General features: G+C 42.3%; 3 protein-coding genes and 1 long non-coding RNA gene across 4 annotated transcripts in view; all 4 read left to right on the forward strand.

Annotated features, from left to right (window-relative positions):
• Positions 1-240: 240 nt before the first annotated feature.
• ca14 (carbonic anhydrase XIV) lies at positions 241-13354 on the forward strand (the record flags this gene model as incomplete). The annotated part of the gene is made up of 13 exons (XM_084558030.1): positions 241-310; positions 614-637; positions 3564-3743; positions 3956-4101; positions 5887-5982; positions 6103-6169; positions 6417-6574; positions 7235-7361; positions 8185-8208; positions 8330-8414; positions 8532-8573; positions 10343-10396; positions 11897-13354. 13 exons carry the CDS (start codon positions 241-243, stop codon positions 12006-12008), a joined length of 1185 nt encoding a protein of 394 aa, XP_084414156.1. The 3' UTR covers positions 12009-13354.
• Positions 13355-13687: 333 nt separating this feature from the next.
• LOC311496429 lies at positions 13688-15355 on the forward strand. Its single transcript, XR_014699351.1, has 2 exons — positions 13688-14196; positions 14422-15355. It is a non-coding gene; the product is annotated as an uncharacterized lncRNA (long non-coding RNA).
• Positions 15356-23165: 7810 nt separating this feature from the next.
• crabp2a (cellular retinoic acid binding protein 2, a) lies at positions 23166-29621 on the forward strand. Its single transcript, XM_084557779.1, has 4 exons — positions 23166-23448; positions 26562-26740; positions 27311-27427; positions 28981-29621. The coding sequence occupies exons 1-4, from the start codon at positions 23367-23369 to the stop codon at positions 29029-29031; spliced, it is 429 nt and encodes a 142-aa protein (XP_084413905.1). The 5' UTR covers positions 23166-23366; the 3' UTR covers positions 29032-29621.
• An 18574-nt stretch (positions 29622-48195) lies between these two features.
• LOC311497178 (uncharacterized protein) overlaps positions 48196-52490 on the forward strand; it is a 7865-nt gene continuing 3570 nt past the window's right edge. Inside the window, exons 1-14 of the mRNA XM_084557362.1 lie at positions 48196-48586; positions 48906-49060; positions 49154-49219; positions 49324-49534; positions 49618-49693; positions 49976-50304; positions 50516-50598; positions 50858-50908; positions 50993-51198; positions 51298-51400; positions 51530-51692; positions 51958-52061; positions 52187-52331; positions 52415-52490. The exon at positions 52415-52490 is cut by the window's right edge and continues 51 nt beyond it. Coding sequence (XP_084413488.1) covers positions 48452-48586; positions 48906-49060; positions 49154-49219; positions 49324-49534; positions 49618-49693; positions 49976-50304; positions 50516-50598; positions 50858-50908; positions 50993-51198; positions 51298-51400; positions 51530-51692; positions 51958-52061; positions 52187-52331; positions 52415-52490 — 1903 coding nt within the window. The 5' untranslated portion in view covers positions 48196-48451. The remainder of the gene's footprint in view (positions 48587-48905; positions 49061-49153; positions 49220-49323; positions 49535-49617; positions 49694-49975; positions 50305-50515; positions 50599-50857; positions 50909-50992; positions 51199-51297; positions 51401-51529; positions 51693-51957; positions 52062-52186; positions 52332-52414) is intronic.

The following is a 52490-nucleotide window of genomic DNA, read 5'->3' on the forward strand; positions in this document are numbered from 1 at the left end:
GTGCTTTTCATACTTTCTGTCCATCTGTCCTTCGCTGAGACCTGCTCCGGTGCCCTGCACGCCAGCGTGTATTCAGCATGTAACCTCGACACTGTTAAATAGAGTAGCGGCAGGTGGGATCGCTGGACCCCCTCTTTTTCTCCCTCTCTCTCTCTCACACTCTTTTTTTCTGTCTCTCCCTCACTTGCTCCTCATCCCACCGCTTTTATTCATTTCTGTGTATGGGCAAAGAGGGCGAACATGGACTCTTTGGGTCTTTTTATCCTTCTAATTCTTATGTTTTTCCAGTGGACATCTGCTCCTGCTGCCGGTAAGGTTGGACTTAACACAATAATTAGCATCATGTGAGATTTTTTTGGGGGGGTTGAGGCTTTTATTTTGGTCTTTGATTGTTTGGGTGTTCCAGTGTGAGCTTTAGTTGTGGAGTAGTAGGGATTTCCACAAAAAACAATGGGATTTGAAACTACTTATTTTCTAGAATTTTACTGGACTGATTATTTGTGACGCTTTTCTCAGGGCTAACGTTTGTCCAAAATCTACTTTAGAACCATATGAACGTGGAAAAGTGGCTAAAATGGGAAGTTTAGGAGTTTCTCTCTTATTTTCGTTTCAGATGAAGTCACCTGGACCTACACTGGTAAGTCCAAGTTTACTATGATCCTACATTAGAGAGCACCTCATCCACAAACAACTCAAAGTCTGGTAGAAAGCGACAAAATGCCTAAAAGACAAGAACACAGACAGAGCGTGGCTGATAATCTTTATATGTATGCACAGTATGTCACAAATTCGAAGGTTAGTTCTGTAATAAATAAAGGAAAACTGAGACTTTTGAGGACTTGAGTGATGGGACTTCCTGTCCAGTTTAATGACTAATAACACAATGTTTAGTCTGTTAATCTGCACATGTTGAACCTGAATCTCTAAAACACTAAAACTACCATAAAAGCTTCTGTAAGTTAGGATTTCTGTCTTTACCCCTCAATATCTCCCACTCAGTCTCCCTGTGTTTTCCTTTCCGTCCCTCTCTGTCTGTATTAGTTACAGTTCAACAAGCTGGCAGGAGCACAGCAGTCACACAGAGATGATGAAGGGGTGGAGAGGGATAGAGAGGAAGAAAGACAGAGAGAGAGAGAGAGAGAGAGAGGGGCAGGTGCACGAGGATGAGTGTGTTGGACAGAGAGAGGGAGATGGGACGGGGAGAAGCTAAAGCATACCAAATCGCGAGCTGTATTGTTTGCGGCACACAATAACCTATGTGTTTATTGTGCTGTCGACGCACACTGGCTGCCTATGCCGTGGACAATGACATTGTGGGAATGAATGGGGCACACAGATTACCAACCTCTGCATGTATTCAGGAGAGCAACGCTGATGTACAGTACATACAGGACACACAGCGAACTATGGAGGCCGTGCCTGGAGCCAATTGTATACGGTATATCTGATGAGGCATTATTGTAAAGGATAGGGCAGTAACATGAGGAGACATCGAGTTGTGTCTCAAACCAAAGCCATTGAGTGGAGAAATGTATGAGGGTGCGTGATGCTGCATTTCATGATGTGGCCATCGTTGGGCTGGGAAACACAAAAAAGATTTCATGAGAGATCAGAGACTATGGACGGAGTCAGTCATTCCTCATCATGGGAATCTGCATGTTTGGAGCAGCATTCAGGAAAGGGATAGCGTGCTAACCCTAACGGCCGGTTGCAGAGGGTCAGAATTTTCGACCTCCTGTCGTCATGGAGACCTCCATGACAACCAATTGTGGGGCAGCGGGCCTCACTTTTGAAGCCGAGTTGTGGTGCGGCGCTTTTGCTGCAGAGAGCAGCAGGCAGAGAGCAGACTAGGAGTGTGAGGTGGGGGAACAGAACAGTGGGAGAGGAGATGTGGTATGTGTTTACCTCCTGAATGTAAAGCCCCCTGCGCATTTTGCCTGTGTGTTTTTGTCAAAGAGAGAGATGCTTGAAGGGGGAACCCTCTGCATTTATGTAGATGAGGTAATTGATTTTCGGAGTTGTTAAAAGCCAAAACCTGATCCATAACTTACGAACATGGAGCAACAAAGGTGTGACTGGATACTTGCATTTTTTGTGGGTGTAAAAGTGTCAATAGTGTGCCTGTTTTCTAAAGCATTCCTCCCTTTATTCAGTTGAAATTCAGGTTCCTTGACTCACATGTCACTCTCGTTTTCTTTCGGACTTTTTTTTCTTACTTTCTTTTATCATGCAATTGGGCGGACCAGCCGCTTTTTTGTTCAGGCAAGCCAGGCCTTGATCCCTCTCCTTTCTTTCAGTTACTTTCACAACAGTTCTCTGTCCACCTTTTAGTTGAATTCCTTAAAATTTGTGATGTTTCTTGTTGTCTAAGAATAAGCAAGTCTTTCATTTAAGAGCTTTATTTTTTTAAAATTACGGACATGGAGCATGGATTTGTTGTTGGAAATAATCGATGTTCAACTGCATAAGCAAATATTAGACACTCATAGCAGAGGGCCTGCTATGTAAAGTATGACAGATGTCTACAGTAACACCACGTAAACCAAATGATTGATATAAAACTATAATCCTTACTTGTGTTCCCAGTCAGGTTTCAACTACACTATGTTCAGATCCAGAACTTGTCAGTCATAAATCGTCATTTTACATTTTCCCTGCGGCTTCCAACTAATTTTAAGATAGCTAACCACAGAGATTTGAAACCACAAATCTAACCACATGAAAAAAAGATTTTAAGTCCTCTCTGTATTTTGTGTGTATTTACTCTAAGCAACCTCGGTGTTTAGATCTTTTTAAAAAAATCTGAATTGTTGCTGAGCAATGTGATAATATATTAGAAATACATGCATGGTCTCATTTCAACACTAGGCCTTCAAGTATAAAAACACAAAACAATATTATTTTTTGTATACGTTATTTGTGACTGACAGATCTGTTAGCGTGAAGTTTATTTCTCACTTTAATATGCAGTGATACTAAAGATATCAAAACATGTGGATAATACTGTATAACCAAGACAGGAGCATAAACCTCAAATAATGTTTCCCATGACGCTCACCTGCTTTTACCAAATCTCTGTTAATTTCTTTGTTCCCTGCATTTCAGGTTGATTCCAGTTGTAGTTATATAGTGAGGACATGTCAGGACATGATGATCCTGAGCAGAATGTATTCGTTGAAAAACTCAGCTGCATGCCAAACTAATCCAGATAGTGGTAACTGTATTTGTTTATAGCCACCCTTCCATGTTATGGACATACAGAGCTCTCTCTTATTCCTGGCAAGAGAAAAAGTTCAAATAGTGATATCTCCATTTAAAAAAAAATGCGGTTTCAATGATTTGCATTTTAGGAATTCAGATTCTTGTCTTGTTTTAAAATGTATTATTTATTAATTATACTTTCCAGTTCACTGCTAGGAGGCTGTGAACCTAAAGAGAGCACAGAGTGTTAATCTTCCTGAATAATTAGTGACCAATCAACGGAGGCTTTTCACTGAACCATATGGACCCAGTGAGCTGTGTGATTGGGTGACATCCCTGTGCCTGTGTTTTCTCCGTCAAAGGCCTGGTTGGTCAGTTTGAGTGGTCACAGCATTTCCCTGACTGTGGTAGTACCTCTCAGTCGCCTGTTGACGTGGTAACCACACAGACTAAATATGACCCCGGTTTGGATCCTGTGACCCCGCTGGGCTACAGTCAGCATGGCAACAAACCCTTCACCCTGTACAATAACGGACACACAGGTAACTATGGCAGCCAGCTGATTTCCTGCTCCTAGTTTGACCCCTTATGTGTATACCCGTCTGTTTATACAGCACTTAAATGTTACCTGGCAGCTAACTTTTACAGCCAATTAATCACTTAAACAGATGCAGCTCCAGTTTCTCCTCATGTGCCTTCTTAGTACATTACAGAGAACATTTAAACTGTTTTGTTTTATTTTTCACTTCATCAGCTGTTATTGAACTGCCAGAATGGATGGGACTCGGGGGCCTGCCATGGCTCTTTACAGCCGTACAAATGCACCTGCACTGGGGCAGTGGTGGCCCAAGTCACGGAGGGAGTGAACACACCATCAATGGAATGAGTGCAGATGCAGAGGTACATTTAAACACACTGAACCGTAAACCACACGCTTCTCCTCCTCCTTTTTTTTCTGTCTCTCTATGCAACCAGTCTCAAGAAAATCGGTTTCCAACTATCAACTAATGTTTGCTAAAGGTGTCTTTCTGTTAAAAGGGAGTGCTCTCCTTGCTACCATCACGTCAGTTTCAGGTTTTTGGTTCTGTAAAGCATCTTGAGACAATTTGGACTATATGTAGTAAATGCAACTGAATTGAACTGAACCATGTGGGTGTTAAAAGGTGATAGCACAGTATGAACCACAGACAATGAACAGTGGCATAGTAGAATATTGTAACAGCCCCTGTCTCTAATGGATTTCTATCGCTGTTTCATAAACACAAACTGCTGTTTGTTGTGTGTGTGCGCCATGATGTGGGGATATGATACGTATTTTGGAACAAGCTGTGAAGTCTCTCTCACTCAAAACAGACACATTAAGTTATTTTTTATTAATTTCCACCCTGATCTTCAACAATCAACATTCATTCATTTTCTGTAACCTCTGGAGGGTCACAGGGGGCTGGAGCCAATCCCAATTGTCATTGCGCAAGACACGGGGTACACCCTGGACAGATCTATCGCAGGGCAAACACATAGAGACAGACAACCATTCAAACTCACACCTACAGCCAATTTAGAAGCATGTGTTTGGACGGTGGGAGGAAGCTGGAGTACCCAGAGAGAACCCACGGAGACACAGGGAGACAATCAACATGATTGCATCAATATTTAACCACATTCATTTATTTTTTAACATCAGAATCACACACAGTGCACATATTAGATGATTTAATTTGTTAATTCTCGATTAGATTTGTGTATTATGAATGATCAATGCGATCAGGCGATCATTTATAATAGTGTGTGTGTGTGTTTGTCTGAAAGAATGAGGCTAAACATCGCTTACGCATGAGCACCCCTGCTAAATAGGTGGTCTTTGATGTGACCCAGGAAGCATTGTGTTCACACTATGAAAGGAATGTGGTCAAATGCTTCCCAGATCAGATCCAAATGTGGTCTGAGATCAAATCACTCAAATACGTCCTGTATTGCCCAGGATGGGTATGAATGCAAGGCCATAATGAACTGATTCCCAATAACCAGTGACCATCAAACTGTAAAAGCTGCTTTCCCTATCTATTGTGTTGTGTTTACAGTTTGATAAATCGAAACCCCAAGAGAGTGAGCTGAATAAAGTTTAACTGAGCAAACAAAATAGAGAAAGGATGCAGAGGGAGTGGTGCAGAGGGAGTGTCACTGGCCAGGTTTGCAAAACTTTTTTCGAGTGTGAGTGGCCAAAGTGAAAAAGCCATAAATGATACAGTGAAGACAAGGAAGAGGACAAATATTAGTTCTAAACCTTTTTAGAACTATCCAGCATGCATGAATGGTTTTATTACATAACAATGTCTAAATACTAGTTTGTTTTGTTCTCTGTCTCTCAAAGTTTGCACACTGTAGAGCAAAATTTAATGAAGTAACACAAGCTTGTGAGGAGTCCACACACTGCCGTTTTGTCAAAACACACTGAGGCTGATGAAAACAGCTCATAGTGACGATGAAATTGAGAATGAGTAATTTTGACAGCGTGGTAAGTGGACGTTAGGAAGAAACGGACCAACAGGAAGAGTCCAAATTGACCAAGAAATAACTTACGAACAGATCTTCCTTACTGAACCTTCACTTGTTAAGAGGAATAGATAACACAGGTATCTCCTCACCTCTGTCTTTCTAAACCACATGTACCCCTCCTCCTTCCAGCTACACGTGGTGCACTACAACTCTGAACTCTACCCCAACATTTCCGCAGCGATGACACAGAAAGACGGCTTGGCAGTTTTGGGGATTCTCATTGTGGTAATGACACTTTTCTGTCACACAGCAGCAATGCACAAAATAATCAGACGAGAAACTGTTTCTGGGTGAATTATGTGGAGGAATGTAAGAAACATTTAGGCCTGAGCTTTGGTTTCCCAGACAGGTGAGGAGACGAACCCGGCATTTAACAGCATCCTCAACTACCTGAGCCGGATCAGACACGCAGGTAAGCAATTTAGCTGTTTACCGTTCATTTCATTAACGACTGAGTTATTTTACAAAAGCTCTGTCAGCAGCTTTCATTTCCACCGATTTTAACAGAAATCTATTCTCCACACAGTCACAGTTCATAAAATAAATGTGAAGACTTAATGTCATAAAAGAGGGGGACTTCATAACTATGAGAATATTTACTTCTAAAATCTGCTATAACCTCACAGACGCCTTTTTCTCTGACTTTCATCCACTATCAGACCAGAAAGCGTCCATTCCAGCCTTCGACGTCCAGTCCCTGCTCCCTAAGGATCTGGGACGCTACTACCGATACAACGGCTCCTTGACAACACCGCCCTGCTACCAGAGTGTTATCTGGACGCTGTTCCATGAAAGGGTTCAAATCTCAAAGGCACAGGTCCGGTTGAAACACTGACATACAGCTAGCTCATCCAGAGAAAGAGAATCAGAAAGAGAGACTCAACTTCAGCTTCATTAAGACATTTTTTTGTACTGGCCTGTACATATCTACACAAACACATAGACCACACTAAAGCTGTGATGGTCAATTTAAAATTATTTGTCAGTTTAGATGCACGTCGTTAATTATCAGCCTTCTAAGTTATTCTTCTGACTTCGAACATGAAGGAATATTATACTAGGCAGTTTGGATGAATTCACATTAGAAATGATTGATCAATGCAATGCAACACCCACTTAATTACAGCTGATGCGTTAAATAAACTAAGAATCCTCTTTTTGAAATTCCTCTTTTGCCATTACAGAGCTGCTAAAAACCTGTGAAAGAATGCTGCCTTACAATAACAGAAAAGTCTCTAAATCTAAGGTTAAAGCCTTGTCCTGGACTAACCTGACTTTTTGATATTGTCATTTAAGTTACACACCAGCAGTGCACGTTAGAAAGCAACTTCATCACACTGACTCACAACAACAACTATACAAAAGGAAATTCAGTAGAAAAAACAACAATAAATTAAAATAATATAAAAATATATGTTTATTGCACTTGGTAATAAATATTCTACACATCCATGTCCCGTTCATTTCTCCACTACAGCTGCTCAAGCTGGAGACGATTCTGTACTCCAGCAAAGTGGAACAGACAGACAGGATGCTGCTGCAGGATAACTACCGTGCAACACAGCCGCTCAACCACAGAATCATCTTTGCATCCTTCTCTGCAGGTTAGTTCAATGCTGCTGTTTTTTCTTTTTAAAAAAAAAAAAAAAAAAAAAGAAAAAACAGAGTCCAAACGTGATCTTGATTACTGTTATAAAAGCTAAAAACATGCACATCAATAACGTAATGTATAATTAGTATATTCATCCTTTCAGACTGAACAAATGTGGAGCTGCAAAAGCTAATCTGCTCTGAACTCTCATGTTGTACTCCATCGGTGGACTGTAATGCCAACCTGCTGCTCATAATGCAAGCCTCAATAACAAGCCTGTGGGTGGTCACATAGACCAAAGGTAGCAATTAGTCCACTGCATGCAGGGAGCGAAAAGTGGAATGTGGAAAGGCGTGCAGGAATATTAACGATAACCGGTGACTTTGTCTTAGAGAAGGAGTCTTAGGAAAGTGGGGTTAGAGGGAGAGAAAGCGGAGGGAATACAGGGGGAAGGGTGGAAGATCAAGGAGAGCAGTGTTTGTTTGCGAGCTGATTAGAGAAAAAGATTTACGAAAAACGAAACACTGACTCCATTGTTGTCACACAAGTTCGACTGGGAAACAGGGAGAGGAAAAGGAGACAGAGAGGACTGAAACAGGGAGACAGGGTGCTAGACAAAGACAAAGGAGAAAGAATTTGAGTGAAGTGCTCATTGTAGTGAGTGACTGAACTGGAAGGCCTCTGATATCAGCACTGCTGACAAAGACAGCAACGCTGGGTGGACGTAACAGTTTCAAACCGAGCAGCACACTGTACAAAGACAAACCATCCAATCATCCTGACAGAAATATAATATCAGCTCTGATTTTTCTTATAATTTACTTTGTGTTTTGTAGAATCGGGGAAAGAGCTTTCTTCTGGTAAGTTATTTTTTATTTATTTTTTTCAGAATCAAACTATCTGTCCGCTGTACCTGGTAATAATATTCCTCCTTTGAATCATTTAGGATCTTTTCATGAGCTTTTGTGATTTTCCTTGCAGGGGAAGTCACAGCCATAGTGATAGGAGTGATGTGTGGCTGTGTAGGTCTGGCAGTAATCATTCGCTTCATCGTCAAGACAATACGGTAAGGTCTCGTGCTCATTTCCGGAGACCCGTTTGCTCTCCTAATCCGACAGGGGCCGACACTGCTCAGTGTGGAAGAATCCAGTCTCTTCTCACTCTGTCTCCTTTCTCTTGGCAGATTTTTTAAGCTCCTCCACCTTGAAACAGTTGCGGTAAACAGGTGGTTTACCTGATCTCACCACTGACAAGGATGATCCTCAGCTTGCACTGAGTGTTAACAGATATCCTTTAGTGCAGATCTGGGGGCCAGTTCCATGGTAATGTAATGGGGCTATGGTAAAATTTGGCTAAAAATGGCAAAAATCTTTTATCCATGTTGAACCACCACAAAATTATGAAAGAGTCTGGTGTTCCAAAATATATGAATCAGAGCCCAACTGATACGCTATCATAGATGCATGGTATGTCAGCACACATTTCAGTCAGTGAGTTACATCAAAACAAAAAAACGCCAATTTGGAAACGTTGTCTAAACTTCTTAATCCTTTTCTCTGCACCTCTTGATCATAATTCTTAATGAATAGTAAGTCATACTTATCAAAGTATTATTCCATAATAATAATTATTCCAACCTAATTGACTTAAATGTACATGTCTAAATTTTAGAGTTACTGTAGCTTCCAAAATGCCCATGATCATGAGCACATATAAAAGTCAAAACTAAATCTGAATATATAAATCTTAGAGAAGCTGTGTTTGTATTGTCTGTAAAATGTGACACATTGCATTGTGATTGCAATAGCTCCCAGACAGTAGTGCACAAGCCATGGTCACACACACTAAATGTAGCGCCCTGTTTGATTAATGGACAGAGACTTGGACAGACTTTTTGAGTCCTGATGCAATCGTCTCAGCGCTCCGGTGAGCTGACGGTTTCGTTTACAGTGGTCAAAAATACTTCAGTGTTAGGTTGGGCTCTGATAGAAACGTCACTGAGTGTATAATCCTCTCGTAATGTTTCACCATAAAAAGCCAAAAGCCCCCCTAAGATCAGCGCTGAGGATAATCTAATCCTCTGACCTCTGCCTCAATAACATGCCTGTTTCCCACATCTCTGTTACGCTTTCTCTCATAATTACCAGCGATTAATGGAAGTATGTGGCGGGGTTCACCCTGTGTCCCAACCAGCAAGTGATTCGAGCTTTCCACTGCTTTAATCAACAGTTCCCAAGGTTCCCTTATACACTGTTGCCCATAAAGTTGGAATAATTTCATTTTCAGACACATTCCTCTTTTTATTCCTATTTATTCACATCAGTTTTATGTAAGTCTTGAAAAGATATACACTTATAAATAAATGACATTGTCACAATCATTTCATGAGAAGAGGTAAAAAAAAAAAAAAAAGTTATTCTAATTTTATGGGCAACAGCGTATGTTCTCAAATAGGATTTTCATTGGTCGATATAATGTTAAAGCTGTAGTGTGGGAATTCTACCCACAGTATAAGTGTGCGTTTGTTACATTCAAACCCTTTCCAAATCATGCTAATTAAACTAATCACCACCAAGTAAGTATCTCAAGTATTTTGCAGAATATTTAAATTTTAAATCCGCTAGAGCTGAAGAGGGGAGCAACAGTAGCAATGCAGAGAGAGAGAGTTTCCTACAGCATCTTACCTATAGCTGAGTTTCTATGACCTCTGATCTTCAATTATGATGCTTTATCAGGATGTCCCTTAGACTCTTGTCATAGCCCCTTCAGGGGACCCCTGCACCTCACTTTGGGAACTATCAGCTTTGATTTTGTCAATCAGCCGTGTGCATTTACTTTAAAAAGTCGTCTCAAATCGCCCACCTAATGAGGGCAGAGGCGTAGCCTGGGATGAGGTTTTGAAGTACATGCACACAGCCACTGTCCTTAAAATGTCAAATCTGTGTTTTTCTTGCTATGTCAGTCATGTGATTCTGTGTTTTGATCTTATGACAGCTCTACCTCTAGCTGGGACGTCCTGCCCAGTAACCGGCCCGCTCCCATGCCAAGGTCGCTCTTCAAAATCATGACCTCTGACCTGTAAACATTAACTTAGAAGAGTTAGATTCCTGACCACTTCTCCTTCCTTTAACCCCCTCCCAACTCACAGTCATTTATCCTCTTGGTCTAGACTTTAACACCTCTCTTAGAGTATTAGCGCTTTGAGGAATTCCACAGCCAGTTTTATACTGCACGTATTTACCCTAGATTCTAATCTAAGCTTTCAAAAATGACCAAACTGGTGAAAGTGTTTTGGAAATTCTTTGACAACAGTCAGCGCTAAGAATAATCCTTTAATTTCAACATTTTAGGTGTTCAGAGTTTGGTCCACCGCCCATTAATGAGTGTAATGCATGCGTGGATGCATGCGTGTGGCTCTAGGGTTCTGTTGCAGTGTCTGTAAAACTGTAAATCTACTGGTGAATCCACAAAAATGCATTTTGCAAAATTTGAACTTGAACATATAGCAACGAACAAACACTTTATAGGAACACTTGAGAGAATGAGATGTGTAAACACGTGTTAGTTTTTTTGTTGACTAAGGCATAAAGGTGATTGGCCTGGACAAGTGTCCAGCAGGGAGCGGTGTGGATGCAGAAAATCAAACATTTTTATTGTTTATGATTAAGCACCGAGAGAGATAGAGAAAAAGAAGCTAGGTGTGCTGTGAGCTAAAGGCTAATGACCCAAAACTAAACCATGTTCAACATCTTAGTCTAGTGTTTCATCATGCTTGCTTTGTACAAAGCACACAGTGAAGCTGAGGAGGATGCAGTTTTCTTAAACCGAAAATATGACCTGATGATGGCTTAGACAAAACGTCAGGGGTCACCAAAATTATTAGAACAAACCCTCACACTGACACAAATGATTGTAGCTAATTTGGCATCCAACATTTGTCGAGACATTTCTGTTAAAATTACATAGATGAACCTGACGGTGTGACTCAGAGCAGAGGATGAAGTCAGAGGACCATTAATGTCTGAACAGCTTTTCATGGTAGTCCATATGATATGTGCTGAGATATTTAAGCCTGGACAAAGAACCAACTGACACTGCTATCCCTTGAAGGATTGCTAAAATAAGAGGGGCATGGAAGGAGGGGATGTTTTCTAATATATAATGTACATTATTCAAAAAGCATATACAACTAGACAGAGCACATCTAGCCACATCTAAATTAGCCACCAACATGTTTACATGCGTATGTAATCTTTTTCAGTTCTGAGACAATCCAGTGGGCATCTTAACAATTTTAAAATGACTGACTGCACTAATTTATCCTCTTAATTCAATATTACCACCAATGTGTTACCACATGGTTCTTCTAAAACACACCGGTGGACCATTCGTTTTCATCAAACACTCAAACTCAGGCTGTGTTTCTGACGAAGAGGGACCTCTTCTGGATAATATAACACACTACACTGACATAACACCGTTCTCCTGGCAGTTTTGCAACACGTGGGATGACTCACCGGGGATAACTTTTGCACTTTCATGTTTCAGGATAAAAGAACCAGAGAAAGGAAAAGAAAAAAAGCAAGACTTGGCTCTGAACTCGACCTCGGAAGCAGAAAAGAAAGAAGAACCCTCGCCGTCCCCCCAGACTGAGCCCTAGCTGACAGAAGCACCCATCTCAAACCACACTGTCATGTTCCCTCTTGTCAGTGACGTTATTACTGATCCAGAGAGCAAACAACAGTTACAGGTTCAACAAGAAAAGGTTTGATCAAAAGCAACAGGAGGACGTAACCTGGACAAGTCACCTGCAGCCCTGCACCCGGTGACGTCAGCAGCATGTCTTCAGCTTGAACGTGAAGTACTTGGCATAAACTTGTCACCTTGCTGGCTCATGTTCATGCACGGCTCGAGCATGCCTGGGATTAATGGCTGCTTCATGTAAATACTTTGTAATATATATATTTTGTTGTTTTTTTTCCACATTTTGGAAGTTACTTCACCTTGTTGATTGAAACACAAGCACAGTGCACTATATGAAGTATAACGGACGTGGTTACTGGTGTATTAACAATATCAATGTAATGTTATTACGAGACTTAAGGATCTAATCAAAAAAGACAATTTGGCATTAAAGCAAATGAGAGGTGTTCCACTTGTACATGTGGATAATGTTGTAAATGGATGAGTTGTATTTATGGGAGGACTTTGGGTGCCATCTTTGTCTGAATGACTTTTTTTGTTGTTGTTGAATCTAAATTGTCAACATGGGCACCACATTAAAACACCTGAATGTCAAACTTGGGAGTGTTGATGTTTTTCATAGGGCTTCTAAGTTGCCTGTAACTTTAACACTGGATCTGGTCACAACACACTTCAGGCCAGGATTTCATTCATGTGTCAGTAGAGGAACAAGAAAGATTAGGTTGGGCTTTTTGAAGATGAGACATCGTTTTGATGCCTATGTCCAACCAAACAAAGTATTCTAGTGAAGAGAGAGACCGACTACTCTTCTTACACTGTGTTTTATGAGCAATCACACATAACCCATCAGTCATCACTTAGTACGAGTCACTCTCCAGACAACCATACGTCCATCCATTCATCCATCCATCTAGCTTCAATGTATGAAGCCTTTAATTTGTCCCAAAGTCCTATGACTAACTCTTCAAAATTAGAAGAATTTGGGCAAAACCTATCTACGACTTTGGAAAACACTAAATTAGGACATGACGTTAATTGCATATTGAAAGAAAAAAAGTCAGGCCAGCAAGAACAGGAGAAAGCGACAGTTTAAGCTGACATAACTAATATGCATCCTTAAAACAATTATATCTTTCTTTCCAAGTTTCATAAATAGTATTTTTATGTGCGTGTGTATTCTCATGGTATCGTTTCCTCTACAAAATGAATGGCAGATGTTTGCTCCGCAATGAGGAAGCTTCATATAATTAGATTTCAATCATGAAAGTGAAAATTTCTAATCACTGGGGACATCTGTGCTATGTTAATTCGCTGTAAGTGGTGACCTTATGACACCAATTACCTTTATCTTGCATTTATTTCATGCATAAAATTTAATAAATCAAATATTGGCAAAACAGAATGCCCATTATAATCAGTTAGATTATATGTATTTTGTTTTTTTAAGCTTAAAATACCCATTTGCACATGCGTTTATACCTGAACTAACAAATATCTTGGGTTACTTTGTATAATAAGACAAGACTTCTATAAGAAAATGAAGTCGGTTTAGAATGACTTCATTTTTTCTTTCTCTACAACACATTTCTCTTTTTAATAATCAACCATAATTATCATATATTTAGTCAATCCTTGTATTGCAAAGGCTTTGAATATTGCTGTTTGTTTCTGCAGTGTGATTCAGTCAATATCAAGACTATTTCCAAGAATAACTGGACTTTTTTGTGGTTCATTAACACCAGTCCACTGGGTGTAAGAGAGATCACTGAATCTCTGAGTGATGACCAAAAACTTAAAACATACTGTATACATCCTAAACGCTATGTCAAACACAATTGAAAACGTTTCACAGACCCACAAAAAGCAGCTCTGAAGGCAGCACACACCCTCAAACAGTGTGCACCCACAAATAGCTCACTGGACCTTTCCTAAGTATTTACAGCAGTAACTGGATCAGCTTGCACCATGTTGCTCTAAAGCACATCCGTGTGGAGAGAGCTAAGTAATGCACACACTAGTTTAGGCCACTCCCACTCTCACTGTACAGGAAGCGCAGTGTGGAAACAAAACTGAAGGACAGATCAAAGATCTCACATCTGGACAGTTTAGCTCCCATCTATTACATCTACTGCTGCCGGATCACGGTAAGGAAGTTCTCCGGGCAAGGCAAGCAGCTGTTTTCTACTTCCTCTACTGCTTTCATGTTTAAAAAACTGCACAGCTGTGATTTGTCAGACTCTGCTCTTCTACAGACACTGGTTTTTATGCGTCAGGTCTATCTTTAGTACAATGGAGTAGCACGATGTAAGGTAGCAGCGTGCAGTAAAAAGTTCTAATGTGCTTGTCATATGTTCATTTGTATTTTACAGTCGGACTGCTGGGTAATGGCTGCTCTCAGAGCTTCTCTCTCTCTCACCATTTGTCTCCTGCTGGCTCATGAAACTTTGACCAAGAACGACGCACCTTGCCAGCTCACCACATGGAGGAGCGGCTTCAAAACCTTCATCAAACGCCACATCCCCGAAGGAACTCCTTCTTCACTCGACCAGAACGAATGGGAGCACTACATCAGGGAAGGTGGCAGTTGTGACAGACCCACACAGTCCTTCCTCCCCCCTAAGGACCTGGAGAGGGTGAAAGCTGTGTGCACAGAGAGAGGGGGGAAGACCTTCAAGGATAACCTGTGCATCAGCCGGGAGCCTTTCGAATTCATCACAGTGAGGAGTGTCAAGAATACCTGTGGGATTAAAAGCGTCACAAAGGAAAAGAAGCATCTGATCCTGGCCTGTGAAGAGCTGGATAATCAGTGTTTGCCAATCCATTTCGAGGGAAACCCTGACAATGAGAAGCCAAATAACAACGCCAGAGGCTGTGGGGAGCCACAGGGTAGAGGTCATGCTCCCAGCTTGAAAAAGACGTGGCTCTGGTTGTTGTCTGTTCCTCTAATCATTGCTTATGGCTAATAACTTTTCTTTAAATTCAAGGAACTAAAGAAGATGGACGTTTTTAATCACATTTGTTTTTTAAGCACGTTTTTGATCTTTGAAAACAGTCCTTTCAGTGTTAAATCACATCAGCAACACACCTGCCAAATATTTTAAAGGGATTGAATTATATTTTGAAAATTGAAAGTATATTTGTAACAACGATTTCTGTTTTTATTTGCATGTGTCAGTCCATATGCGAGTTTGCTTTGAATAGTTTAGTGGTTAGGGACGGAACAAATCTGAGACTGTGTTCAAATCATTTTCTACGTCTTTCCAATTTTAAAAAAGCATTAATAAAATTTTCTTACAAAAGTGACCCATTGACTTTCCTCTGTGGATACTTTCTAAATGTGATGCTAACGAGTTTTCTTAACCCTGACCATAAAGCACACTTTCCTCAAAAGACGGGAGTTCGGGAAGCTGTCAAGACTAAACTTGATAAGACATTTATCAGAAGATTTTCTTACATTTTGGACTGTTCTTTCATTTATAGGAATTAATAACACGTTTTTGTCTAAAACATGAGATCACAGACCCGACAGTGCTGTACAAATGTCTCTGATATGAGATATGTACATATAACATATAATTTGAAGATTTTCAACCAAGAAAAGATGAAATTCATGAAGTTTATTTTTATAAAACTGAGAAAATGTAAACTAATTACAGAAATGAAAGTCCTTTGTACTCAGCGTTTCCTCTTTGTCATGGAGCACATAATTCCCAAATGCAGGTGTTTAATTGTCTTGCATTGATAAAAGTAGCTTAGTGAATATTACTGACACACACTGCTAATGAACCTACAAAAGTTACCTTCCTGTTTTGTAAGGGAATAAATAATCTTGCATCTAAATTCAAATGTACTTTGACGTTGTTCATGTACACCATGTTTGCTTTCCATGTCAGTGTTTAGCAGCCACCAGATGAGAAATATCTCAACACACACATCAGGCACAATGTTCTCAGTGTTCACCGCTGAGTCACATCTAAACAACTGGGTGTCTGGGTAGTTTTTCTTTCCAACACATTCTTGTCTTTCAGTCCATGTTAAATCCTCCGCCAACTTACTCGTCACTCCTTAAGAAACAGTTCTTTATAAGGCTACTCCACCAGCTTAGCATTGCATGCCTATAATATTGTTGGACTCAAAATGGGCATTTTTTTTTTTTTAGCTCTGTGCCTACATTACCCACAATGCATAGTACAAGTTAATGTAGCCAAGCAGCTTGAAGCAAAGATGAGATCTGATTTTTAATTTCAGGGCTCCTCAACAAGAGTAAATATTAGTCAATGAGGCAACTGAACTTTTTCAAAGTGTGGGGTCCGAGAGCAATTCTATTTCACGTTGTCGAAACCGCCTGAAAACCATATCCTAAACCTAAAAGGAAGTGAAAACGATTGGAGGCCTAGATGGATCACAACACTGGTAACTGCTGTCACTCTGCAGGCCTCACAGTGAAACTAGTTCTCAGATATCTGTAGAAACATGAGTGTTCTGACTGCTCCTGTACCCGCAGGGATGTGAGTGACACACAAAGCTGTGCGCACCAAACAGAAATAAACACTGACAACAAAAGCTGCATTAGTTACAGTCACTTAATGTGGCTGCACATGCCCCAACATCTCCCACATGCCTGGAGACAAAAAGTTCAAGGTGTGTGAACAGGGCGACACGACACCGCCTGTGTGTCACCACAAGGTGGCAGCAGAGTGGCTTATAACTCACCACTGGAGCACATGGTGAATACTGTACCCTCTTTTTCCCAGCAATTTTTTTAGTTTTTATTGAAATAGAAACAAAATGACTTTTCTATGACAATTTTCTCCCATATTGGGTGGTATACAAATCACACAGTGAAACGTGGTAGCATGCTACCCGGTTTATCTGGTTCATACCATAGACAGCCCATGGTTCATGCTAATAAAAACAATCTGGCTGCAGTTTTATACTCAGTGGGCGGCAATGAGATTGTGTCAGCAAAGATTCTCAGTCATCCATGTAAGGATATATCAAAAAAAAACAAATGCTACTGGTCTTATTTTCTTGAATATGTTTCAGCAGTCATCCAAGTGACGCCTTTACTTAAGAATGTCTTGAAGAAGCCTCAAAAACTTTTCTTTAGCTGTCAATCTACTGATGTCTAGCTTTTCCCCCTCAGGTGAACAATAAAATAAAGCTTGACACAGAAAACAGGAAAATAAGAACGAGGGGGTGTTATGTACAGGTAAACTACAGTTATAGATAGGCAAGACTGGAATATGAGTCTGTGTATGACTGCATGTATAAAGACATGCTATATAGCGCAGGTGAGGCTCTCAATTCGTTTTTTTTTTTTTTTTTTTCCAGAATAATCTCAAGATCAAGTTGCAGCAAAGAAAAAAAAATGATGTAAAGAGATCACTTGCACATGTGTCTAAACTGGTTTGGTGATTGCTGCAACCATGATCTTCAGCTGTCCTTTCCTTTTCTTATTTTTACAGTTCACTTCTGACTCATGATTGTGTTGCAGAGGCGCAGGAAGACAAGCGTTTGTTAGCTGATAATTCACTTTTCTAATATATAAACTATCCTTTCAGCTTCCCGCAGGCCGTTGGCAAAGTCATAAGATCACGAAGAAATCACAGGACTTCTTACTTTTCCGTTTTCTCCTCAAGGCACAGAGGAACGCTAAGCAGGCCAACTGCTATACAGGCCACTGAAAAAAACTAAACACAATACAATACATACATTCTGGGTCATGTCATAATGGAGACTTTAGGGACACACTCTGGTGGGCACATACAGTAACAGTGACCAGAGGCTGACCTTCAGTATTTAACTGGAGTTAATTCCTAATCCGTGAGATCATCATAGGAACATGCAAGCACATACATATACAGTTCACGGGGACCAGTGTGAGCTGCACAAAGTCACGCCGATAAGAACGCTGTCTTCTGAACGCACACTGCTGGCACACACAAAATAGCGGCCGAGGAAAAAGCAAACGCGAACAACAATCGTTGACTTGAGTCAAAGAGGAAAAGCAGCAGGAGAATAAAAGAATGAGTGCAGAGTGAGAGGCAGTGTGAGGGTGGAGGGGCTCAGCGGGAGGATGCAAGCAGAAGGAGGGACGATGAAAACACGGCTGCACTTTTATTGAACTTCTTTTTTTTTTTTTTACAAAAACAAAACGCATCGATATGAAATAAGGTGAAAAGCAGTTAAAGTATGGGAACTGGCTCCTGTTATTCTTCTCAGTTTTCCCTCCTCTGCCATCCACTGCAGTCCACAGTACTTCACAGCTTTTCTAATGAACGCCTCTATCTCCTTCACTTCCTTTTTCTGTATATTTAACCTCCCTTTTCTGCTCTCTCTTCTCACTCCGTCCTCTCTGCTGCCCTCGGTCTTCCTGTCCAGTGTAAGGCAATTCCGCATCATTCAGGCCCGTACAATGCAGCTTCACAGAGCTGTTGTCACGCCTCACGGAGGGGCCCATGTGCTCATTAAAACTGTAGGTGGCAGTGACATGAACAAGTTGCTAAAGGGAAGTTTTAAAGAGTCAGATGTGAACAAATTAAAGCTAAAATTCACAGAACAAACATCTTCTGTTACTTTTGAACACAGTTTTACCGACTCGTCTCTTTCCTGGTCGAACCTCTCTAAGCCCTCGCTCTCCCGCTGTCCAGACCAACTCATAACAAATGGGAGCGATAATTAGAACCACAAAGACCAAAAGAGGGGGAGGGAGGAGGGATTTTAGGGGGGCTGAAGGACAAAAGGAATAGAGTGTGAGTAATACAAGCGTCTGGGTGCAACTGCAAAGGCATCTGGATGTTTAGTCTTATGTACACAAGGAGACTCTGCTTGAGTCACGCACACACAGTACCCACTGTAATGAACTGATGGTGGTGTGCGTAGGCAGGATATTAAGTAATCTGCACTTTTGGTTTGATTCCAGTAAAAAATACTGCAATCCAAGGATAAAAATGAATGAGCAACATTCAACATATGTTCGCTTATTCATGCTGACACAGCAGAGCCGTCCGATGATTTTGACAAGCTATGAGGGGACTCTATATCTCATTTGATTGTAAGTTTCCATTCTCTTTCTCAGTTCTTATCTTTTCCTTTCTGCTCTTTGGTCTCCCACACCCTCCACCTCCTATTACCACATAGTTAAATGCTGCCATCCCTGCCGCTCTAATCAGATCCGTATGGTTTGCTGGGTCAGTGTGCCAGCAGCCCTCACTGTATCACTGCAGCAGTTTGTTGTTAAACTGCTGTGAAAGGAAAGTCATACAGAGTAGTGGTTAACGAACATTTTGCCTTGTGACCTTTTAAATTAGAAAAAACGGTTTCTGCTTCTCATAATGTAATTTTTAGCGACACGGAGGAGTTCAGCCGTCTAGTATTTCAGGTTGAATGTGCAGAGATGACAGAAATCGGCACCGCTTTGTGTAACATGTGGGTTTTTGTCTTCCTTCCTGTCCAGTTAATCACCTCACACTCCCTTCTACTCATCTTGGGGAGGTCTCAAGCCCACACTGTCACAGACGTAAATCACAGGAGAAAGATACAGTAATTCATGGAACTTTTGTCTGCATGCGTGTGCAGTTCTTGCCCAATGGCTTCCTATGAGGCTAAAGGCCAGCAATAATGACTTCCAGGAGACGGCGTTTTGGAAGGCCAGGGTCAAGTTCACATCTGGGATTACTAGGGTTACCGGGGTGAGAGTTTTTACTGGAGGTCATCCGGATGATAAAGTGGAGAATGCCACTGAAGTGTGACTTGACTGCGGTCTGATCGCACTCACATTCACACGCATAAGCTCCTGCTTGTGTGGACGTGTTGCTGCCTCTCATAAATGGTGATGGCAACATGAATTTGATAAGGGCCGCATTTGAAATAAGAAACCACTATGCTGAACACGCTGCACACGTTGCATGAAGCGAGCAGTCTGCAGATAGTTCCACAGATAAAGTTCAAATCAGTGTCATTTGAATGAGTGGAGGAAACAGGAAACAATAAGCAGCATAGGAGGAAACGAGTGGGGAGATATTGTACAGGCCAACCTGGTGGGGGTGTTGATTCAAGGCTCAGTCTGATTTGAATGAAACGGAGGCTCAGCAGAGAAGGAACTACAGCAGTCATCTGTTTAAACTAGAGACATGTAATAGATATTTTCAGTGTCTGTTAAATACAAAAGTAATGTGAACATTTTCAGCATTTCTGTCTTAAAATTAATTGTGTAAAATGAAACTGGTAACAGTTAATGCTGAATGACAATTACGGTCATTATGGTTTACACTTTTAGTGCATTATGTCTAGTGGTACTAATAAAGCTGCACAATGTTCCCGATCTTTTGTAGTTATTTATTTTGGGTCTGCCATAAACCAAAACCACCATGCGTTTTGAGTCTGGACTTGAAGGCGACTTCTTCTTCTTCTTCCCCGGGGGAAGGACATTTTGTTTATTTAAGATCAGATCGAGACTCAGGTCGTCTGATACTGAATATTATAAGATCAGTATTGGATCGGGATCAAAAAACTTGATCGAGACATCCCTACCACAAACCATGATTTTACCATGAGTACTTCCAAAAGCTCATCCAGAAATTCTCAGTCTCTTCTGCGTTATTGTTTATCTTATTCTTACCGTGTGAGTCATTCTTTCTGATATGAGCCAAACTTTACTGTAAACAAGTCACACTAGACTTTGTTTGGCATATACTGTATGTGGTACGGCCTACCTGTCAGCGTCTGTGATGACAGTTGGTGATATCAATATCAGTTACAGACAATAATCTTACTACGAGAAAGAACAGAGAGATGAAGGTGTCTGAACAAAAGAAGTGAACAGTATGCGGTGAGGATAATAGCAGGAACATACGGAAATCAAGACGACTAATATAAAGTTGGCAGCAGATGAGCAAACTAATACTTCTTACCCCTCCAAAGACAGAGGTGTCTCTCTTTACATATCTGACGCCTTTATTCTTCTCCGTCTCTGTCACTGTCTGTTGGCTTTTGATCTCCTGGCTGTGTCGGCCTCTGACGCTCTTTGCTGACTCACCCTCTCTACAACAATGAAATAAAAAATGACCTGCACTCCAGTCTCTAACTTTCTCACTAACTATACCCCCCCTCCCTTTTCTTTCTTGTCCTTTCGGGTCCTCTCCCCTTCTGTTTTCCCCTTCTCCTTCTCTTCAACGTGCTTGAGGAATGTGTCCGAGCAGCACAAAAGAACAAAAGCTTGACAGGAGGAGGAAGAAGAAAAAGAGAAGAAAGGGGGAGAAAGTTGCATGAGGTAAAGAAGCGGCAGAAAGGAAAAAGGGGGAATGGAAGGAAGGAATGAGTGCAGAGAGAGGGAAAAGTTTAGAGCAGCAGAGCACGGTTGACTAGATTTGAATGCTGAGCGATGCTTTGTCATCACGTGCTGACATGCAGCATCACACACATTTCAGAGCTCTTTATCAAGCCCCCCGCCTCCCCCTCCCCTCTGAACGGCACAAACACACGATGGGTGAGGCTGTCACTGTGCTATACTGCATGGCTGCCTGTTTCATTCAATGGCCTTTGAAGCATTTCTTGTTATGTCATGGTAATATGCTAAAGGCCTGCGGTGAGGCTGAAGATGAATTTCCCCAACGTTAGACAGCCCTCTTTGTAATCTTTGTATTTGAATCAGTCACTTCCAAACATGATCAATGCCCCTTTTTCTGAAGACACCATATTCAACAGACCACCAAGCTGCTCACCAAGTGAGGAAGACTATATTATTATTTACACCCAGCTCTCCCAGTTCTACTTTACTCTGTTGCTTACTTTTAGAGGAAACAATTAAAGAGTTAAAAACTTGTAATTCAGCTGCAAAGCGGTTGACATAAAGAAAAGGTGAGGATTGGAGACTGGAGAGGAAATTACAGCTGTGATCTTGTGAGTACACGCTGTGATTGCAGCATGGTGTGTGGCCAATGACTTGTGTGTGTCTGATGAAGGAAGCTGTGTGAGCAAGCTTTGTTCACATCAAACAGACCCGCAGGGCCCGCTGTAATGCCCTGGATTTGGACGCACGTCCGTGCGTAAAAGCGCATATCCCGTTACCAAATAACAATCTGAGGCCGCCATTCCCCTCTGTTAGTCAGTGTGTCCTTATTATAAGTCTGACATTGAGCCGGTGAATCAGCGTGTGTGTGCGTGTAGCCTACACGGTTCACCGGGGAGCCATCTCCTGATGCTTTAAATCGCCCGGGTTACCTTGCGCTAATTCGCCATGCAGTGTAGCGGATGGGATCATCCATCAAGAGTCAATAGTTAACGTCCGCTTTGTCCGGTCGCCATCCATCATCAGCGCGTGCGTGCATGCGCGCATACATACAGAGTGTGTGTGTGTGTGTGAGGGCGTGTTCTTTGTAGGACTACCTCCGACCCCGCGAGCCCCTGGCCCTGCCCCGTCTGACACGTCTCCTCCCCTCCTCTCTCCCCTTTCTTCCGTCTGAGCAGCGGGGGGCGAAAGGCTCTAAGGGGAAACACCGCCGACCTGCGACAGTGCCACCTTTTATTTTAATCTCTGCTTCTGTGTGTGTGTGTCTGCAGCTCTCATGGGTTCGGGCTGTTTTTCCTCTGACGCAGACCCCGTTAAATGGATAACCCACCGGTCGCAGCCAGAAGCTGTATCCCATTACCCCCGCTTTTATTTTTATGACACAGCTCCGTAGCGCACGGGAGGCTGAGGAGTGAACTTGGCCTCCCTCGTTCTCTCTCTCCTCCACGCACACACTGCACATACACTGTTTCTTCCTTGGCAATGCCCTGTCGAGACGACATGCTCGGGCCACTGACTGGCTATAATCTATAACAACGTTGACTGCATAAAAAAAAATAAAAAATAAAAAATCATTACTGTCATGATTAGCTGTATCACAAGAAGCAAAACACATCATACGACCAAAATATTTTATAGCAACTATATGAAGAGATGCTTCTCCAGAGGGGCGCGGTCAGTTTGGCTCATTTCAGGTGCGCGCATGGATGAGAGGCAGATCTGAAATGCACATGCTGCCTACAGGGGCGTGGTCAGTTTTGAAGAACTGTAATCTGTTGGCCTCCGGGGCGTGTCCGCATGGGAAGGGGCGTGCGCGTCCCTACTCAAGTACCTTTACTTTCCGAGCAATTCATTTGAAGCGCAGCAGCATTTAACGTGCACTGGTGCATAGATGAGATAAGCGCTCTGACCCAGTCACTCAGCCATCCCGGGAAGACGACAGAAGCGACTGGAAAGGCAAACTATCCGACAGTCCACACTCTCAGTCAGTTCATCTGATCCGCAAACTACCTGCACAAGAACATGGAGCGCACAACTGCAGATTTCTCCGGCACTTGGGAGATGACGAGCTCAGAAAACTTCGAGGAGTTATTGAAAGCACTGCGTAAGTGACATATTTTTTTAAATAAAAACAAACAAAAAAAAACAACAACAAAACAAACCAGTTTTCTTTGCGCCATTGGGATTTTATGGAGCGTTTAATTATTTGCGCAATGGCAGACATCAGATGAGTCAGCCCAAACTGACAGTTTTCTCAGCACATTGTAGGTCAGATCTTCCTCTGCGTCGGTGCACCATGGATTACTCTGGATCGCGCGGGTGGGGGGTCTTTGTCATTCTGCAGAACCCAAAACTCAATGTCTGGCCCCAAGCCAGCCTCACCCCTTTTTTCTCTCATCTCCCCTTTTGGCCTCCCCTGCTAACACAATAGAGACAAACGGCAGCACATCTGTCTCGGTCACAGCCTCAGATTGTGTGTGTGTGTATGTGTGTGTATGTGCATGTGTCTGTGTGTGTGTGTTTTCAAGAGGACCGTTATGACACAATACAGTGCAGGACAGTCACATCATTATCTGAAGTGACTGTCTGAGACAAGGACAAACACCTGCCGCTGAGACCCACAGTGTTTTTGTCTGCGTTTGCGCCACATCACCGGGCGCAGCTGGAGTCGGGAACAGGCGTCAGTGAGTGCGCGCGTGCACGTGCGCCTGCGCGGAGCCACGGCGGTCTGTCGTTAGGAGCCAATTCCCATTAGATGACTTGCCAGTGCACACCTGGAATTCATATCCTCACGTTGAGCACACAGAGAGACATGAATGCACCAGACGAGCAACCCTTTATCTCACTCTCCCACACACGTAAACGTACCAACTTATTCCACTGCATTGTTATTTAATTAGCTGTCAAACGGCAATATTGTCCTGAATAGAGACACGCTACCACAGGGCGACTGTATGTTTGTCTCCATCACTTTTTGCAACCCTATGCGTTTAGGGAAGAGATTGCAGAGGAGTGAGGGGGAAAGGATAAGACAATGATTATATGTTATAGCTGAGCAAAAGAAGAGGCCATGGTTTTATTATGCCAAGTAGATCCACCATGTGTGTTACTCTGATGCACCTACGCAGAGATGTTACACCCATATTCAACCACAACAGGAATACAGGTTGAACTACTTTAAGTGACAACTCTTGTGTTTGAGCCAAAACGTTCTCTGTGGTACATACACCGCTGCATGTGCTCTTATAATGCCCCTCTGTCCCACGATCGCATTGAGGGCAACACGCAGCTGGATACAGCCTGTCAGCACCCACTACCCTCTTCCCTCCACCTGTCCTCTTTTCCTTTCCTCACTCCTGCTCTCCTCCCTCTTTCCCTCATCTCGTCCCAATTGCTTCCTCTGCCCTCTGCTCTTTGACCTCTGACACTGATCGTCGAGCTGTGCACGTCCCCGGTGGTCAGGTCTGGGTGAATCGAAGCATTTTGGTCACAGGTTTGCAGACCGGTAATTTGTAACTATTAACAACCGGGCAGTCACTTGAGGAGCTTCTGCAGCTCTCTGTGGAGCCCAAATGGTCCACAGAGAGCACTCTAACTCTGAGTCAGCAGACTGACAGCCCCCATTTCAGTGTCAGTTTTACCACTGGTTATCATGTATTGAGAGATACTGTACAAAGTGGAAATAACAAATAAATGGGGTATGTTAAGGCTTAGTCCATGAGTCAGATGAATTGTTTGCTTGAAATTATTCAACCCACTAATCCACGTTTGCACTCACATTTCTGCATGTTGTTATAGAATAAGTGTTTCTATTCTTTACTAAATGAAAAGATGCAATGCCACAGTGAAAACTAAACATGCCTTAAATGCAGTGCAGTATAAAGTGCAATATTTCCCTCTGAAGTCTTGTACGTATAGATATATAACTCAAAAGCTTCGACAAGTCCCAATAGTTGACATTTCCTGCATACCGATGTCTGTACGCACAATGCAATTTGCATATCTGTCAACAAGACAATGACAGCGCACATATGCATGGAGCCGTGTGTGCAGCACATACAGAGCATACAGTGTATAGGATCGACTCCTGACGCACGCTGAATGACTGGGCATTTCCTTGTGTATATATTTACACTTGGTGACAGGTGGGAATGTGTGTGAGGTGAGAAGTGTGAAACCCGACTCGACGGTACTTACACACTGGGCAACGTACACACACTTCCCCTCACACTTGGACAGAGATCTTCACACACCACACACAGACTACTGCCCCCCGTCTGTTTCCCCTCCTTCTCCCTCATCCTCCCTCCTTCCACACCCGTCTGCTCCTCTTTCCGTCTCGCTTCCCACGCTGTATCGTGGGTTTCCTTCCTCCTTTTTGTCAGTATCTGACGAACCTTTTCACCTTTCCATTTTCTCTCAAAACTTCATGTCCACTTCATTCCATATATTTGCACTTATATTATCTAGGAGTGTAGATAAAGTATGGTGGTGGTGATTAGACTGATTTTAGGTTAGCATCCTGCTTCCTTTCTCAGAAGTGTCTTTTCAGTAACTCTCTTCATCTTTGAGAGATACAGGTGATTAATGTAAACAAATGGAACATGTATGAAATATTTCTGTCTTGTTAAGATACAACTGCTGTCAAATCCATTCATATGGACTATGATATTTTTCTGCAGTTACGAGAAGTTGAAAAGAGAAAAATAATGCAGACTGGAGTGCAGCATTTATCATGTTCATCTGAATGTGTGAGACCATGAGTGTGTTTTTGCAAGAGGGCAAAAATGATTACGTCTGGGGGAAATACAGATGTGCGGACATGCTTTGTCATGATAGATAAATAAATAGATAGATAGATAGATAGATATTGTCCTTTTTTATTGTCCTTTTGTTTCCTCTACCATCCGTATTGGTGCTGTGCAATAAAAGTGTGCTACTTTGATTTTGAAGGTTCAGAAAGAGTGCTGAACAAGCAAGAACACTCTAAAATTACCAAAAATTCAACCACAAAGGACACAAAAAAAGATCTGTCTCCATGAACAACGTTTACAACTTTCCTTATGGCTGTAACCAAACTGTAATTGAAGCAATATATATTCAAGGAGCCACAACGTACTGTGTCACATCTTCATTTACTTGTGTCCTTACACAAATCTCTCATCACTCACACGCTTATGTATTTTTGAATGTGTGTGTGGTTTTTTTCTTTTCTAGATGTGAACGCGATCTATCGCAAGATTGCAGTGAAAGCAGCCGCCAACCCGCAGGTGATGATCACGCAGGACGGAGACAATCTGACGATTAAAACCTCAACCACGGTCCGCACCACCAACATCAGCTTCGTCGTCGGGCAGGAGTTCAAAGAGACCACGGTGGACGGACGTGAATGCACGGTACGCAACACATGGACATCAATAAATTACCAAATGTTTTGCTTTCTCGGCTTAGTCACACACAGAGAGAAGAAATGGGTGTATGGGAAGGGAACTGTCCAGATTGCCTCAAACTGTTTGATTTGGCTTTTCATCATATTTGGACTGATAGTATAGCTTTACCCCTCCCTTGGTCTCTGAGGCCTATCCTGCTACACTTCACTCCTCTGCACTCTGTACAACCTCTTTAATCTCCCAGTGTTCCCTCCATTCCCCCTTCTTGCCCTTTCTTGCCCCCCATCCCTCCCTAATTCTCCCTGTTACTCTCCTCGTTTTCCCATGGATGGCCTCTGTTTGGCCGTCTCCAAAGCAAACACATGTAACCAGCCAGTGCTTCACTATTCTAACGATGAGAGCATCACAAGTTATCACCTCTCAGTGATCACCCTGCTCCAGCGTTCTTGTTTTCCCCCTCCAACAGACACTCCCTCTTTATATCCTTTCTCTGTGAAACAAACCGTACTCATCTGTGCATCAGTTCATCCATACATCCAACCATTAAAACAATGCGTCTCATGGGTTTCTCCCCAGAGTTTTCCACGTTGGGAGACAGACAGCAAGATCACCTGTGAGCAGACTCTGGTAAAGGGAGAGGGACCTAAGACAACCTGGACCCGAGAGATCACCAGTGACGGCAGGCTGATCCTGGTAAAACACAGTTTAGTTGTAAACCAGCAAAGGTTATGCTTTACTGCAGATTACAGTCCACAAAATATACTGTAATTATGTTGTAAACACTGGGTATCAAACCTGATTCTACCTTTAGAGCTGTTTGGATTTGACCAGAAATAATACGAGTCTAAAGTTTACACATTGGGAGAGTGAACATTCATTGCCGTCTTTGGTTTGACAACGACAACAACAAAAATAAATCTAGTATTTGAGGAGCTTCAGCACAGCAATCTTATTCTGATCACATTATAATAAATGACAGTGTCTACCAACTAAGAAATCTGCACCAGAAGGCGACGTTGAGCTAAGATTTATCTGGTAACCTAAAAATGATTCTTTCTTTTCTAGCAGTGGGAACTGTGCAGACTATGATAATTAACTAAACTGAGACGTTTGCCCCACAATTACTCTGAGCGGAGGAGAGATGTGGTTTATAATATACAGCAGCTAGCAGCGAAACATAAAACCTGAGAGCTAAATGGACGTAGAAAGTAGTTTTATTATAACTTTACAGCATCCCAAGTGGCAGAATGAATGTGTCCTGCACATATTAAATACCTGGTGAACCTTATTTTAAACATTTAAAAAAGTGCAACCCTTTCAGTATTCTGTGATTTCAAAATTATACCAGAGCTTTATCATCAATTGCTAAAAGTAATACTTGTGTACTTTCGATTTGCTAGCCAGTGAGGACATAACTATAATCTCATCTTGCATCTCATATCCAGTGAGTACCTGGTAGTTCAAAGATTCAAAATTATTGTCATTTTCACCACCTGTTGGTACTTACATCTTATACTGACATTTTTCTACTGGTAGCTACTACTAAGAGATTTATTGGAGCCACATTGTAAAACTAAATATCATTGTAATTTGCAGTTACAAGCGAGTGAAGTCATTAAAGCAAGAGTGTGAACAGCATCTGATCAGAAATCAAACAGCACGGGGCAAAACCAATTTAAATTTTAGTCATTTTTAAAGTTAAGTCTGATAAACAGTCTTGTTTGCTGCCTTTTGTTCTGCAGCTGAGAGACACAGACAGTGTTGTGTTAATTATAACTATCTGGTCTATCCAGAAACAGACATGTTTAAGTGGGAGGCTCTGCTCAGCGGGCAGTACGGGTTTATTTAAACAAACTTTCAAATATACTTCAAATATCTGACACACGTGTACCGGTAAACCAGTTAAGCTGGAGGGGACACACACAAACACACACACAGACACCCTCCAGTCTTCCCTGGAGTGAGTTGTTTTACACTGAGCAAATAGGACAAACATTTATGGGTTTACATTTAAGTTTGCATTGCTCTTATGCCCTGAAAACCAGAAGTACAGGTGTGTGTTTTACTGAGCAGAGTGTGTTTATTTGACCGTGTTTGTTCCAAACAGTTTGGCACAGTGAGATAAGATTCAGCTTTTATCATGGAACAATATTGAACTATAAATCACTGTGCCAGTGCTGTTGCTCCTGCGTGTGTGTGTGAGTGAGTGCCTGCATTAAACGCCCTGCTGTCCTCTTTCCTTCCAGACCTTCACGGCAGATGATGTGGTATGCACCAGAGTCTACAAACGACGATGAAAAAGAGCACTTCTCACTTTTTGTCCTTCAAGCCTTCCTCTCCTGCATCAACACTTGCATCTGTGCTCGCCTTCGTCACTGCTGGGTGATAGCAGTCTATAGTTTTATTCCATTATCCCCATTAGCTTCACTATGTAATAAGTGTGGTAACTGAATCTAGCATGTCACATATGTACACTATAGTCTTAGCTCCCGTGTTTATACATCCATCGTTCCTGCCCCATCAGATGTGTCCGACTGGAGCTTGACCTGCTAAGTGACAGCTCATGTATTTGGCATTGTTTGTGTGTTTGTGTGTTTGCGTGAGTGGTTCCATGGTAGCATACGAGGTGTGAGACTATATTTTTAGACGTGTAAACCAGTCTATGAACTCTTCCAGTTTCGGGTCAGTTTTGATGTGTCCCTCTGTCCTCTGCATATCTGTAGCCCTGTCCCACACCCTTTTCTAACTCATGACTACACTTTATATATACACTACTACACTAGAGTCAGTTTTTACATTGTGTCTCTTTTATATGAAATGTGAAACAATGCCTTCTATGAGAAAACAATAAACCACAATATCAACTCAGCTTGACGTCGACTCCTGGATCATTGTCAGTTCAAAAGCATTTATCAGCGCACATGTTTTATGGTTTGTGAGTGTAGCTGCAGAATGCGTGCACATTAGATGGCTCCATCTTATTTTAGGCTTTCTGTCAGCTGTCTGCAACTAGAATAACTTGTCTGTCCCCTCCCTTACAGTGGCTCCTGCTCCCTTCTCAGTTTTTCTGTCTTCCCATCCCTCCCTTCCTTCTTTTTCTGTCAATCACCTCTGTGCCACACGCTCTCGTTATTCCTCTCTCACTGTGATTCAAATGGCTCTGCTCGCCAGGGCCAATTGCTAGATGGCAGAAAAGCTGGTTCCCGCTGCAACACACACAGAGAGAGCCAGCTTCAGGAATGCGAGTATTACACTCTCTCTTATTTCCATTTTCAATGCCAAGTGCTTGGATGTGGTTCATATTTTTCCCGGTACTTAAAGGCTGCTTGACTTAGTAGGTCACCTTCTTGCAAGAGTAAGATGAGAAGATACCACCCTCAAATCTGTGTGGTAACTTTGAAGCTAAGCCTATGATAAACACTGAAAACAGCTGACACAGTCCAAGGGTAACAGACTGGCCTACAGTATCAGCACACTGACTGCCATCTAATTAATTCACTAATTAACAGGTTAGAGCTTGATTATTTGTTTAATCCATGAAAATCCACTCACTGTATTAAGAAGGGTGATGTGTTGGACTGTTTCTTTGTCTGGACAAATCATTTGCTGGAGTCTTGGCTGAATAAAATTTCCAGACCAAGAAATGATTCAATGCATTATCTCCAAAGACGATGGTGTTTTTTAGGTTTACATTTTTGCAAATATTAAGCAAAAATAATACAAATGACATGCATTTTAGCTTAATTTACATTACTGAGTCAAATCGTAGGCACACCATAGTTGCGTATACGCCAGAACATGACGTGCACCTTGCCCAGAAATGCAACCACACGTCACGGGAACGCAGACAACAACAACTTTGCCCTGTGCAAAAAGCATTTCACGGCCTATGTCTCTCAGTGGAAGGACAAGGACAGAAAATTCAACACCATCTCCTCCGACATGTTCTATCTTTATTGCATTGCGGTTTTGCTTAGCAAAAGTATTTATTAGCGCCAACTCCAACATTAGCTCAGTTCCAGCGAGCATAGCTTGAAGTGCAGAAAGAAACTCGACACTGACGTAGACACTGTGGACTACAGTATTAGCGATGTAATTATACAGCAATGATAAAACCCTAGAGCACAATTACAAATGCTCAAAAAAGCGTAGGTCCTTTGAAAAGGCCACGACATAGGTTCTGTGTAGATTCAACATGGACGTATAACTGAAGCTTCAGAGGTGTTTGTTGCCTTTGTCCAAAGCCAGGCAAGCTGTTTTCACTTACGATTATGCTAAGCTAACTGTCAACTGGACATATGGAGGACAGTCTAGGCACAAGACTGGTATTGATTTCCTCATCTTGACAAGGGGGCTAAAAGGCATCTCTTTTAAAATATTATCATATTCCATTAAACATTTGCATTTCTGGATTTATTTATGGACATTAATGGAACATCAGTTGTTATGGTGACCACGTACGTAGGACAAATAGAGGACAGCGCGTGACCTTTCTGGGTCGAACCACTTAACCCATTATCAAATGGTCTGAGTGCAAATCAGTGGGCGTGTCTCCAGTGGCAGGAAATGCTGGTTAAATTACAGGGCATGGTAGATTGACAGAAGATGTGTTGAACAAGGAACGGGCTATTAAGGTACCTGGAGATGGAGAGGGGGCTGGAGCAAAAGATGGATGACACAGAGTGAGCACACGCACGTCCGTACAATTACACAACAAGTAAAAACTAGATATGGATGGATTCCTCAGAGAGACATTTTGTGATGATAAACCCTTTTTAAAGAACTATCTCTTCTTCATTTCTCTTCTTACCCTGCAGCTGTGTGTAGTTACAGTGTGACCCCAATAAAGTCCCCTTCTCTGCCTTCTGCCCTAATAAAAAGGGGCAAATAACTACCCCTCCCTCTCTGTTTATTACCCCCTGGGGCAGTAAAAGGCAGCTGTCTGGACCCCTTCAAACCGCCCAGCTTGCACTGGACCCCTGTAAAAAACCACACAAATACACACACGGCAAACTAAAAACACACATTCTGGGAACTGTTCACACATACCATCAAACACTCACACTGTACATGCAGCTCATAAAACACTGGTGTGTGCTTGTCCAAAAGGCAAACCGACAAACTGCCTGATGCACAAAAACCTGTGAAAACGTCCCCAAGACGTAACACTACAAGAAGGTCTGAAAAAACATGAACAAATTGAACGAAACCAACGCTGCTGACATCCTGAGCGCAGGTTGTTGACTTTGTAGAAACGTAGTAAGAAACAGAAGACTTCTAAATAAGTTTGGCAACGTCAAAACCAACATATGGGTCCCCTCCTCTCCCCTTTAAGTCCAGATATAGAAATGGTCAAAAAGCAGAGAAAGGTAAAACACCATGCATATCAAAAATATACAGAAATGCCTGCATGATGAATACCTAACACACTTCATCAATGAAAAGTAGGTGGAAATTTGACACCATCATCAGGTATTCATAGACAGTCAGTTGAGACCTGGATAGAAAGCAAACATTGCTGCTGTTGACCGTTGTGCAAAAGCAGGTTAGTTTAGTTGCCCCGGGGACATAGCTGAGTCAGGGTGCAGTTTGATAGATGACTTATGTGCAGGAAGGAGTAGAGTGTGCGTACTTGTCCACATACTTGAGGAGTTTGTGTCACAAAGACAAGACAAGTGATTTGTGGCTGAGGCAATAATTGGCAAAAAGGGTCAAGTGCATTTCGGGTTGGATAGTTAAGAAGAGGGAGGCCTCATCAAAAAATGCCCTGCGGGTGACGGGGCAGGAGAGCATGATGGGTAAAAAGGGGCCCATTCCCATTGCGTCTTCATGATAGTCTGTTGCTCATTGTCATAGAAAGAGCACACACATGACGACATGACGACATGACGACGTGACGACAGGTGTGTGCCATTAAACACCTTCACATACTGTACTGTTCCTGTTCAGGATACTGGTTTGCACCAACACACACCTGCAAGCCTGCACAAACTGATATCTAAGAGTCACAGAGGAAAAATGCAGCAATCTGCTGTGGCAAACGCAATTAGACCACCCAGGAACCTCTGAGGCCTCTTGTAAAACACTGGTCAGGAACAGTGGACTTGACGGTATGCCACACACACACACACACTGCTGTTCTTTACAGTTTACTGGAGAAAGTAGGAAAAAGGAGTCACCGAAACCACATTGGCTGAGACGCCATGAAAACCCACAATTTTATAAACACCAGCATATTAAAAATTAGGTCTCACATATGACCTTAAACAACCTTAAACTTCCCCTTTTCCATCAGATTTAAAAAGTTTGAAATCCACAGGAAAGACATGTGATGGTGTGGAAGGCATGCAATAAAGGTCATGGGAAGAAGACTGGAAATCAAGAGTATAACTCTGGCACCTGGGCCCAGTGAGGCACTGACACAAGACACTCAAACCAACAACCTTTACAATCAGCCCACTTTAACGTCTGGGCAGAGAACCATTCCACTGGGGAAAATGAAATCAAAGAGGACAAACTGAGAGACGTGGAGACACTGAGTCAGAAACTAAAAGAGGAGGGAGGTTAGGCAGAATGCTTCCTTTTAACGCTCTTTCAATTTTTTATAAAAGATGATTCACTTACTTACAGAGCGGGGTCAAAAGTTGTGTTTATGTACTTTGCTCAGACATCTAGGGATCAAAAAAATCAGCTCAGAGGGAGAATATCCAAACTAAGATCACTGGTCTGGCATGGGCTTCCTTCTCTTCCTCTCAAATGAAAGACAATGATCTTACAGTATTCTGGTGGACTATCTCCACAAAGACTTCATTCAGTCTTTGTAGAGATAAAGAATGTAATAACAAATTTGATTATATACTCTTAATGTTGACCTCTGGATAGACACAGAAAATGAAAGATTGGGTTTGAAGAAAAAAGAGAGGAACAATGTGTGGGTGTAATTAAGAGAGCAGTGACATTAATATAATAGCAGTTACCAAGAACTAACTCAGCACTAATATTAATTTGTTTGGGAATTAATCTTCCTATTGGGGCAGGCTACACAGGCCCAGAAGCAATAAAGCAGCTTAGAGGCATGATGCTCGCGCCACTGTGCTCTACCGTTAGAAAGATGTCTTAATGTTAGTATGCATGGTCATATGTTGGAAATCACCTTAAAGGAACAGTATGTAAGAAATGTATTTCAATTAATCATAAAATGGCCCTGATATGTCACTAGACATGAAGAAATCATGTTCATTTCAAATACTTATATCACTGACAACAGTGGTGCGGCCAGGATATTGTCATTTAAAAGTGAGAGTTGCAGCCCTCAACTGATGTTGATGTTGTCATGTTGTGTTTTGGTCTGAGGCGCCACCCTCAAGCTATCTACTAATCACGAAGTCAGTAGAGTTTCGTCTTCCGGGTTGCCAGCTCTGCTCTAGTTACCGCAGCTGCAGCTACGAACGTGTCGGATAAAACATGTATAACGTTACGAAACCTAAGACCTCGTTATGAATCCGAACTACGTCGTGACAAAGTCCGAAATAAAACAAGGATTTGTATAGGAGATGCCTTTGAAAGATGGAGACGGCTGAAAACGGAGAAGAATTTGAAGACAGACGCCAACGTTGCTAATTTTCTCCTGGCTAACTTACTTGTACATAATGTAAATGGACATTTCAAATATTCACGACAGTCGAAATGCATGTTCGTGCAAAGTAACGTTACGTTAGCGCATACAGAGGAGGTGGGTCATCGAATTGAAAAGGTAAGGAATTGTTTGGGAAATAAAAATGGCGAGTCGTCATTGCTAACATTAGCAATGCATTATGAGCCCGTTTCTCTGTCATTATGCTGAAACGCCGAGGAAAACAACATTAGCACGTCGATTATGGCAATGTGAAACGTAATTGAGACGTATTGAGTAGCCTAACGTTACCTCGGTAACCTGGCAACCTCGAGTCAGGGGGGAGGTTGGAGGGGATACACCGTTCTACAGTATTTTGAAAGTGATTGCAGTACCAGTTTTGGCCAGAATCTTACATACTGTTCCTTTAACTGAATCCACAAAGCATCGCTGAGTAGAAGGAGTTTTTTTTTTTAAACTTGCCGTGAACAGTGATGTTTTGTTCTGCAGCTTCCTCTGTGATGGACATCATGCCTACTCATTTATTTCCGTACGGCAGACACATGAATGGAGGTTAACAAGTTCAAATGATTCCTTGACTTTAACTCCGAGCTTTTTTTTCCTCACTGAGTCATCTTAACCAAGCACCAACTTCCATTAACCACAGAACTAAACCTTCTCCACAAGTTGACTGATCAAACCCCATACCCTTTATAAAACAAGTGGTAAGTGTCCTAAGATTTTTAATTTTTTTTTCCCTTCGCGTGGCATGATTTCTATCAGCAGATGCTTCTTGTAAAAGTGTTTTCTGTGAGTCAGATCAGCTCTAACACACACTTCCAGTCTGCAATTTTACTGTCTCCTGACTCCACTTATCTTTTACTGATGTCATTAGCTCAGATATTCATGACATTTTTTCAGCATTCATGGAATGTTAGAAATTTAAAGAGTATGATGATTTGTGTGCCATTAAATAAAATAGAAACAGTGTTTGATCATAACTGTGACTTCGATAAAAACGTAATGCCTTAAGATATATTATAAAGTGTGTAGAATCATTTTTCAGGGTCCGCTTGCTTTTCCTTTACACAGTTTGTTCTGTACACAAACGTAGGCTGACAGTTGCGTCCATATAGTTTAGTCAAATAGTGATGTACACAACCGGAGGGTTATTTTTTGTCAAGAACGCGTAAGAGGGGATGAGACGTATGAGGAGGCGTCCAGGAGGATCATCAGGTGTTACAAGGCGGTCGGTCAGCCGTCAGAACTCTATGACTCATTGGTTGGTTTTAGGATCAGCTCACTATAGAGTCGAACGTGCGCACACTAATGCATAAAACAACATACACACAAAGGTAGACACGCATGCTCAGGCTAATTTCGCCCACAACCTTTAACCAACCTGTAGAGATCTAAACATTCAAAGATAAGCTCTAAAGTAAAGGGAGATTAAGAAACCTTCAAAAAAAGTAACAGCTGCGGTTTGAACAGTGGCACCTCCAGAGCTTAAAAGGCTTAGTGACTTGATACTTCATACATAAGATTCAGCTTATCACAATCTTTTTCCTGTCCCCTTTTATTTCTTCTCGCCCTCTCTCACTCTTACCATCACTTTTCTCTGCTCTTTAGCGCCAGACAACAGCCAGGTGGAGTCCAGCATGTCATAGCTGGACACCGTGTAATGCTGTGGTGTCGTTTGATAGGTTGCAGACTAGTAGGCCTTTGGTAAAAAGGAGCGGAGGAAACACACCTAAGAAGACCGACTGGCTGCTGCATAGTCATGCAAACACACGCAAAATATGTGGTTGCATGGGAAAAAAATCCCAAAGCTCCCACCCAAAATTTGGTCTGTGTGTGAGAGAGTTTTCTCAAGAAGTAGCAACGCATTATATTCTTCCTGGGAGGAGATTAAGAAGCTGTGCAGACTGACAGAATATCATCATGAAACAACACTGTGGAAAAGTGCTGGCAAAGGTCCTGCCAAACAAGAGTGACGTTTCAGAGTACTGACAGAAAGGAAAACAGGCTTGTCTACTAACACTCCACTGTCACTACCGTCTATCGTATCCACAAATCACAGCTACAGTACTGCACACATAAAATGTAACACAAAGGTGATATAGTCTCCTTCTGCCCTTCTATTACAGTACTGTATCTCTGTGTGTATGCTAACTGCCATCTATCCACCTACACAGCCAGGCTCTATGTCTGAGATAGATATACTGACCATCCAACAGGCAGAATATGCCATGGACATGCCAACTAACGTGGTACGTCCAGCAGACATTCCATTTTGTCCTTGTCCTGTTGTGAGCATTTGCCTTGAAAAGGGAATGCAGACAAAATGAGGAGCAACCATCGAACATCCAGTCCCTGTTGGCGTTTTTATAAAGCTTGCATGCAGTTTAGAACAAATCTCTGTATTTCTTGGTCTTTGGCCAGAAAACACATGATTGCGTTTTAATATAATACACAGGATCAGGGCTAATAATCAAGCACGCCTCAGTGAAATAATCTAAAACACTGAAGTCTCATCAATCTTCATTTTCACAGACAAATAATCTAAAATATTAAAACAACACTTGCATAGCGAATCAACTCCTTTGAAATTAACTCAAACTCATGCTATCCACTAGTGTTCGATATTTCCTCTAATGTGCAGTTAAGCTTTCAATAAGCCATAAAAGTCTCCCATTGTGCATTGATTTAAATTGTGTTGTTACAGCAGCGTGACTCTAAAAGTTTGATTTTATGTCTGATGTTAATGGGCGGCTGCATAGCTCCCACTGGTGTGAAACAGTCAACGTGTGTGTTTGTGTATTGGCTCTCACGCTGTTCCCACCTTAGTGAAGGAATCTGTGGTTGTGTACCGTGAGGTTTGGTTGCGTGTGAGCATGTGCGTCTGACTTTATAAGCGGCTGCCAGTCGGCATGAAATTGCTGCCAGTCGAGTTAAACCGGCCAAAAATTTTGCATCATGCTGCAAAATTAAAAAGGTGTCTATTAGCGTGGAATTTCTTCAAGTCATTGTTATCATGGGAATATACCGTCACGTGCTTTTTTAGATCCCCTGTGGTTGCAGGGTAAAAGGAACTGGAACAACTAAGACCTAATAGGTAGAGGAAGGAGGAGGAGGAGGAGGCAATAATAACAAGGACACTGATGGAGACCAATGTCAATTACGCAGTAACCATAAGGAAAACGACTGAGAGACCGAGATCAGTTTTCCAATAATCACCATCTTTTCTCCCACTAGACTCATAAATCAAAGCAAATGAAGTGCAAATGCATTGGCGAGTTATGAGTTCACTCTCTAAACCCATTGCACTGTCTATCCCACTGCTGGCAGACATCCATCACCACATGACAAGTCTTCGCTGGGAAAGCTGATTTGCCAGACAGAAATAAAGATATTTGGCAACATTCACACAAATGTGAAAGAAGGAATTGAGCACAGTTTGAACCTGAGAATCAGCTGAGAATCATGAATTACTGTACTGACAAACAGAAGACAAACTGACATGAGAAGTTCTTTGCAATTATCTATAAAAGGAAACCAAACTATTTTCAGTTACTGTCTGAGCACACCACAGGGCTGCTCAGGGAGGTACTTATAAATTAAGACACAGTGACACCAAGTGGTGATACGTGAAAATGGTTTCAACCTTGAAACACAATTGCAGTTTTGGATGACTACACTTTCATTTACTATTATTATTATTTTATGCATAATGTCGTATCTGACAGACACACAAACACATCCAATTAAAGGAAATGTTAACAATTTATATTGACAGAAGAAACCCAAGGGAAAACACTAGTTCAGATTACAATAAAAAAAAAAAAACAACAACAACAACAAAAAAAAACGAGTTTAGGAATTTAAGCCCACGTTCATGCTAAAATAAAGTAGTGTCCAAAACTCCAGAAATGTGTGTACTGGATTGTATATATGCACTGTATGTCTGTCTATACATCATACCTTAAGAAAAAGAACTAGACTGTAAGAATTAAGCAACCTATAACTTGAGTTATATTAAGTCTGACCTTCTCAATGAGGCGACCCCTGAAGGTGATGTCTTGTTCTGTGAGTAAACAAATGGGCAATTCTAGCTGGTCTCTATCCGATGGGTGACAGCATCGGTGAAAGGCAGGTTCATCCTGTCCTTGACCTGCACCAAAACAACCTCCTGAATCCCTGCTCAGTTCACCCTGAACCTGACCTGGAAGATGAAGGAGGGCAAAAGTGAAATTTTTTAAATTTTATTTTAGTATTCTTGGATTCTGAAATGAAAGTATTTAATTTCTCTAACTGACTGTTGTGTTAGGGTTAGGGTTCAGTGTTCAGTTCCACTGAATCGTAAATTATTCATTTGATAAAACAAGCTTCAGAGTTACTTCAACATGAGACATCAAACATTTTCATCTACAGATCGTGGTACCGATGTCTACGACCTCCTGTGGACAAATAATCTCAACATCACCAAGCAGACTCTGGAGGTACCGTACTAAACCTCAACTACCTGGTGAAGGTCAGTGACATTTACTTCATGGTGGCTCTCCTTCCCTGCGCCAGGCTCTGGTTGTGGTTGGCCACTCAGCTCAAGTAAACCACCTGCAACGCCTACCTCACCTGGAAGAAGCAAAACTCACAGGGTCACCCAGAGAAACACTAAAAGGAGCTGCACAACAAGTATCTGACCACCACTGATCAGACTGCACTGGCCAATCGCATCTTCCGCCAGCAAATGCAGAACGAGAATGATTTATTTGCATCCTCACTCATAAAGAAGGAATGGACAGCAGCTGACAAACAGCAGCTGTTTGTAGTCGGTGAGTTTATGTATAAATCTGGAATGAAAACCACACTGAAGACGTCAACTGGAATCCTTCAATAAAAGCAACTGCTATTCCTAATTTGTCCTCTAGGGGTCACACTGTTTTAATCAGAGTTGTGGCCGTAACAGAGTTGTGGCCGTACCATCATGTACTTGTTGTTCATTGCTCTAAAAACAAAGGGAAACATTCGTAGTATGGTTTGTTATCCTCAGGGAATCCAGACATGTTCCTGACTCAGGACGTCAGCCAGTGTTAATTTAGTTAACATCCATTCTTTCTGTGACTAAGATGATGAGCTAAAATTTATATCTGTTAAAAACTGTACATTTATGATTCTACACATGTCCATAAACTGGATAAATTGGATTCTCCCCACTCTCAGCACGAGTTTAAGATATGGTGCTGTCCATCACTTCATCCTCTTCAGTCTGCCACCATCTCTACCTGAGAGATGTAACCATCTTTTGATGGTCGAGTCGGTTTCCTGGTCTGTGGCCCCAGATGTTAGGCAGTTACGCCTTACAGCAATTGAAACATACACACACAACCATTGACTGTATACACAACGCACAAATGATTGGAAATTAACATTTTTGTATCATTAGGTAATATGGCTACTGTAATTCTATTAAAACTGATCCTGATGACAAAATTCTGGTGTCAGATCTCAAGTGTTTCCCCTACTAAATTTCAATTAAGGATTTACAGTGTTACACAAACTGTGAGTAGTCAGTACCAATATGTAATCAATAAAAATAACTCTTTAAGATTCTTAAAAATAGAATCTGTAAGTTTGTTAACTGCAGTTTGTAAACATTCAAACTTACCTGGTTTATGGTTGTTTATACACACACAGTAGTTTCAGTGTAAGTTCCTAAATCTCAAACTTCCCATCAGTCCCCTGAACTGAAGAAGCTACTCAGATGAGCTGTAAAACGTCTTCTCAAAAAAAAAAAAAAACTCTACAAGTCCATAGTTGCCTTTTTTAAACGCTATTTTAGGATTGAAGCCCGATACATCAGCAATTGCCAGGCCAGCAGGAAAAACAACAACAGTAAGCTAGCAGAACAGAAGCTATGGCAGTAGCCCAACTAGCCGAAAACAAAACGTGGAAAAAGAAAACGACCCCTACGACAAGACGTCCCCTATTTTACGTTCGTCTATATCATTTATTCAAAATGAATAAGCAAGTTTAACAGCAAAACAGTGCAGTCCATCCTTTCCTGAGCCGCATTTTAGGCTAACGCGAATCGTTAGCTAACGCTAACCGTTAGCCACATAGCTAAACGTTAGCGCCCCTTGTTAACATTCAGGCTCGACTCTAGACAGAAATTGTCTTTGTATGCCAACTGCTAACGCATTGTCTTATCGTCAACATAAAACTGGTGCATTACACTCACCACGTCTTTGTTGTCAGTCTCACCGGTATGCATAGGCTGCAATCAGCACTTCATAGAGTGGGGAACGAATGTACATCAGTGAAGCAGGATCAACACCTCCACATATTGAAATATTTTTTGGGGGGCGGGGTGGACTCTTGCATTGGTTAAGACCTTCGTGTATGGATCGGATTGGAAAAAGGCGAAAGGAATGTCTCAAAATTAAGCAAGTGGAAGCAGGGATGTATGCGTGCTGGATGATCTGCAAATGCAGATTCAACACTTCACACACAGAACGTAAGAGTCGCAAATGAAATTTCAAGACAGATGCACATGCGAGAAGTGATATATTTTTACAAATTGGTATGATTTAATTTGCAAGTTTCCAAACATTTGAATAAATCATTATACCTTTGTGCAAATACCAATTTACAAGTCACGAATTTTAACTTTGCATTTGCAAATTAAATTTACAAGTCACGAAATTTGACTTTGCGTTTGCAAAATATATCATACGCGTGGATTGTGGTCTGATTCTTCAATACGCTGCTAGAAACGTGGGAAATTAACTGTAAACGGTTGATTTAGTAATAAACTCTTTATTTTCTACTAAATAAATGATGGAATCTCTGTCTGTAGTTCGATTGATTGTTGAGGGCCACAGGTTACCATGGTAACAGTAAGAGTTCTGGTGGAAACTGCTAAGCTGCTAAGCTCCGCCCACAATTAGCAAAGATCATGTCTTTGATCTTTGCTAATTGTGGTCTCAGATAGTTTAAATAGGACCAGATTCATCAGAGATTCTCTTGATCTTCGCTGAACTGACAACATTCAGTTAAGCTGACAGACTTTGAAAGTTAAATTTTGTTCTTACGACACAGATTCATCAGAGATTCATTTGATCTTTGCTAAACCGACGACATTCAGGTAGCTGATAGACTTTAAAACCCGTAATCCAACACATTCACGGTAATGTATCGCAACACATCACCAACAACAGTTCCAATGGACAAAAGGAGTCGTTCCCAGACAGAGGAGATCCCACAGATCACAGTGGACATTGTTCGTCCACTGATCGAAACCTTTGTTAGCACGATCACACCGGACCAGTGGGCATGTTTGAGATCCGGTAAACCAGACGATGATACCAAATATTTTCTGGCACAGCTGATCAGAGACTTGATAGTGCTCATTTCCGAATCCCTCCTGGAGAACATCAATCAGGGACGTCTTATCTCTCAGGAGGTTGTCTTCTCCAGCATGGGCAACACACTTTCTCAAACCTTTGCTCAAGTCCTGCACGTTGAAGAAGTGGTCTGCTCTGAGAGCTCAGAGCTGTTGACCAGCTTAATTGCCCAAGACGTGGCTGAGAGCGTCAACTCTGTCCTCTCGGCTGGCGAGGATGCTTCAGAGCCTGAAGTTAAAGAGCACGTCCCTCCCAAAAAAAGAATTAAAGCTATGGTCCGTTATATCAGCGAGATGCTGAAAGAATTCATTGGGAACATGAAGCGCAAACCTTGGACACATAAGAGGAAAAAACGCGTGGTCACCCCCCCGGAAGACATAGACGCTGACAAAAGGTCAGAAGATGTGGTGTCTAGAAAACCTGAAAGCTGCATTCAGTCGTTAGACACAGATGCCCGGGAAACAGCCTCCATAGGAAGTAGGGAGAGCTGTAAGACTAAAAAAACAGAAGCTGACACAGAGAGAGATGAGATCCAAGAACAAGCAACCCCAAACTCCTCCTCTCTCAAGGATAAAATAGTTGAGTATGATGCTGCTAAGTCTGAAGATGAAGAGGACAAGAGCCCTGAGTGCAGGACATGCAAACTGTCCCTAAAGAGAATGGGGGGCATGATTAAAGGGTTCTTTGTGAAACCTTCATTCAAAGAGCCTCCTGCTGGAGTCACAGTGTCATCAACACAGTCAACAGACGTCCCACGGGTGACCAATGTGGAGGTCATTGTACCTGAGCAGCAGTTGCCAGATGTTGCTGCTGTGGTGCTCATTGTACCTGAGCAGCAGTTTCAGGCAGGCAACACTGTGGAGGTGGTTGTACCTGAGCATCACTTACCAGGCGACAAACCAGCCCAAGACTTTGAGCAGATGGAAGCCTCCTCTCTGGAGATCATAGTAGTGGAGGATGAAAGTGCTCAGTCTGATAAAGAGACCAAGAGCTTGGCAGAGAGCAAGGCTTCAATTGTTCCCCCAAAGTCCAAGAAGAAACTGTCTCTGAAAATCAAAACTAAGGGCTTTTTTGCTAAAAGGATTTTCAAGGTGCGACCTGCTGTAGTCAGATCAGCATCAATAAAGTCATCAGAAGTTGGTGCTACAGAGAGCATTGGGCCTCAGCAGCAGGTCACTACTGTGCTGGTCACTGTTCCTGATGAGCAATTTCCAGAGCCCACCGCTGTGGTGCTCATAGACCCTGAAGACAAACCAGCCCAAGACTTCGAGCAGCTTGAACAGACAGAGGAGATCCCACAGATTACAGTGGACATGGTTCGTCCACTGATCGAAACCTTTGTTAGCACGATCACACTGGACCAGTGGGAATGTTTGAGATCCGGTAAACCAGACGATGATACCAAATATTTTCTGGCACAGCTGATCAGAGACTTGATAGTGCTCATTTCCGAATCCTTCCTGGAGAACATCAATCAGGGACGTCTTATCTCTCAGGAGGTTGTCTTGTCCAGCATGGGTGACACACTTTCTCAAACCTTTGCTCAAGTCCTGCACGCTGAAGAAGTGGTCTGCTCTGAGAGCTCAGAGGTGTTGACCAGCTTAATTGCCCTAGACGTGGCTGAGAGCGTCAACTCTGTCCTCTCTGCTGGCGAGGATGCTTCAGAGCCTGAAGTTAAAGAGCACATCCCTCCCAAAAAAAGAATTAAAGCTATGGTCCGTTATATCAGCGAGATGCTGAAAGAATTCATTGGGAACATGAAGCGCAAACCTCGGACACATAGGAGGAAAAAACGCGTGGTCACCCCCCCGGAAGACGTAGACGCTGACAAAAGGTCAGAAGATGTGGTGTCTAGAAAAACTGAAAGCTACATTCAGTCGTTAGACACAGATGCCCGGGAAACAACCTCCATAGGAAGCAGGGAGAGCTGTAAGACTAAAAAAACAGAAGCTGACACAGAGAGAGAGGAGATCCAAGAACAAGCAACCCCAAACTCCTCCTCTCTCAAGGATAAAGTAGTTGAGGATGACGCTGCTAAGTCTGAAGATGAAGAGGACAAGAGCCCTGAGTGCAGGACATGCAAACTGTCCCTGAAGAGAATGGGGGGCATGATTAAAGGGTTCTTTGTGAAACCTTCATTCAAAGAGCCTCCTGCTGGAGTCACAGTGTCATCAACACAGTCAACAGACGTCCCACGGGTGACCAATGTGGAGGTCATTGTACCTGAGCAGCAGTTGCCAGATGTTGCTGCTGTGGTGCTCATTGTACCTGAGCAGCAGTTTCAGGCAGGCAACACTGTGGAGGTGGTTGTACCTGAGCATCACTTACCAGGCGACAAACCAGCCCAAGACTTTGAGCAGATGGAAGCCTCCTCTCTGGAGATCATAGTAGTGGAGGATGAAAGTGCTCAGTCTGATAAAGAGACCAAGAGTTTGGCAGAGAGCAAGGCTTCAATTGTTCCCCCAAAGTCCAAGAAGAAACTGTCTCTGAAAATCAAAACTAAGGGCTTTTTTGCTAAAAGGATTTTCAAGGTGCGACCTGCTGTAGTCAGATCAGCATCAATAAAGTCATCAGAAGTTGGTGCTACAGAGAGCATTGGGCCTCAGCAGCAGGTCACTACTGTGCTGGTCACTGTTCCTGATGAGCAATTTCCAGAGCCCACCGCTGTGGTGCTCATAGACCCTGAAGACAAACCAGCCCAAGACTTCGAGCAGCTTGAACAGACAGAGGAGATCCCACAGATCACAGTGGACATGGTTCGTCCACTGATCGAAACCTTTGTTAGCACGATCACACTGGACCAGTGGGAATGTTTGAGATCCGGTAAACCAGACGATGATACCAAATATTTTCTGGCACAGCTGATCAGAGACTTGATAGTGCTCATTTCCGAATCCTTCCTGGAGAACATCAATCAGGGACGTCTTATCTCTCAGGAGGTTGTCTTGTCCAGCATGGGCGACACACTTTCTCAAACCTTTGCTCAAGTCCTGCAAGCTGAAGAAGTTGTCTGCTCTGAGAGCTCAGAGGTGTTGACCAGCTTAATTGCCCTAGACGTGGCTGAGAGCGTCAACTCTGTCCTCTCTGCTGGCGAGGACGCTTCACAGCCTGAAGTTAAAGAGCACATCCCTCCCAAAAAAAGAATTAAAGCTATGGTCCGTTATATCAGCGAGATGCTGAAAGAATTCCTTGGGAACATGAAGCGCAAACCTTGGACACATAAGAGGAAAAAACGCGTGGTCACCCCCCCGGAAGACGTAGACGCTGACAAAAGGTCAGAAGATGTGGTGTCTAGAAAAACTGAAAGCTACATTCAGTCGTTAGACACAGATGCCCGGGAAACAGCCTCCATAGGAAGTAGGGAGAGCTGTAAGACTAAAAAAACAGAAGCTGACACAGAGAGAGAGGAGATCCAAGAACAAGCAACCCCAAACTCCTCCTCTCTCAAGGATAAAGTAAAGGATGACGCTGCTAAGTCTGAAGATGAAGAGGACAAGAGCCCTGAGTGCAGGACATGCAAACTGTCCCTGAAGAGAATGGGGGGCATGATTAAAGGGTTCTTTGTGAAACCTTCATTCAAAGAGCCTCCTGCTGGAGTCACAGTGTCATCAACACAGTCAACAGACGTCCCACGGGTGACCAATGTGGAGGTCATTGTACCTGAGCAGCAGTTGCCAGATGTTGCTGCTGTGGTGCTCATTGTACCTGAGCAGCAGTTTCAGGCAGGCAACACTGTGGAGGTGGTTGTACCTGAGCATCACTTACCAGGCGACAAACCAGCCCAAGACTTTGAGCAGATGGAAGCCTCCTCTCTGGAGATCATAGTAGTGGAGGATGAAAGTGCTCAGTCTGATAAAGAGACCAAGAGCTTGGCAGAGAGCAAGGCTTCAATTGTTCCCCCAAAGTCCAAGAAGAAACTGTCTCTGAAAATCAAAACTAAGGGCTTTTTTGCTAAAAGGATTTTCAAGGTGCGACCTGCTGTAGTCAGATCAGCATCAATAAAGTCATCAGAAGTTGGTGCTACAGAGAGCATTGGGCCTCAGCAGCAGGTCACTACTGTGCTGGTCACTGTTCCTGATGAGCAATTTCCAGAGCCCACCGCTGTGGTGCTCATAGACCCTGAAGACAAACCAGCCCAAGACTTCGAGCAGCTTGAACAGACAGAGGAGATCCCACAGATCACAGTGGACATGGTTCGTCCACTGATCGAAACCTTTGTTAGCACGATCACACTGGACCAGTGGGCATGTTTGAGATCCGGTAAACCAGACGATGATACCAAATATTCGCTGGCACAGCTAATCAGAGACTTGATAGTGCTCATTTCCGAATCCTTCCTGGAGAAAATCAAACAGAGACGTCTTATCTCTCAGGAGGTTGTCTTGTCCAGCGTGGGCGACACACTTTCTCAAACCTTTGCTCAAGTCCTGGACGTTGAAGAAGTGGTCTACTCTGAGAGCTCAGCGCTGTTGACCAGCTTAATTGCCCTAGACGTGGCTGAGAGCGTCAACTCTGTCCTCTGTGCTGGTGAGGACGATTCAGAGCCTGAAGATAAAGAGCACGTGCCTCCCAAAAAAAGAATTAAAGCTATGGTCCGTTATATCAGCGAGATGCTGAAAGAATTCATTGGGAAGATGAAGCGCATACCTCGGACACGTAGGAGGAAAAAACGCGTGGTCACACCCCCGGAAGATGTAGACACTGACAGAATGTCTGTTACCCCTGCCCACATCTCACCAGAGGCCACCACCGTGGAGATCCTTGTGCCTCAACACCAGTTACCAGAAGACAAACCAGCCCAAGACTTTGAGCAGATGGAAGGCTCCTCTCTGGACAGAGTAGTTGAGGACAGCACTGCTCAGTGTGTGGTTGAAGAAGTCCAGGATCTGGAGGAGACACCTGCTCCTCGAAAGAGATTTTCGTTTCTGAAACGATTGAGGGACGCATTTCGAAGCTTGTTTATGAAACGATGTGTTGGAGTAGCATCAACTCAATCACCAGACGTTACCCCTGCCCGCATCTCACCAGAGACCACTACCGTGGAGGTCACTGAACGTCACCAGTCATCCAAAGACAAACCAGCCCGAGGCATTGAGCAGATGGAAGCGTCCTCTCTGGAGATTATGGTAGTGGAGGATGAAAATCTGAGTCTGACAAGAACTGGAGAAAAAGAAACACTTGATGAGGCCTCAAGAGATGATCAAGAAAGGTGCAAACTGTGTGTCAGCGTTTTTGTTGAAAGCCTAATTTCACAGGCCTTCACAAAAGCAAAGATAAAATACGATACGGACGAGTTTGAGGCCACCCGCTACAGGCTGTTCATCAAAATCTGGGATGAATTCAAGCGAGACAATGTTAACATACCCCCAGAAAGGTTCAGGAACCTCCACAAGGTTGTCTTGAAGGACCTCTGCAAAAAGTGGAAATCTGAAGACAATGTCGTGTTTTTCATGGATCTTGACCGACCAGTGATTGACAGAGTGATCGTGGCTTCTTTCAAAGAACATCTGATGAAATCTACATGCAAACCCACCAGGAATATCTTCAGCCGTTCAGTTAAGGTCAGTCCCGCGTAAAGTCAGTTTTAGAGTTCTAAGACTCATCTCATGGACAGTAGTACAACCTGACAGCTGCAAGATGAAAGTTTGATTCCCTGTCCTCAGCTTTTGTCAGCTTGTGCTGCTGTCTACTTTGGTACGGAGGGTTTTCCCCGGGTACTCCGGTTTGTTCCCTCATTTTTAATTGTATTTCCTTTTATTCCGTTTCATTTCCTTTTATTCTGTTTCATTTCCTTTTATTCCATTAAAAAATAAAACATCAAAAAAATAACATTTGAGTTCCTCCTTATCTCTTCTTTTTTTTGCCAAATCAACAGTTCAACTAAATTACTACTTTTTCTGGTAGAAAAGACTGTGTTGTTTTGGGGGTTTAGTTTTTCTTTCTATCAAATTAAAAATTTTTGCACAGACACAAAAGATGGTTGCATGGCTCAGTTGTATTACACAATATACTCTTTTATGTCCTTCATCACGGCTATGTCACGGTGGTTAGCTGGAGGCATGAACCATAGAACCACAGAGCAGAATATGAGGCTACTGTTATCAACATGTCATCTTGATGTGTTGTCAGGAGCCAGAATCAGAGGAGTAAGGTTAATAGCTCCAAACTGAATTTTATTTTATACCAGCGGCCAGTCGTTAAGGACTTAAATGTGATCATATATCTGTCAGTTTCTCTTCACTTCGTAGTGTACGGCAGAGAGAGCCCCTTTGGTACGTTGTTATCAATCCATTCCACTTGTTCAGAAGGCCCACATTACTGAAAATCCAGTCCACGTTTTCCCTGCGACCTTGCTTGCGCCTCGGTACCCGCAGCCACACAGAGCCGAACAGAACACCGTTAGGAAGAACATGAATGGATGGATGGATGCCCAAATGTATGGCGTCAGATAACTGCCATAATCATGAGAGCGCAAATACAAACTTAACGAGCACGGGATCAGAAATCGAGGGCGTAAAAAAGATAAAAGAGAGAGGTAAAAACTTGCTCGCTCTCACTTCTAACCTCCTCACTCGCTCGCTTGGGGACGTTTCAGCGCTCTCGATATTTTTTCCAACCCGAAATACGTCACGGGTGTAAGGCTTGACAAGACGATTGCCGATCATGTTGCCGATCGACGTTTGTCGGCGGTAGGTGGCGGTAATGTGCTTAATGCTCCAAACAAGGAAGAAGGAGGAGTTAACGAAGAAGTTGGTCGGCGCGGCATACACCTGTTTACATGGCAACACGGATAGGTCACTTTTGCATCAGGCCGCGGTGATGGAGCCGGGAGGAAATGTAAGTTAAAATTGTTTTTGCGGCATATGAACTTTGTGCTCAAGGTTTACTGCTAAAGCTGTTATTCATGTTTGTGTAAAACATGTTACATTACTAGACACGTTAGCACCTATGGTTAGCACCAATAACCAACAGGTACGAAACGTCACCAGGCAGCTCGTATGAATGATTCAAAATATCTGGTAGCGTTGTTAGACACTCCTGTTTTATGTATTAATTATTCAAACCAAGAAAAAAAAGAAGAAATTCTGCAAGCTAGCTATTCTGCACGCAAGCTAGAAGAGATGCTCAATGTGTACGTTGTTTTTGTTTGTTCCAGAGCAGCATGAGAGAAATTGTAAATACAGCACAAAACCTGATTGCTGTAATTAACAACACACTGCAGTCTCCCAGTGTCCACATCAGTAGGACTCCTGGACAGCAGGTCAGCCCACAGCTCCCACCTCAGCAACCGGGACAACAGGAACTGCAAAGGTTTGTGGAAAACATTACGGTTTTTAACCAGTGTATCATTCTTTATTTAGCATTATATAATTTTTATTTATTTCTCTATTTTTTGCAATTCAGGGGGAGGGTTCAGCATGCCCACCCACTGGCCTCATGTCAACCCTCAGTCCAGCAAGAAATGATGAGGTTCTCCTTTATCCTGTGTTACAATGGATGAAATACTTCAGATTTTGTGTAGTATAATGTTTTACAGTAATTGCATCTGTGAATTGTTGTTTGTATTGTTTTAGATCATTTCCAGGTGTCTTTCAGAAGGGTCTGAAAGGGAAATCCAAGTTTGTACCCATGAAGCGCAAGGCACAGAAGGACGTTCTAATGACATTTTGCCTTCTGGGTCACATGACCACAAAAACCCCAAAAGGCAGCGACGAATTCAAGTTGATTCAAGCTGGGCTTGGCAAACGAAGCTTTGAGGTCAACAAGAACATCAGCCATGCTGAAGTATGTGCTAGTAGTAGTAGGTAGTAGGAGGAGCTTATTCATATAGTGCACACTCACATTGTACATAAATTCTGTTTGTACAGTTGTCTGAGATCCTTGACGTTCATTTTCCCAAGATGCGAGGCCTGAATGGAGCGTGGTTACTCTATAAAGCAATGGGTATTGTATCATATTCATGTTATTTTGCAGAGACATTTACCTGAAGAAAGTCACATTGATTAGTGCAATATGACACACTGAATAAACGGTTTAAAGTCAAGATTGAAATACATTTAAAGGCAAGATTTAGTAATTAAATAAAGTAAATTTAGAAATGCATTAATTGGGGTAATAAACCAAAATATTTTGTCACAAATAAGAAAGTAACCATACCATATACAAACCAATAACACTTTTTTTTGTCTTTTGCTAACAATATTTTCCAAATTGACATTTTCACAGGTGGGAGTGGACAGAGACCCCTGACAGTCATTTCGCCAGAGACTGAAGGGTATACTGGAACCATTCTCCATAATGCGAGCAATGGGGGCAAATCGGTCCTTTACATAGTGCCACTTCAGGCAGAAATAGATATGACACCTCTGCCATTGAGTTCCAAAGAATTTGACAAAATGCCCAAAGCGCACTGTAATAGGTGCAATGAGGAAATGCCGTTAGCTCTCCTGGTAGTACATGTCAAATCCTGTGGCAGTGGAAGTCTCTCTTGCAGCGAGGAATCAGTGACTGTGGATTATGCAGAAGAAGATGTACATGATGAAGGCAGCACAGAAGTAAGTGGCTGCGTCTTAGCTGTTCTATGTAATCACACTTATTTATGACTAATAGCTAAACAACTGCGAGACAGATGTAGAATTTACCCCACTTGTTCCGGATGCAGAACCCTTCAAAAAGATCAGAGATGTTATGGAATCTTTGCTTCTCTAATTGATGGAATTTTATTCTATACTCATGTTTCCTCATATGTTTTCTTACTTTTTTCAGACAGAGAATGCTTGTTGCCCAATATGCCAGACAGCATTTCCCCTGGATGTTGTTGAGATGCATGCTAGCGTATGTGGTGAGAGGTAGGACTAGTTAAATTGTCCCCTGCGTGGAAAAAACAGATTGTTGCATAAAATATGATTATTCAAACTATGTGTTGCTGTTACTGTTTGTGATCAAAGTAGTTTCTTATTATTGATATATTTCTTATGATATAATAAAGACATACAAGTATTAGCCCATGTTTAAAATCATAAGATGTCTAGTCATTACTGAACATTATTGGTGAGTGTGCAAATACATTGACACAAATTCATCTGTTCTATTGTGTACAATTCTCAGACCTGTGGAAGACAAATTTACCTTGGAGGTTGAAAACAATGATCCTCAAAGGTCAGATCTATAATAGGCAAGTGTAAATGTATTTAATTATATGTAGATGTTTATATAAATGAATAATATACTTTTTTTTTTCAGTCTCGATGACATTTTGCATAAACTAGCCAGCGAGGTGGACCACTCTCAGACATTCTCAGTCTGTGTCACTCGATCCAACTTCTTTCACCGTGCTCTTCAACAATGGAAAAGACAAAAGAAGACCACCCCAAAATCCTCTCTTAAAGTTTGCTTTGTTGGAGAAGCAGGCATAGATACAGGAGCAATAAGAAAGGAGTTTCTTACTGGTAACTATCCTCTCCATTATTTTGTCTTTTTTTAAATAATCTGTTTTGTTGATATTTGCTGCTTGTGCTTAACTTATGTGCACTTATTTATTTTGGCAGAACTGATGAGTGGAATTGAAATGCGCTACTTTGAGCCTGGCAATGACAACAAAGGAAAAAATCCCATATACTCTATAAGTGCCTTGGAGGATGGTTACTTCAGGTAATTTCCATATGTTCATATTATGCCTGTAAATGTACACAACACATTCACCATGTCATAAAATTATGAATTTGGGTACCTTGATAGGAAAGTGCGCCCAAACCTCTGCCCTTTTTAATTGTTCCTTAGGAGCTTTGGGGAGATCATTGCTGTGAGTTTGGCCCAGGGTGGTCCAGCACCAGACTTTATGCGGAACTGGTGCTACACCTATCTTACAACTGGAGATCTTGACAGTTTGGCGGTAACCCCTGAAGACGTGACGGACCTTGAAATTATTCAGTTAGTTGAAAAGGTATTGCAATTATATTATTAGCATGTGCAGTGCTGAAATGAATTTTATGTACTGTATTAACTTTGGGGGTGATTGCTATATGTTCATCTCATTAGGCACAAAGTGCCTTTAATAAATGTTCTCCTGTTTCTGTGGTCAAAAGTACACATGATCTTCAGTAGGATTTTTTGCTATTTCTTCCAAATTAAAGGGTGTAGAAGAATGTGCTGTTAGTTGTCCCTGCACTTAATTAAAAAGTATGTGTGGATCATTGAATATTTTACAGGTAAGAGCAGCCACTGATGGAGAAATGCAGAGTCTGGCTGATGAACTGCTTTCCTGTGGATACACAGGTCCCATAAATGCAGAAAGAAAGGACCCAATAACAAGGTGTTTAGTAACACACTGAATTTTGTATTTTTAGCAGTTGAACCTTTTACGCATGTTAATCATACTGCAGCCTATGTAGCCTACTACTGAATGTGGGTCACTGAATGTGGGCATTTATCTATCAGAACCATCATTCTACATTCCCTGGCCCGACTTTTGCCCATGCTTGACCAAATGCGAAAAGGCCTGCGGCTTTACAACCTTCCAGATATGATGGAGAAAAACACTGACCTATGTCGGCCATTGTTTGTACCACTTCAGGATAACAAGGTAACATCTAACAGATGAACGCATTCAACGCATCTTGGCATAAATTCTGATTCACCTGCTGTATATTCTTTTGTCTTCATTAGCCTGATGCAAACTTCATTATGGCAAGCTGCAAACCTGACTTCAGTGAACAAGGAACCTCAAGACACAATCTTGAAC

Source organism: Chelon labrosus (genome assembly GCF_963514085.1).
Source record: "Chelon labrosus genome assembly, chromosome: 12".
NCBI classification, from domain to species: Eukaryota; Metazoa; Chordata; class Actinopteri; order Mugiliformes; family Mugilidae; genus Chelon; species Chelon labrosus.

What these genes read in the sequence shown, in the direction of transcription:
- crabp2a (XM_084557779.1), top strand. Translation starts at nt 23,367, where the DNA reads ATGGAGCGCACAACTGCAGATTTCTCCGGCACTTGGGAGATGACGAGC. An exon ending in GGAGTTATTGAAAGCACTGC is followed by an intron (nt 23,449 to 26,561) that starts GTAAGTGACATA and finishes TTTCTTTTCTAG; the next exon opens with ATGTGAACGCGATCTATCGC. An exon ending in TGGACGGACGTGAATGCACG is followed by an intron (nt 26,741 to 27,310) that starts GTACGCAACACA and finishes GTTTCTCCCCAG; the next exon opens with AGTTTTCCACGTTGGGAGAC.